General features: G+C 40.1%; 2 protein-coding genes across 2 annotated transcripts; one reads left to right on the top strand and one right to left on the bottom strand.

Moving 5' to 3' along the window:
• The first annotated feature begins 9,126 nt into the window (after positions 1-9,126).
• On the top strand, positions 9,127-9,716 carry LOC138906210 (uncharacterized mitochondrial protein AtMg00810-like). Its single transcript, XM_070194741.1, has 2 exons — positions 9,127-9,392; positions 9,506-9,716. The coding sequence occupies exons 1-2, from the start codon at positions 9,127-9,129 to the stop codon at positions 9,714-9,716; spliced, it is 477 nt and encodes a 158-aa protein (XP_070050842.1).
• Positions 9,717-40,694: 30,978 nt separating this feature from the next.
• LOC104087020 (serine/threonine-protein kinase ZRK4-like) lies at positions 40,695-68,428 on the bottom strand. Its single transcript, XM_070194740.1, has 3 exons — positions 67,965-68,428; positions 67,337-67,403; positions 40,695-41,909 (listed from the first exon to the last, which is right to left on the bottom strand). The coding sequence occupies exons 1-3, from the start codon at positions 68,426-68,428 to the stop codon at positions 40,794-40,796; spliced, it is 1,647 nt and encodes a 548-aa protein (XP_070050841.1). The 3' UTR covers positions 40,695-40,793.
• Between the last annotated feature and the right edge of the window lie 3,661 nt (positions 68,429-72,089).

Raw genomic sequence — 72,089 nt, 5'->3', positions numbered from 1 at the left:
ATTTATGATGTAGCATACAGTGTTCACAGCTTCTGCCTAGAAACTTTGGGGCAGTTTACTAGAAAGAAGCATAGTCCTAGCCATTTCTTCCAATGTCCTATTCTTTCTTTCAACTACTCCATTTTGTTGTGGAATCCTAGGAGCAGAAAATTATGATTTATGCCATGCTCATCACAAAATTCAGCAAATTTAGCATTCTCAAATTCAGTACCATGATCAGACCTAATTGATGCAAGTTGATTACCTAATTATTTCTGAGTCTTTCTAGCAAAAGAAGTGAACATGTCAAATTCTTCATCTTTAGATATTAAAAATAATGTCCAGGTAAACCTAGAGTAATCATCAACAAGCACCATAACATATCTCTTACCACCTCTGCTCAATGTTCTCATTGGTTAACAAAGATCCATATGGACCAGTTCCATTGTCCTGATGGTGCTTACTACTTTCTTGTTTTTGAAAGAGGATCTTACATGCTTCCCTCCTGCACAAGCCTCACAAACTTTATCTTCCTTGAACTTAATGTTAGGCAACCCTATCACCAAGTCCTTGGAGACTAGTTTGTTGAGTTGACTTAGACTGGCATGTCCAAGTCTCTTGTGCCAAAGGAGGGGATCATTATCTAACACACTTAAGCAAATGAGTTCATTATCTGACAATGTGGACAGATCTACAACATATATTTTGTTCACTCTTTTTGCCTGCAAAACTATCTTGTCAGTGGTAAGATTAATTACAAAGCATTTTGTAGAGGTGGATGCTACCATGTTACCTCTATTACACAATTGTGATACACTTATTAGACTGTACTTCAGTCCATCTATCAAGTAGACATTCTCAATGGAGTGAGAATCAGTCTTACCTACCTTTCTAACCCCAATGATCTCACCTTTCTTTCCATTTCAAAAGGAGACATTACCTCGTTTTTAAGGTCCTTAAGTGAAAGGAACTAGTTCCTGGTTCCTATCATGTGCTTTGAGCAGCCACTATCCATGTACTATATTTGGCTGCTCCCCTTCACTTGGACCTACAAAAGGAAATCATGGGTTAGTCTTAGGAGCCCAAAGTAGTTTGTGTCCCTTTCTATAGGCAAAAGGATGAATCAAATTCTTTTTAGCCCAACTTGGTAGCCTATTCTTCCCTTGAACAAGTTCTTTGTTCTTTTGACTTGCCTTTTTTTTTTTTGCAGTGCATTCACTTTTATTGTGACCTGTTTTACCACAGTGTGTGCAAATCTTGTTCTCAGTAAGTGTGAGGTACTTTCTTTTGGGATCCCACTTAGGTGACGGGTTCCCAAAGCCAAGTCCTCTTCTATTGCTACTATGGTGTTCTTGTAGCTCTGAAAGTGCACTGTAGGACCTATTCCATTTACAGGTTCTGTGCAGCTCATGCTTGACCTTGCTTAGATCATCCTTTAGAATTCTTACATGTTCATCTCTCTTGTACAACTCATCCTTCATTTTCCCTACGTTTTCTTCTAAAGTGAGTTATGTGTGATCAACTGTATTTTTGCCTGTTCCTAGTTTCAATTTTAGATTTTCAGATCTAAGCATTAGGACAGTTGAGTCAAGTGAATAAACCTGGTTTTTCAACACAGTATTTTCACTTACAGTGTCACTAACCCTAAGTTATAGGTTTTTGCACTTAGCCTTCAAAATCACACATTCTTTAGACAACTGTTCCTTTTCGTTATTTATATCCTCACATTCATCAATTAGCTCCAGTAGTAACTGAGACAACCTTTCTTTAGACAAAAATTTAATCTTGTCTTTGAGATGAAGGATACTTACCTCAGTTTCTTCATCAGATTCTCCAATGTCCATAAATGCTTGTTCATCCTCATCATCATCATCTGAGCTTTCTCCCTAAGTAGCAACCATAGCCTTGGTTGATACTTTGTTGTTGCTTTTATTGGGTTGAACCTGTTCCTTCTTCCTGTTCCTTCATTCAGATCTTTCCTTCTTCCATTGAATTTTCCACAAAGGACATTTCTTGATGTGGTGATCAGTCTTTCCACACTTGTAACATCCATCATTGGTTTGCTTCTCAGGAGCTTTTGACTTGCTATGGCTTTCACTTCTTTAAGAACCCTTTCCTCTCCTCAGGTACTTCTGGAAGTCCTTGGTGATCATAGCCATTTCATCATCTTCCAGATCAGAACCTTCAGTGATTCTGAGTGAGAAGCTCCTTTCCTTCTTAGGTACATACATCTTCATGGTTTGTCTCCTAAGTTCATAGGTAGTGAGATTTCCAATTAATTCATCCAATGGGAGAGTGGAAATATTCTTTGATTCCTGGATGGCAGTAATTTTGCTATCCCAAGTGATAGGCAAAACCCTTCTCAGTATCTTTTCGACTATATCTTCTTCAGGAATAATCCTTCCAAGAGATTTTAGCTCATTTGTCAGTGTAGTGAACCTTGTGTACATTTCTTGAATTGTTTCTCCTTCCTTCATAGCAACGTTATCATACTGACAGTACAGTAGAGTTCCTTTGGATCTCTTCACCTGAGGTGCTCCTTCATGAGCCACTTGCAGTGTGTCCTAAATTTGTTTAGCAGTGGTACAGCTTTGGATTCTGTTGTACTCATCTGGACGAATTCCACAAACAAGCCATTTCTTGGCTTTAGAATTCTTCTCCCACTTCTTCAGTAGTACAATCCGCTCTTGTCTTTGGCACATCTACTCCTTCAGCATTTTTCTTCAAGGTAGCCAGTGGACCATCGGTGACAATGTCCCATAGCTCATAGTCCTCTCCTATAATGTGATCTCTCATCCTGTTTTTCCACCAACAGTAGTACTAGCTATTAAAGAGTGGTGGCGTACCAGTGGATTACCCTTCCCAGTTTCCAGGTGGTGCACTCATGTTTATCTTCTCCTAAGGTGTAAGCCTCTTCAAGGATAACCTGCTCTGATACTAATTGATGTTTTGTACTTCAATACCACACAAGAGGGGGTGATTTTTATGGTATCTAATTTATTGCGTGCACAGATTATAGAAGGACTTGGTTCTTCTATGTATTCCTTATACTACTGTTGCGGAATTGTAAATGCGGAAAGTAAAGAACACAAGTATTTTACGTGAAAAACACCTGGCTCAAAAGGTGAAAAAACCATGATCTACTACTTAGTAGGATTTTCCCCAACACTTCACTAAATCACTTCCAACCAAGAGGTTGTGAGTTCGAGTCACCCCAAGAGTAAGGTGGGGAGTTATTGGAGGGAGAGAGCCGAGGGTCTAACGAAAACAGCCTCTCTACCCCAGGGTAGGGGTAAGGTCTGCGTACACACTACCCTCCCCAGACCCCACTAGTGAGATTATACTGGGTTGTTGTTATTTTTCTTCACTGCATCACTGAGCCAAAACAACATTTACAAAACGCTTTGTAAATCTAAGGATTACCTCTAATCCCTTTGTGGCAACCAGCCTCTAGCTGTTGCGACAACTTCAAGTTAACTCTAACTTGAATATAACACTCAGAGTACCTAGTACAATTGCTTCTAGATAAAGCTGAAAGGTACAATTTGAAATACCTACTACAATAATACTAGAGTAAAAGATAGACACTTGGAACTGGTTCTTCTATCTGATTCATGTAGCTTCAGGTTCGCACACTTGAATCACACAAGAATTGTTTGCAAAATGCCTTGTTATTTTGCTCTCAACTCACGTTTAACTTCAGCGTTTGTGCGTCACATGTAAAATGAGAACATTTTGAAATATATAGAGTTAGTAGAATAGTAAATAACTAGAGTTTTAATGCTATACTGTTCCTTGGTGGAAGAGTTCTAGTTATCTTCAACTTCTAACTCCTCCCTTATCTAGGATAGAGTTCTCTTCGAGTAAGGAGTCCTTCTCCTTATCACTTATGTAATATTATCATTCAGGAGATATCAAATATAATCACTTAAGCTTATCTCCTTTACGTGCATGCCTTGTGCTCGAATCTACCCGTTTCTGTGTACACTGTGTATGGACCTTGTTCATGTTTGAGTTTCTTTGTCAATCATCAAAACATTCTTCACTTAGGCCAACAAGTTATTTATTTTAGTCGAGTACTTGCATTGTATTCTTCTTGGGTAAGTCTAGTGAATGTGTTTTTAGGAAATTGAATTGTAATAAAGTGTCATTTACAATTAGTGAGTTGGAGTGAGTGTTTGCCTTACAAGTTAGAGTAACTTATGAATCAAATAGGAGTAGTAGGAGTACCGGAGAGTATTGAATTACAGTCTTGTAATTGATACATTTTGGCATATTGTTCTAGTGGAGTTGGAGTTGAAAATCCTACGTGGTAGGTCGTGGTTCTTGCACCTTTTGAGTCAGGTGATTTTCCACATAAAAATCATTGTGTTCATTTTATTGCTTATTTACTTCACGCTTAAGGAATACGGTAAAGAGCTAAGTTCTTTAGTAATCCATACGCGCACTTAAACTAACAATTAGTATCAGAGCAAATTCTCTCTCACACATGGCTAACACATAGAGAGATCTTGGAAGCAAGATGAGTGCTACACCCGGAATTAATGAAGGACAATCAACTACCAGGCCACCCATGTTCAATGGAAAATATTACAGTTGGTGGAAAGCAAGAATGAAGACTTCTTGACAGCTGAATATTATGAACTATGGACCATAGTGAACAAAGGTCCTTTGATTCCTATTAAACAAAATGCAAAAAATGAAATAGTTCCTAAGGATCCCTCCGAATTTGTGGCAGCAGATTTTAGAATGATGGAGAAGAATGCAGAGGCTAAGAAAATCCTTATATGTAGACTTGGTCCTGATGAGTACAGTAGAATATTTGTGTGCTCTAATGCAAAGCAGATATAGGATGCACTCCAAACTTCTCATGAAGGAACAAACCAAGTAGAGAGTTCAATGATAGAGTTACTCATGAGAAACTATGAGCTCTTCTCCATGAAGGAGTCTGAGCCCATCCAGGATATGATGACTAGGTTTACTATAATAACCAATGAACTGAAATCACTTGGAAAGGTATTTACCTCAGAAGAGTTGGTTAGCAAAGTTCTAAGAATCCATCCAGCTTCATGGGAATCAAAAGTCACTGCAATGCAGGAAGCCAAGGAATTGGACAAAATCTCACTTGATGAGTTGGTTGGAAACTTAAAAACTCATAAAATGAGAAAGATAGAACTGCACAAGGAAGAACCAAAGAGGGATAAGGCCTTTGTTCTTAAAGCGTCTGAGGATGATGAATCTGACAATGATGATCCTGATCTACCAATGTTTGCCAAGTTCAAGAGGTTCATGAAGAATTCCAAAAGTGCATCCAAGAGAGAGACAAGTAGTAAGACCAAGCAGATCGACAAAGCTAACTATGATGGGTGCTACAAGTATAGCAAGCTAGATCACATGGTCAAGTACTTCCCAATATGGGAAATTGAGCGGAGAAAAGAACGAGCTAGAGAAGAGAAATGGGAGAAGATGAGAGAAAAAGGTTCCAACAAAGGAAAAATCCTAGGCAAAGGATTTACTGAAGCAATAAAGCAGGCTTTCTTGGCAGCATATAAGGATAGTGGAAGTGATCAAGAGGAAGAAAAGGAGGATGAGGCTATAAGTCTCTATGCTGTAATTGATGAACACCAGGTTGTAGAGACATAACCCCAAGTACAACTTGGGATGCACATTGGAAGACCTCGTTTGTTTTGATGAACACCACTATGATGAATGGAAGTTGCATATGGAAACACTTCTTCAAGCTACTAACTTTGACTTATGGGTAATTGTCAGTCATGGACCAATTCTTCCAGCTAAAATGGATAGTAAAGGTAACAAGTGCAACAAAAGAGAAGAGGAATACGATGAGGAAGATCATCAGCTAGTTCAGAAAAATGCTAAAGCAAAGGACCTGCTCTACAGAAGCTTGTCTAGAAACACTCTATTCAGAGTGTCCTCTTGCATCTCTGCTCATGATATATGGAGGACCTTGGAAACTGACTTTGGATATGAAAACTTCGAAGTGGATTTGATGGCAATTGAAGAATCCAAAACGGAGGAAGAAGTGATAGGGATGATGACCATGAGGGATTCAGAAACTGAAGATGAAACAAACCAGGTAAGTATATGTGACTTGAAAGAAAACATTTATGCTATGTTCAAAAAACAATTGATGGCCATAATTGTGACCTTGATGGATGAAATGGATAAAATGGATAAAATGAGTACTGGAAATGATCAGCTAATAAGCAACCTTTCATGTGCCAAACCTGATATCAAAGAGCTTGAATCTGACAAAACTAATTTAGAGAAACAAGTCAAGGACCTTAAGAACCATGTTCTTAAGCTCACTTCTAAGAATGATAAGTCTCCTGATATATATATGGCAAGAGAAAAATGAGTGATCTGCAGAATAAGCTTGAAAATGAATTAAAAAGTGCTAAAGATAATCTTTGTGATGCTGAATATAGAAATAAAATCCTGCAGGAAAACCTAGAAAAGGCTAATTATGAACTCTCTAGACTAAGCAAATGGCATAGATCTTCTGATGCCTTGAATTGGCTGAACGAAAATTGTAGCTCTAACAAATCTGGAATTGGCTACAGAAAACCTGTCCCTAAGTTTGACCCAAAGTATGTAGGAATTTTTTATAATAATATGTGCACTAATTGTGGAAAAGTAGGACACTTTAGAGACACTTGTCCTGCCTTAATTTATGCTTAGTTTAGAAGCACCTTTGGTATTTCTAAAAATATGAAGAAGGAAGAGGATCCAAAGGTCAATCCTCATGTTCATACTAAGTGGATTAAGGTTAATAAGAAAATAGCTTCTAATCCTCTTCCCTTCTTGGCAAGAAGGGATCTGATCCATCCCCTTTCCAATAAAAAGGGACCCAAGCTTGTATGGGTTCCCATAATTAACTTGTGAATTCTTGTGCAGGCTAAGGTGATAGGGAATAATCAGGACTGGTATCTAGACAGTGGATGCTCAAGACATATGACTGGAGAAAAGAAAAACTTCCTCTCACTGAAAGCCTTCCAAGGAGGGAGTGTGTCATTTAGAAATGGGAAAAAGGGCCAGATAACAGGTCTTGGAAAGGTTGGTAAGTCACTCTCTCATGCTATAGAATATGTGTATTATGTGGTAGGTCTTAAACACAATCTTCTTAGCATCTATCAAATGTGCGATAAAGGAAATGAGGTAAAATTCAATTCCAAAATTTGCACTGTCACTAAGCTTGATACTGATGAAATCATGTTAAAGGGTAAGAGACATAATAATGCCTACAAGATATCGATTATGTCACTTCCCAGAGTGAGCACACATGCTTGAGTGTAGTGGAAGATAGTTCACTGCTATGACATAGAAGACCGGGACATGCCAGTCTCTATCAACTCAACAAGTTGGCAGCAAAGGACTTGTTCCTTGGGCTACCTAAAGTTGAGTTCTCCTTTGACAAGGTGTGTGATGCTTTTGTTAGAGGGAAACATGTAAGTTCATCCTTTAAATCTAAGAAGGTTGTCAGAGGAGGTAAGAGGTATGTGTTTGTGATTGTTGATGACTTCTCCAGGTATATCTAGACTCTGTTTTTGGGATCCAAAGATGAAACCTTTAATATTTTCTGTGTATTTGTTAGAATGATTCAACAAAAACTAGGGTGCAATGTATTAAGTATAAGAACTGACCATGGAACTAAGTTTGAAAATTCAAAATTCCTTGAGTTCTGTGGCTCATATGGTATTTACCATAATTTGTCTGCACCTAAAACTCCACAACAAAATCGGGTCATAGAAAGAAATAATAGATCCTTAGAAGACACGGGGAGGATCATGTTGTTTGCTAGTGGACTGCCTAAGAGTTTCTGGGCTGAGGCAATCAAGACTGCTTGTTACCTGCTAAATAGATGCATGGTCAGACCCATTCCTGAGAAAACTCCCTATGAGTTACTTCGAGGGAGAAAACCCAACATCACTCACCTGAGAGCCTTTGGGTGTAAATGTTTTGTGCATAATAATGGAAAAGAAGCTCTAGGTAAGTTTGATGACAAAAGTGATGAGGGAATTTTCTTGGGTTACTCTCCACATCGTAAGGCCTATAAAGTTTTTCAATAAAAGAAATATTCATGTTATCTTTGATGAATCTAAATATTTGGCTAAGAAAGGTCTGCAGGATGAAGATTATGACATAGGACTCACTGGTGATGAAGTTGCAAAGGAATCTGAACCTCAGTATGAAGATGGGTTCAAAGACCACAAGGAAATTGACAGTGATCATGAGGAACAAGAAGAAGAAAGAACCACTCTAACTGCCAACCAGACTGATGAAGCTACACCCACGGAACTTGTTCCTTCTGGTCACTCCTCAGGTGAATCTTCTCTGGGTATACAGATCAGACCATGGAAGCATCAGAGCTCATATCCTCTTGAGAATATCATCTCTGATCTAAATGCAAGAGTGCAAATCAAGTACTCTCTAAGAAATCTATGTGCACTCACAACATTTCTCTCACAGGTTGAACCTACGACCATCAAAGAAACTCTAAAGGATCCTGACTGGATCATGGCCATGCAAGAGGAGTTAAATGAGTTTGAGAGAACCAAGGTCTGGCACTTGGTACAGAGACCCAAGAACAAAACTGTCATAGGTACCAAATGGGTGTTCAGAAATGAACAAGGATATATCACAAGGAATAAGGCCATACTGGTGGTTCAAGGATACAATCAAGATGAGGGCATTGACTATGATGATACACTTGAACCTGTAGCTAGAATGGAAACTATAAGGATGTTGATAGCCTTTGCTGCCCACATGGAGTTCACCCTTTATCAGATGGATGTAAAGAGTGCTTTCTTGAATGGTTACCTAAAGGAGGAAGTGTTTGTGAAACAACCTCCTGGATTTGAAAGTGAAGAATTCCCTTACTATGTGTTCAAGCTGGATAAAGCTCTTTATGGACTTAAATAGGCCCCAAGAGCTTGGTATGAAAGACTCTTAAAGTTCCTCTTAGCATACAACTTTTTATGAGGAAAGGTGGACAATACTCTATTTTTAAGGAGCAGAGGGAGGAATATTCTGATTGTGTAAGTGTATATGGATGATATTATCTTTGGCGCTACCAATGAAGCAATGTGCAAGGAATTCACTGGGATGATGTTAAATAAGTTTTAAATGGGCATGATAGGTGAATTGAACTTCTTTCTGGGACTGCAAATCAAGCAAACGTCTATTGGAACCATGATACATCAGCAGAAATATATCAAGGAACTACTGAAAAAGTTAAACATGGACTCCTCTAAGTCAATTGACACTCTCATTGCAACTGCAACAAAGCTGGACCTTGATGAGGAAGGGAAAAGTGTGGAACAGAAACTATATAGAGGAATGATTGGATCATTGTTGTACCTCACAGCAAGCAGACCTGATATTGTATTCAGGTGGGATTATGTGCAACATTCCAGGCAAATCCCAAGGAATCTCACCTGAAGGTTGTCAAAATGATAATAAGATATCTCAAGGGGACCCCTAATCTCTGCCTATGGTATCTCAGAGGGTATAACTTTGATCTAGTTGGTTATGTTGATGCTGACTATGTAGGTTTTCATGTTGACAAGAAATGCACTTCAGGAACAACTCATTTTCTAGGTTCTTGTCTGGTGTCTTGGGGAACCAGGAAGCAAAACTCAGTGGCCCTATCTACAGCTGAGGCTGAATATGTGGCAGCAACATCATGCTGTGCTGAGTTGCTATGGATAATATAACAGCTAGGCTATGGTATAATTGTTGATTGTATTCCCATTTTCTGTGATAACACCAATGCCATAAACATTGCTAAAAATCCATATCAGCACAAAAGAACCAAGCACATTGACATTAGACATCACTTTCTCATAGATAATATTGAGAATGGGAATATCTCAATTAACTTTTGTATAACTAAAGATAAAATTGCTGATATTTTTACTAAAGCTCTGGGTAAGGATTACTTTGAAAGAAACAGACTAGAACTAGGACTAATCAACTCTTCCAACTAAGTTGAATCCCAGTTATTATCTAGAAAAAACATAATTAGATGTAGATAATTAAGTACAATGTGTTTGATTCAGCTATGTGCTTGTATTAAACTCACACACTTGCTTGGAAAATGTGGCTAATAACTGTGTTGTATGATACTAATATGAAGTGCTGAAGCTTTATTGCAGAAACAAATAAGGAGTTGCTAAGGAGTTGGTTCTTCGACTTAGGTACGTGTCGTACTGTCATAAGTCACTAGGAATTAATATCCTAAAATTATTGTTATGCTCAGACTTTTAATTCCATTGGCATCACTTCTAGTAATCTTCTAGTCAAAGAGAAAGGGGGAATTCTAGTGCAATTAGAGTTCAATTGCTCTTGAAGTCCTAACAGTCAAAGTAACCGTTATAAGAGTCCCGTTAAAACTCAAATTCGGTCACCTTCTCTCTTCCAGTCAAATCAGGAGTAATGCCTTTAAAAAACCCCTATGATCAGCTTCTCAGACCTCACTGTTTCTTTCAAACCCTAAGTAAAGAATCAAGAAGCAAATATCAAGAACTAATGCTCCCTTTCTCTTCATCGAGTCTCTTATCTGATCACCATGCCTAAAGCCAGTCAAACCACTTCTAAAGCCAAATCATCAACCAAGGCTGAATCAAAATCCAAAATCATAAAGCCTAAGTCGAAGAAAAATGCCAAGCAATTAAGTGAACCCATACCCGCACATGCTCCTTCTTCTTCGATATCCTCCACTGTACCTACATCATCATCCCATATTCCTACTGCTCTGACCATCCCCATCCCCATTGTAACTCCACCTCCAAGACCAACCACCCATGTACCTGAGCCTACTGTAAAAATTACCTCTAAGTCAACAAAGATCAAGGCCACTTCAAGAAAAACTGTAAAGATAGTGCCTGATGCTACTACTCAGGTAGACTCATATGTGGTTCAGGGGGAATCAGGGCCTGTCATTGCTGATCATGTATAACATTCTCCTTTAAAATTAGATATTTTAGTATCTGCTATAGATGTTGCACCCTTTGATACTCTCCCATCCATGGGTGAGAAACCACAATTGGAGAAATTTACTGTAGAAAAGGGTATGGGTGATATGGGGAAGGAGGTAGATACTACTATTGTAGAGCCTGTGATTGAGGGGGAGGGAAGTAAAGAACCTGTGCAAAAAGAGGGTTCTGATGGTCTTTCATTTAGTTGGATTGAGGATGAAGATGATGATGGGGGTGAAAAAGAAGAAGAAGTTGTGAACAGTCCTGAGGAGCATGATACTAAAAGCATAGCCAATGAAAAAGAAACGAGTGAGAATGAGGGAGCTTATAGAGATGAGAAGGAGAGTGGTACAGATGATAAGATAGGTGAATGAGCAAATGATTCCACCGAAGAAGAAAATTATCTTGAAGAAGAGGACAACTCTGAGAGTGAGGATGAGGATCATGAAAAAGTAAGTGAGAGTGAAGGAGGTGATGAAGAGAGTGAGGAAGAAAATGAGACTCTGATTGAGGAATCTGAAGGCTCTATGAACATTGGGAACATTGTCATAGTCCTTTAAGAAGAAACTGGTGAAGAGGCATGGGTTCAAGAACCTGGGTCTTTGCTAACTCCTTTCACTAGAGATGAAGAAGTTAGCAGTGATGAAGAAGATTTGCCACTATCTAAGGTAGGGAAGAAACGCAGAAAGACTCCTGTGAAAGCTATAACGTCAGTAGGCCCAACAAGGAAATGAGTGGTCCCTCCTACCAGGGCCCCTCTTACAAGGAATAAAAGAAAGGTTGTTGATGCACAAGTCATTAAGGAGTCTAGAAGTGCAAAGAAGCAAAGGAAGAAAGTCTCAATTGTGGAACCTGCCGTTGAGCTAGATGGAGAAGATGAGTCTGAATCTGCCTTGCCAGCTAAGTCCTCTGCACCAAAGAAGAAAGTTGCCAAAGTTACAAAACTCGCTACCCTTTCTACAAGGGCTAGTAAGGGAAAGACAAGAAAGAATGTGCCAGCTGCAGTTGATCGATTCACAGAGTTCGGGAACAGAAAAGTTCTAAATGGGAAGATTCTTGTAAACACTAATGAGAAAGGGATGGCTCAACTGGTTGAAAAACTTGAGCTTCAGGGGTGGAAGCACATGTTTGTCAAAGCTTTCACTCGTGTATGTGTTCCTACTATGGTGGAGTTCTATGCATATTTCAATTTTGATGGGAAGGTAGTCAAGAGTAAGGTAGGGGGATTTGAAATGGAGTTTGATGCTGAGGAGTTGGGGATGCTTCTGAATATCTCTTCTTTGGGATTTGACAATAACTTGAAGAAAAAGTGGCTAGCCATAGACAATGATGTTGACACTGGCATTGTGGTCACATGGAAGTTTTCTCAAAAGCTTGAACTGGATGCTCCCCAGAAGGTGTACAAGACTGATATGACTCCCTTCCACAAGTTGTTGTTTCATTTTGTCAATTCATGCATTCTTTAGAGGTCTGAAAGAAGGCATGAAGCTACTCTACTGGACATGGCTGTAATGGAACTACTTGACACTGGTAGACCTATCAATCTCCCTAGCCTGATGATTCAGCATATGGCAAGAGTTGCAGACACCTCCAAGCCTAAGCATGCTATGCCTTATGGTTTCATATTGACTGAGTTGTTATACAAGCTTAACATTGCCTTACCTGAGCTTAAGTTTGGAAACCACAATGACGTATTGGATGCTATTACCCTCAAGTAGTGTGGCTATGAGGAGATCAAGGCTAGAGGAACCACAAGATCTGTTATTCTACGTGGGAGCAGTAGGGCTACTGAGCTCAGTAAGAGGTTGGAGTTGGCTGTTGAAGAGAATGCCAAGCTTCATGAAGATAATATTGAGCTGCAAAAAGAAAATAGGCAACTTCGGGAAGAGCCCAGAAGAGATAGGGAAGCTCATGCCCAACAGATTGCCACTCTTGTGAAAGCATTGACCCCCTCCACTTCTTGCCCATGAACCAGTTCCTTCCTAGTGTTCTTACTTTCTTTTGTTATTTTAGTGATGCCTTAGCTTTTTTTTTTCCTCCTTTTGTCTTAGTCTGAGTAGTTTGCAGTTTGCTTAGTTTATTATGTTCTAATGATTAAGACGAGGCACTTGGCTTCTTTTGGCACTACTTAATGTCTCCTCTTGTTCTGCTTTACTGCTTTGTACAATATTGGATCTTCAGCCTAGTCTATTTGCCTTGAAAATTCTTAAGCTTGTGCTGTAGCCTGTTTGGCCTTGAATCTTACAGTGTCCATGCTTTATTTGTGTACGACCCCGTAAAATTTCACCTAGAACCCCGGGCTTCGTGGTGCCGAGGTGGGCTAATATGTTTGAGGATGGTGAAAATTCTTTGCGGTGAGCTTGCGAGCCGCGGTACGGATTTTTCGGGTTGTATAGTGCGTTGGGGAATTGGAGAAAAATTATTGCAGAACAGGGTATTTCTGCCGTCCATTATGCGACCGCAGAACTACTCCATGGGCTGCAGATTTTGGAGGTCGTTTTGCAGTCAATTATGCGACCGTATAATCGTTTCGCGGGCCGCACATCCATCGTAGAACCAGAAGGAGAAAACTTTGAAATGAGGTTTTTTGGTCTATTATGCGACCACAGAATTGATCTGCAGACCGCAGATAAGTCATAGACCTATCTAGACCTGCCCAGTTCTTGGGGCCATTTCTGCGTTCCCCTTTGCGGGCCGCATAGTCATTATGTAGTACGTTTTGCGACTGCAGACCCGGCTTCGTAAGTTTATGTTTTGGAAAAATTTCATCCGACCCCATTTTTTATAAAACAACTTTGGGGGTTATTTTAGAAGGTCCAAACTAATATTTTAGAGAGAGGAAAGTGGTCTAGAGTGAGAGGAGAGATCCCTAAATTAGTTATCAATACTTGCTCAAGATTGGATTATTCACAAGGAAAACTCATAAGGTCTTCATCCAAGAGGTAAGGTTCCATACCCTAGCCTTCAATTTCGAGTTTGGGGTAGAAAATAGATAATGGGGAGTATGATTCTTATGTATGGGGTGTTATCTATGCATGCATGTACCAACAAAGTTGTGAGAAGGTTGTTGAGCTCAAAATGGTAGATATTGGGTTGTGGGATGAAGGAATCCACCATATGAGGACCTTAGAATCATATTGCCCATCTAGTGTTTGACAAAATGCTCAAATGAGCTGAACCCCCGAGTATCTTCCTAATTATGGTTCAATTTTGTTATGTTTCTAAATAGATTGAAGTTGCTAGAATTTTCGAGCATTGTAGTAATTTAGGGAAGCTCAAAGCGAGGTATGTTTGCTAAAATTCTCTCTTAGAATTGAATCCCACGATGTTCTCGTAAGTCTCAAGTACAATGGGCAAATTTCTTATTTCTCATATCCCGAGTTAGTCATTATAAATTTGACTATTCCGAATAAGCTTTGTGTCAAAAGATATATGTTTAAAATGTGTTCTGAATGCTCTTGTCATATAATGTTATCATCCGAGAATGTGCTCAAAGTATGGTTTGTGTGTTAAAATGTTATGACTTCAAGTCGTGCTTCAAATGAAAGCCAAACTGTGAAAGAATACTCAATGTGCTTAAGGCTCTTAATTGATCATATGTGTACTTAAAATCTTGATTAGATATGCCTTGTTGTTGATAACCCATGATGATGCTTGAAAGTGAAAGGGGTGAGTATGAAATACGGAATACGGCCAACGTGCCGAGAATGACATTACAATTGTGGTCACTAGTGCCAATAAAATGGAAAGATATGTGAAAGATTATGAAATGAGTTCTAAATCCTTTAATAAATAAATGCTTTAGGAGTATCGTTTAGTCACTGAAGAAGGGTAGGTCAAAATAACCTAACCCCGAAACTACACTTGCTGGTGTAGGATTGATTGAGGGGTAAATCCCTATGTTGATGTGATGAGTTTGTTTCCCCTTTATATGGGATGTGATTAATGTGTTGAGATATTTCCCCTAAAATGGGATGAGATGATTGCTAGCGGAATGTGATGTGATATGGACCCATGCGGCATTGTGGTGAGACAACTTAGCTGATCGGGCTGAGATCAGATGCCATGCTGCGCACATAGTGGTATTGTGATTGGATGTATCAAGGAGAGATGGCTTAGCCGATTGGGCTGAGATCGAACTCCGTGCTAAAAGCACGGTGGTGTATCAGTACTAATGATCTCCCAACTTAAAAATGTTGAAATTTACATGAAACTTACCTTTCTCTTAAATTGACACTCTAATATTGTTGAGACTCTCATTGATTCCATGGTTCCTTCTCATTTTACTATTACTTATTCTATTAAGAGGGTATTTAGTTTTACATACTAGTACTATTCCATATGTACTAACTTTCCCTTTGCCGAGGGCGCTGCATCTTTAATGGAAGAAGGTGGTTCCTCAACTTACGACATTGATCAGTGATAGCAGTACATCCTCTCCTCAGCTGCCTAGGTGAGCCCCAATTCATTTTGGTGTCTTGTATCTCCTGTCCTCTATGTATATTGTTTTGAGGTATAGCCGGAGCCTTGTTGCTGGCACCATCATGCTACTCTTTTTTATCTATTAGAGGTTCCGTAGACATAGTGTGGGTGGTACCTTTGTTATGGGAAAGTCAAACTAAAAGCGTTGTATTTGTATCACATTTTCCACTTCAAACCATGAAAGTGTATATATTTTGAGACTTATAAATGATGTAACTAATGGTAATAAACTGGTGTTGTTCACATGACCTCTTATTGCCTAATTAATGAAATATATCTTCTCTTTGTTTACGGGTGAGTTTGAGTAGAAGGCATTGTATAGGCTTGCTCGACCGGGGTATCTCGTTTGAGCACCGATCGCGCTCCCCGAGGTCGGGGCGTGACAAGCTTGATATCAGAGCCTAAGGTTTTAAAGTGTCCTAGGATGTCTTGGAGCCGTGTCTAGTAGAGTCCTTATTATCGAGGTGTTGTCGACCACATCTATAATTAGGAGGCTACTTGGGCATTTAGGAATAATAACCGTCTTTGATGTTCTAGATCGTGCAATTGAGTTGATTTGTAAGATAGTTCCTCCTTCAAGTCGTGCATTGCTCTAATTTTCAGTATATGGTGCCTAGGAAGAAAGAAATAACTAGCCAAGGAGCCAATGCCACCCCAGGAGTGGCAGTTAATTCTATACATGGTGATGCGGGTGAGGACCCGATGGGTGAGGATATTCTCCCAGCTACTACACCGCCTGATTCTAATACTCCTTCTCCGACTGCACCAATCCCTACTCCTATTGAGGGTGCAACTATTCCATCTCCATCCCCAGCTTTCGGTCCTGGTGTTTATGATAGGGATCTTAGGGGAGCCATACAGATGTTGGCTCAGATAGTGACTTCCTAGGCCTAGAAATCGAATGTTGCACCTACTTCCTCCTGCCACCAAGGGGATTCTTCTAGTTCCAATATGAACAGGTTTCTTTAGTTGGATCCTCTAGTGTTCACGGGTACCAATCTTGAGGAGGACCCCCAGGACTTTATTGATGAGATGCACAAGACCATCCGAGTTATGCATGCTACTGAGAGGGAGGGAGTGGAGTTGGCCTCCTACCGCCTGAAAGAGGTGGCCTATTCTTGGTTTGAGATGTGGGAGGACTCCCGTGAGGAGGGGAGCCCTCCGGCAAGGTGGAGTTTGTCGACGCCTTCATTGATCATTACTTGCCTGCGGAGACCAAGGTAGCATGAGTGTGTGGGAGTATCATATGAGATTCGTGCACCTGTCCAAGTATGCCATCTATATGTTGCCCACTATGGAGGCTAGGGTGCACCGGTTTGTGTAGGGCCTCAGCCCTTTGGTTATTAATGAGGCCGCTACAGCTGCCTTGAATTCTAATATGAACTATGGGAAGATGGTGGAATTTGCTCAAGCCACGGAGGCCCGCAAATTGAAGAATAGAATGGAGCAATAGGGTGGAAATAAGGCCCGGTCCGCGGGCAACTTTGGTGGTTCTTCCGGTAGTGGTGGTGGTAGGATAACATTCAAGGGAGGGTCGATAGAGCCATCCTAGTCCTTTGTCAGTCTTTGGTCAGTGCACAACCAATAGGGCCCAGTCAGCAGCAGTGGAGCCATTTTAGGCCCAGTCAGGGCAACAGGGGATGCTACAAATAGGGTCGTCCTGGAAGGAGATTCCAGTAGCAGCGGAGGCCCCCATGCACTTAGTGTAGGAAGATGCATTTTGGGGCCTGCTTTATGGACCAAACCATATGCTACGTGTGCGGTATGAGGGGTCACATTCAGAGGGATTGCCGTTCTCCCGCTCGAGTGTCGGCAGGGGAATGACACAGCCAGCCACCTCTGCAGCTACTTCATCTTCAACACCTCATCCAACTTGAGGCACTCCAGCACCCGCAGGGCATGGTGCAGCTAGGGGTGGTACACAGAGTTCGGGAGGACCCAATCGTTTCTATGCTATGAGGGGTCACCAAAATTCAGATAATTCTCTAGATGTTGTCACATGTATATTGCCTATCCAATCTCATGATGTATATTCTCTTATTGATCCAAGTTCCACTTTGTCCTATGTCACTCCTTATGTTGCTATGAAATTTGGGATAGAACCGGAATAACTTCATGATCCGTTCTCTGTATCTACTCCGGTTGGTGAGTCTATTGTGGCCACACGGGTTTATAGGGACTGTGTTGTCACGGTGCATGGTCGGGACGCCATGGTCGATCTCATTGAATTGGGGATGGTTGATTTTGATGTAATAATGGGGATGGAGTGGCTTTATTCATGTTTTGCTAAGCTTGATTACCGAACCAGAATCGTTATGTTTGAATTTCCAAATTAGCCAATTATTGAATGGAAGGGGGATGATGCGGTACCGAAGGGTAGGTTTATTTCTTACCTTAAGGCCACAAAGTTGATCAAAAAGGGGTGTATTTACCATTTGGTCAGGGTTACGGACACTGATGCTGAGGCACTTACACTTGAGTCCGTGCCAGTTGTGAATGAATTTTTAGAGGTCTTTCCTGATGAGCTCTTTGGGATTCCACCAGACCGGGAGATTGATTTTGGGATTGATGTGATGCTAGACATACAACCTATATCTATTCCACCCTACAGAATGGCATCGACAGAATTGAAGGAACTAAATGAGCAGTTGAAGGACTTGTTAGAGAAGGGTTTCATCCGGCTGAGTGTGTCGCCTTGGGGCGCACCGGTTCTCTTTGTAAGGAAGAAGGATGGGCCATTGAAAATGTGTATTGACTATCGGTAGCTCAACAAAGTCACAATAAAATATAAGTATCCACTACCAAGGATAGATGACTTGTTCGACCAATTGCAGGGTGCTAAGTACTTCTCCAAAATTGATTTAAGATTCAAGTATCACCAATTGAAGATCACGGAATAGGATATTCCGAAAATAGCTTTCAGGACCCGATATAAGCACTTCGAATTTCTGGTAATGTCTTTTGGGCTAACAAATGCCCTAACAGCTTTCATGGATCTTATGAATCGAGTCTTCAAGCCTTTTCTTGACTCCTTTGTGATAGTGTTCATTGACGATATTCATGTATATTCACGAAGTCGAGAGGACCATGCTGATCATCTTAGGGAAGTGCTGCAGACTCTATGCACAAGTTGTATGCGATATTTTTGAAGTGTGAATTTTTGCTTGAATTTGTCATATTCTTGGGTCATGGCATCTCCAGAGAAAGAATTAAGGTCGATCCGCAGAAGATCGCAGCTGTGAAGAATTAGCCGAGGCCTACAACTCCAACAGATATTCGTAGTTTCTTGGGCTTAGCTAATTGTTATAGAAAGTTTTTGGAGGAGTTCTCTACTATTGCCTCTCCATTGACTAAATTGACACAGAAGGCAGTTAAGTTCCACTGGTCAGATGCTTGTGAAAAGAGCTTCTAAGAGTTGAAATCAAGATCGACTACGACACCGGTGTTGACCTTACCGGAGGGTACAGATGGGTTTGTAGTATATTGTGATGCTTCGAGGATCGGACTTGGGTGTGTATTCATGCAACATGGCAAGGTGATCGATTATGCTTCTAGGCAACTCAAATATCATGAGAAGAACTAACCAACACATGACTTAGAACTTGCAGCGGTAGTGTTTGCATTGAAGATTTGACATCATTATCGGTATGGGGTCCATGTGGATATATTCACGGACCATAAGCCTTCAATATAGTTTCAAACAGAAGGAATTGAATCTGAGGCAGAGAAGGTGGCTTGATTTACTCAATGACTACGACATCGATATTCTATATCATTCGGGGAAGGCTAATGTTGTAGCATATGCTCTTAGCCGAAAATCCATGGGTAGTTTGGCTCACTTGGAGGCACATCAAAGGCCGTTGGCCAAGGAAGTTCACCGGTTGGCCAGTTTCGAAGTTCGTCTTGCAGACTCTAGTGAAGGAGGGGTAATTGTGCAAAATAGGGCTGAATCATCATTTATTGTGGAAGTCAAGGAGAAGCAGTACGACAATCTGCTGTTGGTACAGTTGAAGGAGGGGATTCATAAACATAAGAGCATGGATTTTTCTTTTGGCACGGATGATGGTACACTAAGGTACCTAGGGCGATTATGTGTTCCTAATGTAGATGGTCTCCGGGAAAGGATCATGACTGAGGCTCACACTTCTAGGTATTCCGTGCACACATGCTCTACAAAAATGTATCATGATCTTAAGGAATTTTACTGGTGGAATGATATGAAGAGGAATGTAGCAGACTTTATGGCAAGATGTCCAAATTATCAGCAAGTGAAGTCCAAACATCAAAGGCCCGGTGGGTTGGCACAGAACATAGAAATTCTGATGTGAAAGTGGGAGATGATCAATATGGACATTGTAGTAGGACTACCTCGCACTCCTTGCAAGTTCGACTTGATTTGGGTAATTGTGGATCGACTCACAAAGTCAGCACACTTCTTACCTGTTAAGGCTACCGACACAGCAGAACAATATGCTCAGTTGTATATCAGGGAAATAGTCAGGTTGTATGATACTCCGATTTCTATTATCTCAAATCGAGGGGCACATTTCATAGCTAAATTTTGGAAGACATTTCAGCTAGGTTTGGGTACTCAGGTGAATCTTAGTACAACGTTCCATCCACAGACCTACGGGCAAGCAGAGCGGACCATTCATACACTTGAGGATATGTTGCGCGCTTGTGTTCTTGACTTCAAGGGTAGCTGAGATAATCATTTGCCACTCATAAAAGTTTCCTACAACAACAGTTATCATCCTAGCATTCAGATGGCGCCGTTCGAGGCTCTATATAGTAGGTGTTGTAGATCTCCCATTGGGTGGTTCGGGATTGGGAAAGTGGAGTTGATAGGGCCATACCTCATGCATCAGGCTATGGAGAAGGTTAAGATCATTAAGGAACAGTTAAAAACTGACTAGAGTTGTCAGAAGTCCTATTCGGATATACGTCGTAGGGATTTGGAGTTCCAATAGGATGATTGGGTATTCTTGAAGGTTTCCCCCATGAAGGGTATAATGCGGTTTGGTAAGAAAAGAAAATTGAGTCCGAGGTATGTTAGACAATACATAATCATTCAGAGGATTGGTCAGGTGGATTACAGGCTTAAACTACCTCCAGAGATGTCTTTAGTGCACCGGTGTTTCATGTATCCATGTTGAACAAGGTGGTTGGAGATCCGTCGCTTATTGTTCCGGTTGAGAGTATTGAGGTTAATGAGGAATTGACTTATGAAGAGATTCCAGTTGCCATTCTTGATAGGCAAGTTCGAAAGCTGAGAAATAAAGAAATTGCCTCCATGAAAGTGCTATGGCGAAACCAACAAGTCAAAGAGGCCACATGGAGGCCGAGGAAGAAATGTAGAAGAAGTACCCTCATTTGTTTGAATAACTATGTATTTATGAAGTTGTGTTCTATGAAAAAGTTAAGAGTTTACCTTCTATGAATTATGTTTCACTTGTACAGTTGATTTTAAGGGTGTTCCTTTTGGTAATATATTGCTTATGAGGCCACAATTGGTGTTGTGTTCATGTTATGTTGCGTCGTCGGATTTTGTATATGTTATTAGGATTGGTTTGGAGGATTATCTTATAGGTGGATAGGCCCAGTTAGAGGGGAGACTCTAGCAAAATTTTTAGAAATTTAGGGAGTTAGTCAAAATTTGTAACTGCTAGTCGAGGATGAATGATCTTAAGCGGGGAAGGATGTAAGGACCCGTAAAATTTCACCTAGAACCCGGGGATTCGTGGTGTCGAGGTAGGCTAATGTGTTTGAGGACTTTTCGGGTTGTACAGTGCGTTGGGGAGTTAGGGAAAATTTGTTGCTAAACATGGCATTTTTGCGGTCCATTATGCGATCGCATAACTACTTTGCGGGTCGCAAATCAGCCGCAAAGTGAAGCAGAGAAATGGGCAAATTTTGGAGGTCGTTTTGCGGTCAACTATGTGACCGCATAATTGTTTTGTAGGCCACACATCCATTGTAGAACCAGTAGGGGAAAACTTCGGAAGGAGCTTCTACAGTCCATTATGCGACTGCAGAATTGGTCTGCGGACTGCAGGTCAGACGCAGACCTGTCTAGACCTGCCCAGTTCTTGGGGCCATTTCTGCGGTCCCCTTTGCGGGCCGTATAGTCGTTTTGCGGTACAGCCTACGACCGCAGACCCGGCTTCGTAAGTTTATATTTTGAAAATTTTTTACCTGACCCCATTGTTTATAAAACAAACTCGGGGGATATTTTAGAAGGTTCAAACTGACATTTTAGAGAGAGGAAAGTGGTCTAGAGTGAGAGGAGAGATCCCTAAATTAGTTATCAATACTTGCTCAAGATAGGATTATTCACAAGGAAAACTCATAAGGTCTTCATCCAAGAGGTAAGGTTCCATACCCTAGCCTTCAATTTCGAGTTTGGGGTAGAAAATAGATAATGGGGAGTATGATTCTTAGGTATGGGGTGTTATCTATGCATGCTTGTACCAACAAAGTTGTGGGAAGGTTGTTGAGCTCAAAATGGTAGATATTGGGTTGTGGGATGAAGGAATCCACCATATGAGGACCTTAGAAACATATTGCCCACCTAGTGTTTGATAAAATGCTCAAATGAGCTGAACCCCCGAGTATCTTCCTAATTATGGTTCAATTTTGTTATGTTTCTAAATAGATTGAAGTTGCTAGGATTTTCGAGCATTGTAGTAATTTAGGGAAGCTCAAAGCGAGGTATGTTTGCTAAAATTCTCTCTTAGAATTGAATCCCACGATGTTCTCGTAAGTCTCAAGTATGATGGGCAAATTTCTTATTTCTCATGTCCCGAGTTAGTCATTATAAATTTGACTATTCTGAATAAGCTTTGTGTCAAAAGATATATGTTTAAAATGTGTTCCGAATGCTTTTGTCATATTATGTTATCATTCGAGAATGTGCTCAAAGTATGGTTTGTGTGTTAAAATGTTATGACTTCAAGTCGTGCTTCAAATGAAAGTTGTTATGCCAAATTATGAAAGAAAACTCAATATGCTTAAGGCTCTTAATTGCTCATATGTTTACTTAAAATCTTGATTAGAAATTCCTTGTTGTTGATAACCTATGATGATGCTTGAAAGTGAAAGGGGTGAGTAAGAAATACGTAATACGACCAACGTGCTGAGAATGATATTGTAATTATGGCCACTAGTGCCAATAAAATGGAAAGATGTGTGAAAGATTATGAAATGCGTTGTAAATCCTTTAATTAATAAATGCTTTGGGAGTATTGTTTGGTCACCGAGGAAGGGTAGGTCGAAATAACCTAACCCCAAAACTACACGTGCCGGTGTAGGAGTGATTGAGGGGTAAATCCCCGTATTGATGTGATGAGATTGTTTCCCCTTATATGGGATGAGATTGATGTGTTGAGATATTTCCCCTTAAATGGTATGAGATGATTGCTAGAGGAATGTGATGTGATGTTGACCCACACGGCATTGTGGTGAGACGGCTTAGCCGATCGGGCTGAGATCGGACGCCATGTCGCACACATGGTGTTATTGTGATTGGATGTCTCGGGGTGAGATGGCTTAGCCGATCGGGCTGAGATCGGACTCTGTGCTAAAAGCACGGTGGTGTATCGGTACTAAAGATCTCCCAACTTAAAAATGTTGAAATTTACTTAAAACTTACCTTTCTTTTAACTTGACACTCTAATATTGTTGAGACTCTCATTGATTCCATGGTTCCTTCTCATTTTACTGTTACTCGTTCTATTGAGAGGGTGTTTAATTTTACATACTAGTACTATTCCATATGTACTAACGTCCCCTTTGCCGGGGGAAATGTATCTTTAATGGATGCAGGTTGTTCCACAATAGACAGCATGGATCAATGATGGCAGTACACCTTCTGCTCAGCTGACTTGATGAGCCCCACTTCATTTCAGGGTCTTGTATCTCATGTCCTATATGTATATTATTTTGAGTTATAGCCGGAGCCTTGTTGCCGGCACCATCATGCTACTCTTTTGTATCTATTAAAGGCTCTGTGGACATAGTGTGGGTGGTACCTTTGTTTTGGGAAAGTTAAACTAATGGCGTTGTCTTTGTATCACATGTTCCACTTCAAACCATGAAAGTGTATGTATTTTGAGACTTAAAAATGACGTAACTAATGGTAATAAACGGGTGTTGTTCTCATGACCTCTCATTGCCTAACTAATGAAATATATCTTCTCCTTGTTCATGGGTGAGTTTGGGTAGAAGGCATTGTATAGGCTTGCTCGACCGGGGTATCTCGGTTGAGTGCCGGTCGCGCTTTCCGAGGTCGGGGCATGACAATCTGTCTAATATTTTTTGTTTTTTATGATTCCAAAAGGGGGAACATAAGGTTGGGAAGGTTGTAGGTTGTGCACATACCTGTGTGTTAACACTGCTTGTTGTGATTATCTGGTTCCTTGGTGTGATTACTTGGTTCTACTGTATACAAAATTTGTCATCATTAATAAGGGGGAATTTGTTGAGTATTGAGGTTTTGATGATTAACAAAGTATGTCTAAATAATTCCAAGAACCAGGTCCAAAACGTAGCTGTTAAATTGTTCTGCAGAACCATCTCCTCAGGATAAAGGACCAGCTCCTCATGATGATTCTTCGACGTCTGTACAAGACAGTAACTTTATCCCAAATTTACCCAGGTCTGAGTTTGGTGGAAAAAGCCTGATACATGTGATAAGGCTTGTTGCTCGAGAAGATACAGATAATTCAGTACGAGACAAGAGTTCCAAAGCTGGTGGAATCCTTGGAACAGTAGGAGTCCTATCAAATGAGAAGCTAACTATGAATAGGACTCCTAGAAGATCTCAAGTTAAAGGGTTAAATACAATATACTTTGGACTTCTACGATTATCCTTTTATACATCAACTAAAGAGGCATAAGCTGTTTACACTAGTCGAGTACTTGCATTGTATTCTTCTTGAATCAGTCTAGTGAATGTGTTTGTAGGAAATTGTGTTGTAATCAAGTGTCATTTACAATTAGTGAGTTGGAGTGAGTGTTTTCTTTACAAGCTAGAGTAACTTGTGAATCAAATAGGAGTAGTAGGAGTATTGGAGATTATTGAATTATAGTCTTGTAATTGATACATTTTAGCTTATTGTTCTAGTGGAGTTGGAGTTGAAAATCCTACATCGTAGGTAGTGGTTTTTGCACATTTTTAGCCGGGTGATTTTCCACGTAAAAATCAACGTGTTTATTTTATTGCTTATTTACTTCACGCTTAACGAATATGGTAAAGAACCAAGTTATTTAGTAATCCATACGGGCACTCAAACTAGTATGCCAATTTGCATTCAGCAATGCTAGTTCGTCTCAGACCGACAAATTATTATAAATATTCCCCGTCGCAATTAGTTTTGGGTAATGAACCTAATATATCTCATTTAAGAATTTTTGGGTGCGCAGTGTATGTGCCTGTAGCACAGCCATATCACACCAAGATGGGTCCCCAAAGATGGTTAGGAATATATATTGGGTTTGAATCGCCCTTCATTATTTTCTACCTTGAAACATTAACGGGAGATTTATTTAGTACTCGATTTGCAAATTGTCGATTCGATGAAACGTTTTCCACAAAATTAGGGGGAAAAACGGGTGAAACATGAGAAATTTGTGAAAAAATCCATCATAATCCCATCTTGATCCACATGCCTATATTTTTGAAAAAAAAGGAGAAAAAGATTATTCATTTGCAGAAAATAGCAAATCAAATGCCAGACACATTTACGGATCTGAAAAGGATAACAAAATCATATATCCCTGCAAAGAATATTCCAATCCATATTGACATCCCTGTTGGACAATCTTCTAGTGTCATAGCTAATGAGTCAAAAGCACGCCTAAAGCATCGCAGATCATTGGGTTCTAAGGATCGAAATCCTAGAAAAAAGAAAAATAAATGATGAAGATGACACTACGAAAGAATCTCATAAAGAAACCCATGATTTAACCAATCTTGAGATTCATGAGGAAATCACTGAGCCTGAGACTCAAGAAAATAAGGAACTATCATTAAACCCAATCAATATTGAGATGAATTTGAATCGATTGGATATAGTGGTGAAGTATGTCTTTGCATATAATGTTTCATCTAGCATTATGTAAGATAGTGAGTATCTTGAACCTCAATCTATTGGAGAATGTCGACAAAGACGTGATTGGTTAAAATGGCAAGAAGCAATCCAATCTGAGTTGGATTCACTTGCGAAACGTGAAGTTTTTGAGCATGTAGTCCAAAGACCTAATGGTGTTAAGCCTATTGACTATTAATGGGTCTTTGTACATAAGAAAAATGAGATACAAAGATATAAGGCACGCCTTGTTTCACAAGGATTTTCACAAAGGCCCGGTGTCGATTATGAAGAGACATATTCACCTGTTATGGATGAAATAACATTTCGTTATTTTATTAGTTTTGCTGTCCATGAAAAGCTTGACATGCATTTAATGGATGTAGTTACCACCTACCGTTATGGCTCACTTGATAATGATATATACATGAAAATTCCCAAAGGATTTAAAATGCCCGATGCACATAATTCTAAGTCCCGGAAATTATTTTCAATCAAATTGCAAAGATCTTTGTATGGTCTAAAGCAATCAAGACGAATGTGGTATAACCGTCTTAGTGAGTATTTATTAAAAGAAGGTTATATAAATGATGCCGTTTGTCCATGTATTTTTATAAAGAAAACAATGTCAGAATTTGTTATACTTGCTGTATATGTTGATGACATAAACCTTATTGGAACTCCTATAGAACTCCAAAAGGCAATTAATTATTTAAAAAAGGAATTCTAGATGAAAGATCTCGGAAAGACAAACTTATGCCTCGGTTTGCAAATTGAACATTTGGCAAATGGAATTTTTGTTCATCAATCTGCCTACATAGAAAAGGTATTGAAACGGTTTTACATGGATGGAGCACATCCATTAAGAACTCTGATGGTTGTTCGATCACATGATGTGAATACGGACCTGTTCCGACCTCAAGAAAAGAATGACGAGCTTCTTGGTCTTAAAGTACCATATCTTAGTGCAATTGATGCACTAATGTATCTTGCTAACATTACAAGGCCTGACATAACTTTTTGAGTTAATGTTGGAATGGAACCAAACACATATTGCAGTATCTAAAAAGGACTACCGATATGGGCTTATTTTATGACAATAATTGCAGTCTCGATCTTGTTAGTTATGCCGATGCTGGGTATTTTTCTAACCCACAAGGCTCGATCTCAAATAGACTATGTGTTTACATATGGAGGCACTGCCATATCTTGGTGATCGACCAAGCAATCAATCATGGCTACTTCATCTAATCATGCTGAGATAATTGCTATTCCTGAAGCAAGTCGAGAATGTGTATGGTTGAGGTCTATAATACATCTTATTCGAGACAAATGTTGTTTGAAGTATGACAAACTACCCACGATTTTGTGTGAAGACAATGCGGCATGCATAGCCTAATTTAAGGGAGGATTCATAAAAGGAGATAGGACAAAGCACATTTCACCAAAGTTATTTTTCACAGATGATCTTCAAAAGAATGGTGATATCAATTGCAACAGATTCATTCAAGTGATAATATGGCTGATTTGTTCACCAAATCTCTACCGACATCAACCTTCAAGAAGCTAGCATACAAGATTGGGATGCGAAGGCTCAAAGATGTGAATTGATGCTCTCATCAGGGGGAATGAATACGAGTTGTACTCTTTTTCCCTTACAAGGTTGTGTCCCACTGAGTTTTCCTTACAAGGTTTTTAATGAGGCAACCAAAAGGCGTATTTCTAAACATGTGTACTCTTTTTCCTTCTCTAGAATTTTTGTCCACTGGGTTTTATTTTAGTTTAGGTTTTAACGAGGTACATTATCTATTGAATAGACATTCAAGGAGGAGTGTTTTAAATAGAATTGTATTTAAGGTGAATGTCTATATTTTAGAGAGATTCTAGGGTTTGCTACTTTGTGGCTAAGTCACCTTTTCCCTATAAATAGAAGAGTTCTATTCCATTGTAATTCATCCAAATTAATCAATAAGAATTCTCTCTCTCTCTCTCTCTCTCTCTCTCTCTCTCTCTCTCTCTCTCTCTCTCTCTCTCTCTCTTTGCAATATTCTTCTTTATTATTTCATTACAACGTTACAGTTTTCGATTCATTTCTTGATGGGAGTGTGGAAGAAAAGTTTACATTCGTACCACTATAACGAGAGTACCAATTTTTGTAGAGACCCCAGCTTTCCTCCGTAGAATGTCATGATTGCACCTAGTATCTAAGACTAGGTAAGCCTAACACTTACTGAATTAAATGACAGAATTTACCAAAACAACTATTAAACATAACCGTATATCTCTATATAAAGCAAACAAACCCAACTCGATCCAATATCCCAAAACCGGTAGTACAAGTCATAAGCTTTTCTAGGAGTAACTAGAAATAACGAGTACATCACTGTCCCGGGACAATAGTAGACAGCGGGAACAAAATATAACAGAAGGTGACTTCGGGGCCTGCGAACGTCGAGCAGGTATACCTTGAAGTCTCCAGCCGCGCATGCATAAATCTCAACCCAACTCGATCAAAAGTACCTGGATCTGCACAAAAATATGCAGAGGCGTAGCATGAGTATACCACAGCGGTACCTAGTAAGTATCAAGCCTAACCTCAATAGAGTAGTGACGAGGTGAGGTCAAAACACCTACCAGACATGTAAACCTGTGCAGAATATAACATAAAGCTAACAAGGAAAAGGACATTAATGTAAGACCAACAACTGAAGGATCACAAATTTACCATCAATAGTGAAAATAATAGGAGCACGAATGACAACAAGATATAACTAGGTAATAAAGCAACAACATAGTTAGGATACAGATAAAATATGAATGAATTCAAGAAAGGGGAACCGATGACAACTCAATCAATGAAATCCTTCCTAATGCACAAGTTACAACAAGAACTACCCGAGGTACCACTCCTCGTAAATCTCAAATCATAAGTCACAACTTCCAAATCTTACAAGTATGGCACCTCGTGCCTACATTTTTCCAAATCACTTCCGCACGACAAAGTCCACGTGCTATCATGTACATCGTATCTGTGTCAATTGCTAAATAAAATATTCGAGAGATTTATTTATATACGATCAAGAAAATTAACAATCTTGAATAAAGTAGGGAATCAAATGAGAAAATGAGCTTATTTTAGAAATCATTTGGGTAAAGAAAATAGCATTTTCAAAAAAAATGAAGCATTGGATAAGTTACCTAATTAAATATAGAATTTGTTAAAATAAAACATACGATTTTTAAGTAAAGTAAAAACATCATATAGGGTAAGGAGTTTAATTTGAGAAATCAATTAAAGTAAAAATGACAACTATTAAGAATAGTAAAGTACCGAATAAAACGATGAGTTCTAACTTAAGAGTCACGTAAGGTAAGCATGTTCAAATTTGTTTTACTTAAAACCGTTATGTTAGTAACAACTCAACATGGCATAAGATAATGACTCTGCACAATAAATTTATCTTGAAAATTTAATTCCCCAAGTAATCACAGAAGCACAGATTGACACATTGAAGTAATACAACAGTTCACGTAGGATGCATGACTTACAAAAGACATAATAACAACAACAAGTACAACACACAAAATTCATTGCGGCGCTCAACCCGATCCCACCGTATCATCATTTATCAATATCATAATCCTCCCTTATTCCACCATAATATCATTATCAATATCAAGCATTCTCATATACAATCCATTGATGCGCGCAACCCGATCGCACCGTATTATCATTTATGAATATCATAATTATCCCTTATTTCATCATATCATCATTTATCAATATCAATTATTACGTGCACAAACCGTTGCGGCGCACAATCCTATCCACAAACAATTTAAATTAACAACAATAATCCAATAACTCAATTTACAAGAATTTCTACAATCAAAGGGTATGAGTACACGGCAATAAAGGAACCACGTAATAATCAAAGGAATGCAACAAATATTACAAAAAAACAGGACAAGTGAAGCACGTGACAACTAAGGTGTGCAAGTACAACAGTTAAGGCAAGTAGCATATAAGCATAGAGACATGGAAGGGACTCAACAATCAAGTGGTAACTAGACAATAAGGAATAAAATAACTTCAACTAAAGCATATAAGGGCAAAATAACAAGTAAGAGGTAGAACAAGTGCTAACAACATCAAATAGAGCATGTAAGAGTAGATTAACAATGAGAGATATAACATGTAATGACAATTCAAATAAAGGCATGGAAATAATCTAGATAACCTAAATCGGTCAGATACCACATATAGCCTGTATATCCACTCGTCACCTTGCGTACACGACTTTCACATAGCACAAATAGTACAATCAACCCGAATCCTAAGGGGTAGTTTCCCCCACACAAAGTTAGACAAGACACTTATTCAAAGAAGCCAAATTAATACTGTAAAAATGACCCTCTCGTGTGAAACACCCTTCCGACGGCTCAAATCTAGCCAAAATAACTTAATATCATAAATAAAAACTATAGGAAACAATTCTGAATGATAAAGCTCGAAACCTGGGCTCGTACCTCGAAACCCGAAAAAATCCATAAAATCCAAATACCCATTCCGATAAAAGTCTGACCATACCAAAATTTTGCAATTCCGACATCAAATCGGCCTTCAAATTCTCATTTTATATTTTTGAATGTTTATACAAAAATTCGCATTTTCTCCCATTCAAATCATTAATTGAATATTCAAAACAAAGATGAAATCATGAAATATAATCAAATCCGGATAAATAACACTTACCACAAACCAACACGTGAAAATCTCCTACAAAATCGCCCAAATCCGAGCTCTCTAACTCAAAAAGTGATAAAATATCAAAAGCCCTCGAAATAGTTTACTTATATTCTACCTAGAGATTTACTTATCGCGGTCGCGGAACATCACTCGCGATCGCGGAGACAAAATTGATAATAGCTGACCAAACCTTCTTCGTGTACGCGTAAAAGAGGTCGCGAACAAGATACACAGCCACCAGCTCACTCTGAGAACACGGTTGCACCCACACGATCGCGTACAACAAAGGCTTGATGCCCCTTCCATCTTCTCTTATACACGATCTCGTAACTCAGAGCGCGAACACGACAACATAACTTCCTCAACCTTCGCGAATGCGGTCGCCTCTTCGCGACCGAGAAGAACAAAGTACTTGAGACCACCATAACACTATGTGAACACGGAGGAAAAGGCGCGGACGTGATGAAGAACACCAGGTGACAGAAATCAGCAGTCTAAAAATAGAAGGATATGGCCCGTAGCCCATCCGGAACACACTCGAGGCCCCTGGGACCCCGTCGAAATATACCAACACGTTCCAAAACATAACGCAAACCTGCTCGAGGATTCAAATCACATCAAAAAAATATCAAAACTACGAATTGCACCTCAAATTGAACTTAATAAACTTTCAACTTTTACAACTAGCGCCCGATCATATCAAATTAACCCAGAATGATGTTAAATTTTGCATGCAAGTTCCAAATGACATAACAGAGCTATACCAACTCCCGGAATCAAAATCTGAACCCGATATCAACAAAGTCAACTCCTGGTCAAACCTCTCAACCTTCCAAACCTTCAACTTTCCAACTTTCTCCAAAATGCATCAAATCAACCTACGGACATCCCAATATAAATCCGGACATACGCCTAAGTCCAAAATCACCATACGAATCTATTGGAATTATCCAAACACCATTCCGAAGTCATCTCCACAAAAATTAAACTCAGGTCAACTCTTATCGCTTAAGCTCCTAAAGCAAGAATCATCCTTCCAAATCAATCCCGAATCTTCCAAAAATCGAACTCGACCACACACGCAAGTCATAATAAATGATACGAAGCTGCTCGAGACCTTAAGCTACCGAACGGGACGCTAATTCTCAAAATGACTGGTCGGGACATTACATTCTCCCCCTCTTAAACAAACGTTCATCCTTGAACGTGCCAAGAATAGTTTCGAAGTCATCAAATCACTGCATGAACCCACCATACATATACTCGCGGGTAATCCCATGTCACCCCAACCCACATAGGCCTGACAACACCATCTCAACTAAAACTTATTCCTTCCACCCACACTAATAAGCCTTAGAACCAAGTTTTTCATCATCCGAATCTTCCCAATGACCCGATTCCCGCATAAACACACTGTATCAACCTCAACCAACTATCATAGCTCATGCATACGCCCATAAGGTCTGACCACCCGATGTAATACATCGCCCATAACATCTCTGACCACCATAGCTGCCCGTAATCAAATCCAGCACCAGCAATTACCTCATACTAGCTAGAACCCTGTTCCAAACCCTCACAATGCTGACAACGATGCAAGAAACATGAATGTCCCATAACCATTTACCCAAATCAACAAGTCACATCTCATGCCACCCGGGCACACACCTCACAAGCTAAAATCCAATAAGCACAACGCGAATATGACTGAATATGCAAAAAGAAACACATGAGAGAACTACCAAACAAGCCCGACAGGCATAATTCCCTATCAGTATCATAATACGAATCAACTCCATAAGGGAGAATCAAAACATATGAACTAGTCACAAGGATCCCATCCTAATATAACTCCACCACAACATGCAACCCAGTTCAAACATATCAAACCACATAAAAATATGAGGATCCCATCTGTAGCTCTGAATCACAAGTAGAATATACATCATAACAACCGAAACCTTCCACTAATTCAATTCCGCGAAACAAAATCACAACACGTAATGATCTCCCCGTACCGGTAGAGCATCTAAATCACTAATCGTAACCAAACCATCGAGAAATCACATCAAAACCTAGCGTAATGAGTAACAGAAAGTCACCTCTAGTCTCATGGCTCTCAATAGTGAACAAAACAAATCGATAGTCATGGGCTACCACTATAGAATCTTCCAACAGGGGTAAACACATAAGAAGAGTATAAAATCACTAACTCACCCATATGAAGCACGATAGGAGGACTCACCCCGATAAGCAGGACCGAATCAAAATTAGAATGATATTCGTCTATAACAAATCAAACCCATACCTGTGATGACACTATCTGGTGAAGCGGTCTCAGCCCTACCATGGAAAGCATATCAATGGGCCGGGCCTCCCCCTCTAGGGCACCCTCTACCCATCTGTCCACCACCCCTAGCTGGTTGCGAAGGTGGGGTAGTAACTGGAATGAGGCCCATAGCCTGAGTGCTCTAATGAAATCTTTCTCACCCTAGTCTAGGACGCTATCTCATGATGTGCCTGATATCACCACACTTATAACAACCTCTCTGCGGTCATGGCTGTTCATGCAGAGTTGTGCCGGATAACAGGAATAGCCGATGTAGGAACCCCGTACTGATGGTACACTAAAAGATGACTGCCCTATATGAGTACCCTATAGATGACTGCCCCATACTAACTGGAGCACCACGAGTAGTCTGAAGTACGGACTAGACTGGCCGACTGCCCGAGCCTCCGCCATAATGGGCCATAGCTGAAGAGTAGAATCTACTAAATTCCTCCAGAACCTCGAGACATCTTGGACTCCTTGTCCCCCCTCTCCTCACCCCGAATACGCTCGAATCTCCACAATCTGCTGAAATAGAGTATCGGTCTCTAACTCCCGAGCGATGCTGAATCTAAGGTCTTAACTGAGCCTCTCAATAAATCTGCGGGCTCGCTCTCTGACTGTAGGAACCATAATAGGTTCATGACGGGATAATTTACTGAACCTGATGTTGTACTCTGACACCGTCATGGTGCCCTAATGCAACTGCTAGAAATCTGTGCGCCACACATCCCGGAGGGTCTGGGGAACAAAGCCCCTCAAAAACATCTTTGAAAAAGAGCCCAAGTGGGTGGTGTTACATCGGTTGGTTTACCCTCCTCATAAACCTGTCACCACTGATATGCTGAAATATAGTAAAAGCAACTTTGCTCACCTCCACAATGCCCATGGTGCAAGCACCCCATAATACTGCAACCGAGATATCCACTCTGAAGAGACCTTCTGTGAGTTTGAAGTTGTTTCTCTAACCTCTCTGATACTGAAGTGTAGAATTATTAGTGACGCAGAAATTTCGTAAGTCCCAGCATTATCCCATGCAAATCTCATATCTTAATCATATACAGATTCTGGGGAACCCTTCAACACCACATATACATCGCAGGCCAAAACAGATATGACACATGACCCTGCAATCTGATCGTCGATAGTGGACTCTTCCCCACTTGGCGCGAAACCATAGGACATAATATCCCATAATCCACAATACCAACCTTCATAGCTCGTGCAACACCAATCATGAGATACCTCAAATCATCTACTAAGCACATGTCCATCCTCGTGACAGTCAAACTCGATTCTTCTAGTTCCTTGAATGATAATATGTACCTTTCACTAAGTAGAAATCACGTACGAACCATATATTCTCTAATACCACCCTCTATCCTCAAATCATCATCCACCTTAGACCCTACCACGATCGCGACAATTAGGCAACCAATTAAATCCTCCAAGCTCGTACTTATCAACCAGATGCCAGAACTCGCTGCACCCTAACGTGAACAGCTGACTGGTCTCTCAATACATCCGTATCCTCAGTTTGGATGACATATTGAGACAATGTTTGAGCATCCCTAGCACCTTCGTAGCTCATCTACAGCATCACGAATCGTTGGCACATAGCTTGTCATGCCCCAACCTTGGGGAGCGTGACCGGTGCTCAACAGAGTTACTTCGGTCGAGCAAGCTTGCACAGTTCCGTCTACCCAATTCGCCCACACCTAAAGTGATGAATACATTTCATTAATAAATCAATGAGACTCATATGAACAATACCAATTCATTTCCATTAGTTACGTCACTAACAAGTCTTCAAAATAGTACGTTGTACAATCATAGTTAAAGTGAAACAGATGATATCATTACAACATTTTTAGTTTAACTTTCCCAAAAAACAGATACAACCCACACTATGTCTACGGAGCCTCTAACAGGAAGAGAAGAGTGCTATGACGGTGGCGGCAACAAGGCCCCGGCTATACCTCAAAATGCTATGTACAAAGGATAGAAGATACAGGACACTGAATTGAAGTGAGGCTCACCAAACCAGCTGAGGAGAGGGTGTGCTGCTATCATTGATCAATACCACCTGCTATGGAACCACCTGCATCTATTAAAGATGCAGCTCCCCCGGCAAAAGGGACGTTAGTATATATGGAATAGTACTAGTATGTAAAACTAAGCACCCTCTCAATAGAACAAGCAACAGTAAACGGAGATTAAACATGATATCAATAAGAAATTCAAACGGTATCAAAGTGTCACATTAAGGGAGATGTAAATTTCAACTAGGTTTCGGTAAGTTGGGAGATCTTTAGCACCAATATACCACCGTGTTTTAGCACGGAGTCTGATATCAGACCGACCGGCTAAGCTGTCTTGCCCCGAGACATTCACTCACAATACTACCATGTGCGCAACATGGCGTCCGATCTCAGCCCGATCGGCTAAGCCGTCTCACCACAATGCCGTATGGGTAGATATTACATCACATCTAGCTAGCAATAATCTCATCCCATTTAAGGGGAAAACATCTCAACACACCAATCTCATCCCATATAAGGGGAAACATTCTCATCACATTAACACGGGGATTTACCCCTCAATCACTCCTACACCGGCACGTGTAGTTTCGGGGTTAGGTTGTTCCGACCTACCCTTCCTCGGTGGCTAATCGATACTCCTAAAGCATTTGTTATTAAAAAGTATTTACCACTCAATTCATATTCTGTTACATATCATTCATTTTATTAACATCATTGGCCATAACGCAATATCATTCTTGGCACATTGGTCGTACTTCATAATTCAGCTCATTATTCCATTTTCAATCGTTATCATGAATAATCAACAACAAGGCCTTTCAACATTAAGGCTTTAATCACATACTTGAGAAAATTAGGGTCTTAGGCACATATGACTTCTTACACAATTGACATGGTAGCTTTCATAAGAATTCACACTTTCAAATTATAACATAGTAACACACACAACCCATACTTAAACCACATCCTCAAATATTAACTTAACATAACAAGAATCTTTGGAATACATATTTAACATATAATTATTTTGACACAAGGCTTATTTGACAGAAATTCAATTTATAAAGGGCATCACGAAACTTACAAGGACATTGCGGGGTTCAATTCTAAGAGAAGAGTTTAGCCAACATACCTCACTTGAACTTCTTTAAACTCTAAAATATTTCGGAAATCATAGCAACTTCAATCTATAGTAGAAATGTAACAAATTTAGCCAAAATTGGGAAGATATTCATGGTTCTAGCTCCTTTGAGCATTTTATTAAATACTAGGTGTGCATTAAGGTTTCAAGGCCCTTTTATGGAGGATCCCATCATCCCACAACCCATTCTTTACCATTTTGGCTCAACAATCCTACATCCCTACATCCCTTGATAATACATGCATGCAAAATAAATAACTCCCATACCCAAAAGTTATCTTATCAATTACCCATTCCTAGTTAAATTTTAAAATTGAGGTTTAGGGTGTAGAATTTTTACCTCTAGGATGAAGATGTGAATTCCTTGATAATTTTCCAAGATTTGAGTAAGAATTGAGGAACAATTGGTTGAGGAACTCTCTCCCTCTCTAGAGCACTTTCTTTCTCTCAAAATATAAGGTTTTTTCTCAAAAAATGGTACATATCGTCTATTTAACGAAGTAGGGTCGGGTTATAAAATCCAAAGAAATAAAGCTCCGGAACAGGATCTGCGGTCGTATATGCGACCGCATAATGCATCTGCGGTCCGCGAAATGGACCGCATAATTTCCCTCCGGAACCGGGCAAAACTGACTCAGTCTACGGTCATTATGTGGCCCGCAGACCTGTTCTGTGGTCGCATAATGCATCACAGAACTAGTCTGCGGTCGCATAATCAAGGAACTAAATGAAAGAATTTAACCAAAACAACTATTAAACGACCTCAACTTTCCTCCATAGGATGTCGTGATGGAACCTAGTATCTAAGACTAGGTAAGCCTAATACCTACTGAATTAAATGAAAGAATTTAACCAAAACAACTATTAAACATAACCGGATATCTCTATATAAAGCCAACAAACCCAACACAATATAATATCTCAAAAGTGGTAGTACAAGTCATAAGTTTTTCTAGGAGTAACTACAAATAACGAGTACATCACTGTCCCGGGACAATAGTAGACAATGGGGAACAAAATATAACAGAAGGTAACTTCGGGGCCTGCGAACGTCAAGCAGGTATACCTTGAAGTCTCCAGCCGTGCATGCATAAGTCTCAACCCAACTCGATCAAAAGTACCTGGATCTTTACAAAAATGTGCAGAAGCGTAGCATGAGTACACCACAGCGGTACCCAGTAAGTATCAAGCCTAACCTCGGTAGAGTAGTGACGAGGCCAGGTCAAGACACCTACCAGACATGTAAACCTGTGCAGGACATAACATAAAGCTAACAAGGGAAAGGACGTCAATGTAAGACAAACAACAGAAAGATCACAAATTTACCATAAACAGTGAAAATAATAGGAGCACGAATGGCAACAAGAAATAACCAGGTAATAAAGCAACAACATAGTTAGGATGCAAATGACATATGAATGAATTCAAGTAAAGGGAATCGATGACAACTCAATCAATCAAATCGTTCCTAATACACAAGTTACAACAAGAACTACCCAAGGTACCACTCCTCGTAAATCTCATATCATAAGTCACAACTTCCAAATCTTACAAGTATGGTACCTCGTGCCAACATTTTTTCAAATCACTTCCGCACGGCAAAGTCCAAGTGCTATCATGTACATCGTATCCGTGCCAATTGCTAAATAAAATGTTCGAGATATTTATTTATATACGATAAAGTATATTAACAATCTTGAACAAAGTAGGCAATCAAATGAGAAAATAAGTTTATTATAGAAATTATTTGGGTAAAGAAAATAGCATTTTCAAATAAAACGAAGCATTGGATAAGTTACCGAATTAAATATAGAATTAGTTAAAATAAAATATAATAACATTTTTAAGTAAAGTAAAAATATCAGATAGGGTAAGGAGTTTAATTTGAGAAATCAATTAAAGTAAAAATGACAACTATTAAGAAGAGTAAAGTACCGAATGAAACGACGAGTTCCAACTTACGAGTCATGTAAGGTTAGCATGTTAAAAATTCTTTTACATAAAATCGTTATGTTACTAACAACTCGACAGGGTATAAGATAATGACTCGGCGCAGTAAATTCATCTAGAAATTTAATTCCCCAAGTAATCACGGAAGCACAGATTGACACATCGAAGTAATACAACAGTTCACGTAGGATGCATGACTCATACAAGACATAACAACAACAACAACAAGTACAACACACACAATCTGTTACGGCGCGCAACCCGATCCCGCCGTATCATCATTTATCAATATTATAATTCTCTCTTATTTCACCATAATATCATTAATCAATATCAAGCATTCACGTATATAATCCGTTGTGACGCGCAACCCAATCCCACCGTATCATCATTTATCAATATCATAATCCTCCCTTATTTTACCATATCATCATTTATCAAAATCGATTTTTATGTACACAATTCGTTGCGGTGCGCAACCCGATCCCACCGTATCATCATTTATCAATATCATAATCCTCCCTTATTTTACTTGTTGCAGCGCGCAACCCGATCCACAAATAATTTAAATTAATAACAACAATCCAATAACTTAATTTACACGAATTTCTACAATCAAAAGGCATGAGTACACGACGATAAAGGAACCACGTAATAATCAAAGGAATGCAACAAATATTACAAAAATAACACGACAAGTGAAGCACGTGACAACTAAGGTGTGCAAGTACAACAGTTAAGGCAAGTAGGGAATAAGCACGGAGTCATGGAAGGGACTCAACAATTACGAGGTAACAAGACAATAAGGAAGGAAATACCTTCAACTAAAGCATATAAGGGCAAAATAACAAGTAAGAGGTAGCACACGTACTAACAACGTCAAATAGAGCATGTAAGAGTATATTAACAATGAGAGATATAACATGTCATGACAATTCAATTAAAGGCATGGAAAGAATCTAGATAACCTAAACCGGTCAAATACCACACATAGCCCGTGTATCCACTCGGCACCTTACGTACATAGCTTTCACATAACACAAATAGCACAATCAACTTGAATCCTAAGGGGTAGTTCCCCCTCCCCCCTCCCCCACAAAGTTAGACAAGATACTTACCTCAAAGAAGCCAAATCAATACTCTTAAATGACCATCTCATGTGAAACACCCTTCGGACGGCTCAAATCTAGCCAAAATAACTTAATATCATAAATAAAAACTATAAAAAATAATTCTGGATAATAAAGCTTCGATCTTTAAAGAAAACTAAAAAGTTAACCCTGGGCCCGCACCTCGGTACCCGACAAAATTTACAAAATCCGAATATCCATTCCGATACGAGCCCGACCATACTAAATTTATCCAATTCCGACATCAAATCGACCTTCAAATCCTCATTTTATATTTTTGAAAGTTTATACAAAAATTCTCATTTTCTCTCATTCAAATCACTAATTTAATGTTAAAAACAAAGATGGAATCACAAAATATAATCAAATCCGGATAAAGAACACTTACCAAAAACCAACACGTGAAAATCCCTTCCAAAATCGCCCAAATCCGAGTTCTCTAACTCAAATAGTGATAAAATATCAAAAGCCCTCGAAATAGAGTACTTATATTCTGCCTGGTGATTTACTCATCGCAATTACGGAACATCACTCGTGATCGCGGAGACAAAAATAATAACAGCTGACCAAACCTTCTTCGTGAACGCGTAAAAGAGGTCGTAAATGCTATACATAGCCTCTAGCTCACTACGCGAATGCAGTTGCACCCACGCGATCGCGTACAACAAAGGCTTGATGCCCCATAATTCCAGCTTCGCTTATACGCGATCGCGTAGCTCAAAGCGCGAACAAGATATCATAAGTTCCTCAAACTTTGCGAACGCGATTTCCTCTTTGCGATCTCGAACTTTACCTAAGACCAGCATAACACTACGCGAACATGGAAGAAAAGGCGCGAATGTGATAAAGAACACCAGGTGACAGAAATCAGCAGTCCGAAAATAGAAGAAAATGGCCCGTAGCCCATCTAGAACACACCCGAGGCCCCCGGGACCCCGTCGAAACATACCAACACGTTCCATAACATAACGCTGACCTATTCGAGGCCTCAAATCACATCAAAACTATGAATCGCACCTCAAATCGTATTTAATGAACTTTCAATTTTTACAACTCATGCTGAATCATATCAAATCAGCATGTAATGACGTCAAATTTTGCATGTAAGTTCCAAATAACACAACGGAGCTATACCAACTCCCGGAATCGAAATTCGAACCCGATATTAACAAAGTCAACTTTTCAACTTTCACCAAAATGCATCAAATCAACCTACAGACTTTCAAATCCAAATATAGACATACACCTCCAAAATGACCATACGAAGCTATTGGAATCATCAAAACACCATTCCGAATTCGTTTCCACAAAAGTCAAACTTCGGTCAACTCTTATCTCTTAAGCTCCTAAAGCAAGAATCATCCTTCCAAATCAATCCTGAATCCTCCGAAAATCGAACTCGACCACATACACAAGTCTTAATACATGATACGAAACTTCTCAAAACCTTAAGCCAACGAACGGGACGCTAATTCTCAAAACGACCAGTCGGGTCGTTACAGTTTTATTCTTGGAAGAAAATATTAAACAATCTAAGATTATTTTTAAACAAAGTTTTGATATCTCTGTGATTTATATTTGACTATGGTTTTACCTAAATTCTCACAATAAGAGAAAAAACAAAAACAAAAGTAAGTTCGTTGCAAGGCATCAATTTGGTCATATAACAATCCAAGTATGCGTGGCTCCGCATGGATGCTCTGACTTATTCTATTATTAGTAAATTTGTTCGCGCAATCAAATAAATCTTTTTATAAATTTAGTTGACATAAAAGGATGAAATTTATATTACTAAATTTTTTAAAAATATATAGGACATACACATGAAAAAGTTGATTTCATTGTCTGCACTTGAACGAGGTGCACGTAAATATTTTGCACCTCATATATTAAAATAAACATTTAATTTTGACCGATGGTGAGGGCACGGAAGCAGTTCTCAATTCGACGTAATTCCTTTGCAACTTGAATCATATATGGTCGATCTTCTCCCTTTGACGCAGTACATTGCTTAACAAGATCCAAATAGTCTTCCAAGTGTTGTCGAATCTCAATTCCGTGCTCTTCTAGAATGGCAGGATCCGCTATATCTATTGCACTGCCCTCTTTAATATAAAGTTGGGCGTTCGTGGGAAGATATGGATCTTCAAACTCGACGCTGGGTGGAATATCTCTAATATCTATCTCGTGCATGCTTGTTCCAGTTAATAGCTGAAAGAGAAGAACCCCTAAGCCGTAGACGTCAGTTTTTTGAGTGACAATACCCGAGCGGACATATTCAGGATCTATATAGAGGGCTAATGTTCCGCGCACACCATCTTTTACTTCCAATTTTCCTGGAGGCAATGATATGGACAATGAGAAGTCGACCATTTTGACAACGCCACTATTCTGATCTATTATCACTTTGAATGGGTTTATATCTCTGTGGATGATAGGCGTAGTAAATTCGGTATGGAGATAAACTACTGTTGAAGCGACCTCATTCACAATCCGTAATCTATTTTCCCAAGATACTGGTCTTGTGACACGGTCTCGATTACCCTCATTAAAAAGTAAATCATGAAGACTTATAGCCTCAACATATTCATATACGATAACTGGTTTTGCGAATTCAAGGCAGCAGCCGAAAAGTGTCAGCACATTCTTGAGATGGCTCATTTGAGCAGTAATTGCTATATCTCGGTGGATACTACGGAAGCTCTGATAATTGAACCTAACTAAAACGCGGCGGTTGTCCAGCGAGCCCGTAACCATATCCACACCGGAGAGCTCTATTTTTCTTTTAGAGTGCTTAATTGCATTCTCGATCTCTGTGGCACTTAGGTAACGGAGGGGAATTCGGCAATTTCCGTCACATATAGCAAGAAGCTCCTCTAGCACTGCACTTCCATTATTTAGATAATATTGCTTTTTCTTCAGCCTTTCTGCAATGGCATAAATAACAGTTTCCTCATGAGTTCTTTGCCAAATCCGCTCCGGCCGCTCGCCAAGAGTAATCGATAAATGTAGGTAATACTAGACTAGAAGTCACTTTGACACTTCGTTTCCACTTAGTCTTAATGCAGTGGCCTTATCTACACTTGTGGAATGTTTCCAATTAGTCTTTCTACTGTAGCGTGTTCCACACAAAATGACAAATTGCGTCAGATGGCTATTGATTGGACTTTCTTCTAAACTACTCACTCGGTAGTTTCATTGCAATTGCTTTATAGTGTCTCTCTCTTGAATTTCCGTGCACTTTACCATTTGCTACTGTATAGCTCGTCCAAATACAAAGTTTGAAAAATTTAAAGAAAAAGAGATAATAATTTGGGGTGTCAAAATGGTTAAAAGAAAATAGTTAATCACCCATATTATCCACTAAAAAATGAGTTGGATAATGAACTATTTAAAAACGGGTCAAATATGGATAAGAACTATATTATCCATTTAGAAAATGGATAATCAATGGATACCAAATGAATTTAACTTTTACAATTGTAAAGTCTCAAATTAGAGGTTCCTCAAGTTTGGGAGACTAGAAATTCTTCCAAAAGTGATCATATTCATGAAGTCATGGATAATATAGTTACCCATATTATCCGCCGGTTAACCCGTATTAAATATGGGTCAGATTGAATAATTTATCCTTTTTTTCATTACACGTTTTCGACCCGTTCCATATCCGATCCGATCCCGTTTGCCACCCCTGTAGTTTCATTGCAATTGCTTTATAGTGTCTCTTTCTTCAATTTCCGTGCACTTTACCAGTTGCTACTGCATAGCTCGCCCAAATACAAAGTTTGAAAAATTTAAAGAAAAAGAGATCATAATTCATGAGGACACACACACGGAGTGTGCAGCCATATTCCACACGTACAAAAGTGAAAAGTACGTAAATTTGCTTTTAGAAAACATGTTTGAAAGTTATTCCTATTTTTGTCCTTAACAAATTACTTTATCTCTTAACTTTATCGAGTTGGGAATTGGTGAATTTCATAATGTCAAAATATTGGGGGGAGGGGGGAAGGTTTAAATTTATCCATTTATTTTTCAGTATAGTTTAAAGTTATCTTCATTATACTTTAAGCTGGAGCATAATTAGAATCAACGCCAAGTACGGAATGATTTGCTAACACAAGAATATAAATAACCTTACAAGAAAACGATTGATAAAATTAAGATATCTCATACTATAGAGAGATATTTCAATTCTTTCTCTTTTAAATAATATGGGTATAATATATATATATATATATATATATATATATATATATATATACACACACACACACACAATTGTATGCAGGTAAAATCGAGCTCATGGTACATTCCGACCTCCAAAAAAATAACCCAGGCTCGAGACATGGTGGCAAGGGACCGAAATCGAGCCAAAGTCCCACCGGACCAGAACACGGGGGCATGACGCCCGCCCTCGAGAATATCGAGGCCATGGTGCCGGAATCGATCCTAGCCTCGAACTACTTCGAAGAACATTGTCACATAATCCAGCATAGCTAACAAACAGCCGAAACATCCGTGACCGGCCGAATATCACGGCGGGGATCTCGGCACGTATCGATAAAGAATCGGCAATCAATGAATCGGAAGATTGTTTACCTTTTATAGAGTTGTACCTAAAGTAGGACACCCCTACTATATAAAGGGGTCTAATAATTCACGAAGGACATTATAACACGCACTCAAAAGTAATATATTATTATTTTCTCTATTTTTAGCTCTTGTTCTTTTTCATCTGTACCTGTCGTGGTGAGCCCGGCTCGAGAGTGTCTATTTCACTAAGGCCGAAACTATCCAACTCATGTGGTTTAAATTTAGTTTATCTTTGTTTATTCAATAGTAACTTAATCTATCACTTTGTATCAAGTTAATCCGCGTATCCTTAAAATCACTTACAAATTTAATTGTTATCCGATTTTGAGGATAAACAGTTTGGCGCCCACCGTGGGGCTAAGGATAATAGCGGCAATTTGATACAGATACACGTAACACACCCTATTGTACACTCATTTTTTAAAGTGTCTTTGATTCCAGGTCAAAATCTAAATGTCAAACCCCCAGTCTGCGCCTCTAAACATAGATGCTGAGTCCAGCCACCATGTCGAGAACATCAATGTAACACTCGGTAACGAGGTGCCACTAGTCGATCTCGATGGAGTTCCGATCGCGGACCCTATCGACGCCAATTCGCATTTGGCCATCAACACAAATTTACCTACCAATCCTGAGAACAGCGTGCGTAGAGAAGTCTGATTCGATTGCCCAGAATACGTACAACGGTGAAAATGATGGGATCAATTTGCGGGTGATCTTCGAAATGTTACAGGCTCAACAGGCAGTGATAGCCCAGTTGTAGAACCAAAGCCCAGTGCCGAGCAGGGTTAAGCCCGAGCCATCCCGGGAAGTCACCCGCAGAAATGAACCGATCACGGAGAGGCCGAATGAAAATAAATTGTGGGCCTACCCCGAGATCATAAAAATGCTCAAGGAATTGACAAATTGATGTCAATGAATAAAAGGTGAAAACCTACAATTCCAGGGTCGACCAAATTCTAGGAGCACCTTCGATATTCAAGGGTCTGGATTCCAAGATGTTTGTTCAAAAACCTTTTCCTCCGAGTGTAGCCTCAAAGTCGATCCCAAAGAAGTTCTGCATGCCCGAGATTCCTACGTACAACAGAACGACCGATCCAAATGAGCATGTGACTTCCTACACATACGCCATCAAAAAGAACGACTTGGAGGATGATGAGATCGAGTATGTCCTGCTGAAAAGGTTCTGGGAAATTCTGTCCAAGGGAGCTATGATATAGTATCACAACCTACCTCATAATTCTATTAACTTGTTTGCTATGCCTGTAGATTCCTTCATAAAAGCCCACTCCGGGGCTATCAAGGTCGAGACCAGGAAGTCGAACCTTTTCAAAGTGAAGTAGAAGGATAATGAGATGCTAAGGGAATTCATGCCGTTTCAAATGGAATGGATGGACTTGCCTCCGACAAAATAACCCAGACTCGAGACATGGAGGCAATGAACCGAAGTCGAGCCAAAGTCCTACCGGACCAGAACCCGGGGGCATGACGCCCGCCCTCAAGAATATCGAGGCCATGTTGCCGAAATCGATCCTAGCCTCGAACGACTTTGAAGAACATTGTCACACAATCCAGCATAGCTAACAGAAAGCCGAAATATCTGTGACCGGTGGAATATCACGGTAAGGATCTCGGCACGTATCGATAAAGAATCGGTAATCAAGGAATCAATTTTTTTTACCTTTTATAGAGTTGTACCTAAAGTAGGACACCCCTACTATATAAATGGGGTCTAATAATTCATGAAGGGCTTTGTAACACGCACTCAAAAGCAATATATTACTATTTTCTATGTCTTTAGCTCTTGTTCTTTTTTATCTGTATCGGTCGTGGTGAGCCCGACTCGAGAGTGGCTATTTTACTAAGGCCGAAACTATCCAACTCATGTGGTTTGAATTTAGTTTATCTTTTTTTATTCAATAGTAACTTAATCTATCACTTTGTATCAACTTAATCTGCGTATCCGTAAAATCACTTATAAATTTAATTATTATCCGATTTTGAGGGTATACAGTTTGGCGTCCACCGTGGGGCTAAGGATAATAGCGGTAATTTGATACAGATTCCTGTAACACACCCTATAGTACACTTGTTGTTTGAAGTGTCTTTGATTCCAGGTCAAAATCTAAATGTCAAACCCCCAGTCGGCCCTTCTAAACATAGATGCTTAGTCCAGCCACCATGTCGAGAACAACAATATAGCACCCGGTAACGAGGTGCCCCTAGTCGATCTCGACGTATTTTCGGTCGTGGACCCTATCGACGCCAATTCGTATGTGGCCATCAACACAAATTTACCTACCGATCCTGAGAACAGCGTGCACAGGGAAGTTCGATTGATTGCCCAGAATACGTACAACGGTGAAAACGATGGGATCAATTTGCGGGTGATCTTCGAAATGTTACAGGCACAACAGGTAGTGATAACCCAGTTGTAGAACCAAAGCCCAGCGCCGAGCTGGGTTAAGCCCGAGCCATCCTGGGAAGTCATCCGCAGAAATGAACCGATCGCGGAGAGGCCGAATGAAAATGAATCGGGGGCCTACCCCGAGATCATAAAAATGCTCAAGGAATTGAAAAATTGATGTCAGGGACAAAAAGGTGGAAACCTACAATTCCAGGGTCGACCAAATTCTAGGAACACCTCTGATGTTCAAGGGCCTGGATTCCAAGATGTTTGTTCAAAAACCTTTTCCTCCGAGTGTAGCCTCAAAGCCGATCCCAAAGAAGTTCTGCATGCCCGAGATTCCTACGTACAACAGAACGACCGATCCAAATGAGCATGTGACTTCCTACACATGCGCCATCAAAACAAACGACTTGGAGAATGATGAGATCATGTCTGTCCTGCTGAAAAGGTTCGGGGAAACTCTGTCCAAGGGAGCTATGATATGGTATCACAACCTACCTCCTAATTCTTTTGACTTGTTTGCTATGCCTGTAGATTCCTTCGTAAAAGTCCACTCCGGGGCTATCAAGGTCGAAACCAGGAAGTCGGACATTTTCAAAGTGAAGCAGAGGGATAATGAGATGCTCAGAAAATTCATGCCATTTCAAATGGAATGGATGTACTTGCCTACGACAAAATAACCCAGGCTCGAGAGATGGCAGCAAGGGACCAAAATCGAGCCAAAGTCCCACTGGATCAGAACCCGGGGGCATGACGCCCACCCTCGAGAATATCGAGGCCATGTTGCCGAAATCGATCCTATCCTCGAACGACTTTGAAGAACATTGTCACACAATCTATCATAGCTAATAGAAAGCCGAAATATCCATGACCGGCCGAATATCACGGCAGGGATCTCGGTACGTATCGATAAAGAATTGGCAATCAATGAATCGGAATATTTTTTATCTTTTATAGAGTTGTACCTAAAGTAGGACACCCCTAAAAAATAAAGGGGTCTAATAATTCATGAAGGGCATTGTAACACGCACTCAAAAGTAATTTATTATTATTTTCTCTATCTTTAACTCTTGTTCTTTTTCATCTGTATCGGTCGTGGTGAGCCCGGCTCGAGAGTGGCTATTTCACTAAGGCCGAAACTATCCAACTCATGTGGTTTGAATTTAGTTTATCTTTGTTTATTCAATAGTAACTTAATCTATCACTTTGTATCAAGTTAATCTGCGTAGCCTTAAAATCACTTACAAATTTAATTGTTATCCGATTTAGAGGGTATACAGTTTGGCGCCCACCGTGGGGCTAAGGATAATAGCGGCAATTTGATACAGATTCCCGTAACACACCCTATAGTACACTTGTTGTTTGAAGTGTCTTCGATTCCAGGTAAAAATCTAAATGTCAAACCCCCAGTCTGCCCTTCTAAACATAGATGCTTAGTCCAGCCACCATGTCGAGAACAACAATATAGCACCCGGTAACGAGGTTCCCCTAGTCGATCTCGACGTATTTTCGGTCGCGGACCCTATCGAAGCCAATTCGTATGTGGCCATCAACACAAATTTACCTACCGATCCTGAGAACAGCGTGCACAGGGAAGTTCGATTGATTGCCCAGAATACGTACAACGGTGAAAACGATGGGATCAATTTATGGGTGATCTTCGAAATGTTACAGGCGCAACAGGCAGTGATAACCCAGTTGTAGAACCAAAGCCCAGCGCCGAGTTGGGTTAAGCCCGAGCTATCCTGGGAAGTCACTCGCAGAAATGAACCGATCGTGGAGAGGCCGAATGAAAATGAATCGGGGGCCTACTCCGAGATCATAAAAATGCTCAAGGAATTGAAAAATTGATGTCAGGGACAAAAAGGTGGAAACCTACAATTCCAGGGTCGACTAAATTCTAGGAACACCTCTGATACTCAAGGGCCTGGATTCCAAGATGTTTGTTCAAAAACCTTTTCCTCCGAGTGTAGCCTAAAAGCCGATCCCAAAGAAGTTCTGCATGCCCGAGATTCCTACGTACAACAGAACGACCGATCCAAATGAGCATGTGACTTCCTACACATGCGCCATCAAAACAAACGACTTGGAGGATGATGAGATCGTGTCTGTCCTGCTGAAAAGGTTCGGGGAAACTCTGTCCAAGGGAGCTATGATATGGTATCACAACCTACCTCCTAATTCTTTTGACTTGTTTGCTATGCCTGTAGATTCCTTCGTAAAAGTCCACTCCGGGGCTATCAAGGTCGAAACCAGGAAGTCGGATATTTTCAAAGTGAAGCAGAGGGATAATGAGATGCTCAGAAAATTCATGCCATTTCAAATGGAATGGATGGACTTGCCTACGACAAAATAACCCAGGCTCGAGAGATGGCGGCAAGGGACCAAAATCGAGCCAAAGTCCCACTGGATCAGAACCCGGGGGCATGACGCCCGCCCTCGAGAATATCGAGGCCATGTTGCCGAAATCGATCCTATCCTTGAACGACTTTGAAGAACATTGTCACACAATCTAGCATAGCTAACAGAAAGCCGAAATATCCATGACCGGCCGAATATCACGGCAGGGATCTCGGTACGTATCGATAAAGAATTGGCAATCAATGAATCGGAATTTTTTTTATCTTTTATAGAGTTGTACCTAAAGTAGGACACCCCTAATAAATAAAGGGGTCTAATAATTCATGAAGGGCATTGTAACACGCACTCAAAAGCAATTTATTATTATTTTCTCTATCTTTAACTCTTATTCTTTTTCATCTGTATCGGTCGTGGTGAGCCCGGCTCGAGAGTGGCTATTTCACTAAGGCCGAAACTATCCAACTCATGTGGTTTGAATTTAGTTTATCTTTGTTTATTCAATAGTAACTTAATCTATCACTTTGTATCAAGTTAATCCGCGTAGCCTTAAAATCACTTACAAATTTAATTGTTATCAGATTTTGAGGGTAAACAGTTTGGCTCCCACCGTGGGACTAAGGATAATAGCGGCAATTTGATACAGATTCCCGTAACACACCCTATTGTACACTCGTTGCTTGAAGTGTCTTTGATTCCAGCTCAAAAACTAAATGTAAAACCCCCACTCTGCCCCTCTAAACATAGATGCTTAGTCCAGCCACCATATTGAGAACAACAATGTAGCACCTGGTAACGAGGTGCCCCTAGTCGATCTCGGTGGAGTTCCGGTCGCGGACCCTATCGACGCCAATTCGCATGTGGCCATCAACACAAATTTACCTACCGTTCCTGAGAACAACGTACATAAGGAAGTCCGATCGATTGCCAAGAATACGTACAATGGTGAAAACGATGGGTTCAATTTGCGGGTGATCTTCGAAATGTTACAGGCTCAACAGGCAGTGATAGCCCAGTTGTAGAACCAAAGCCCAGTGCCGAGCAGGGTTAAGCCCGAGCCATCCCGGGAAGTCACCCGCAGAAATGAACCGATCACGGAGAGGCCGAATGTAAATAAATCGGGGGCCTACCCTGAGATCATAAAAATGCTCAAGGAATTGACAAATTGATGTCAATGACAAAAAGGTGGAAACCTACAATTCCAGGGTCGACCAAATTCCAGGAGCACCTCCGATATTCAAGGGCCTGGATTCCAAGATGTTTGCTCAAAAACCTTTTCCTCCGAGTGTAGCCTCAAAGCCGATCCCAAAGCAGTTCTACATGACCGAGATTCCTAAGTACAACAGAACGACCGATCCAAATGAGTATATGACTTCCTACACATGTGCCATTAAAAAGAACGACTTGGAGGATGATGAGATCGAGTTTGTCCTGCTGAAAATGTTCTGGGAAATTCTGTCCAAGGGAGCTATGATATGGTATCACAACCTACCTCATAAATCTATTGACTTGTTTGCTATGCCTGTAGATTCCTTCGTAAAAGCCCACTACGGGGCTATCAAGGCCGAGACCAGGAAGTCAGACCTTTTCAAAGTGAAAAAGAGGGATAATAAGATGCTTAGGGAATTCATGCCATTTCAAATGGAATGGATGGACTTGCCTTCGACAAAACAACCTAATCTCGAGACATGGCGGCAAGGGACCGAAATCGAGCCAAAGTCCCACCGGACCAGAACCCGTGGGTAGGATGCCCGCCCTCGAGAATATCGAGTCCATGTTGCCGGAATCGATCCTAGCCTCGAACGACTTCGAAGAACATTGTCACACAAACCTGCATAGACAACAGAAAACCGAAATATTTGTGAACGACCGAATATCACGGCAGGGATCTCGGTATGTATCGATAAGGAATCGGCAATCAATGAATCGAAAGATTTTTTACCTTTTATAGAGTTGTACCTAAAGTAGGACCCCCTACTATATAAAGGGGTCTAATAATTCATGAAGGGCATTGTAACACGCACTCAAAAGCAATATATTACTATTTTCTATGTCTTTAGCTCTTGTTCTTTTTCATCTGTATCGGTCGTGGTAAGCCCGGCTCGAGAGTGGCTATTTCACTAAGGCCAAAACTATCCAACTCATGTGGTTTGAATTTAGTTTATCTTTGTTTATTCAATAGTAACTTAATCTACCACTTTATATCAAGTTAATCCGCGTATCCTTAAAATCACTTATAAATTTAATTATTATCCGATTTTGTGGGTATACAGTTGGCACCCACCTTGGGGCTAAGGATAATAGCGGCAATTTGAGACAGATTCCCGTAACACACCCTATTGTACACTCATTCTTTGAAGTGTCTTTGATTCCATGTCAAAATCTAAATGTCAAACCCCAGTCATCAGCTCTAAACATAGATGCTTAGTCCAGCCACCATGTCGAGAACAACAATGTAGCACCTGGTAACGAGGTGCCCCTAGTCGATCTCGACGGAGCTCCGGTCGCAGACCTTATCGATGCCAATTTGCATGTGGTCATCAACACAAATTTACCTACTGATCCTAAGAACTGCGTGTACAGGGAAGTCCGATCGATTGCCCAGAATACGTACAACGGTGAAAATGATAGAATCAATTTGCGGGTGATCTTCGAAATGTTACAGGCTCGATAGGCAGTGATAGCCTAGTTGTTGAACCAAAGCCCAACGCCGAGCAGGGTTGAGCCCGAGTCATCCCGGGAAGTCACCAGCAGAAATAAATCGATCACGGACAGGCCAAAGGAAAATGAATCGGGGGCCTACCCCGTGATCATAAAAATGCTCAAGGAATTGACAAATTAATATCAATGACAAAAAGGTGTAAACCTACAATTCCAGGGTCGACCAAATTCCAAGAACACCTCCGATATTCAAGGGCATGGATTCCAAGATGTTTGTTCAAAAACCTTTTCCTCTGAGTGTAGCCTCAAAGCTGATCCCAAAGAAGTTCAGCATGCCCGAGATTCCTACGTACAATAGAACGTCCGATCCAAATGAGCATATGACTTCCTACACATGCGCCATAAAAAAGAACGACTTGGAGGATGATGAGATCAAGTCTGTCCTGCTGAAAATGTTCTGGGAAATTATGTCCAAGGGAGCTATAATATGGTATCCCAACATACCTCATAATTCAATTGACTTGTTTCCTATGCCTGTAGATTCCTTCGTAAAAGACCACTACGAGGCTATCAAGGCCGAGACCAGGAAGTCGGACCTTTTCAAAGTGAAGAAGAGGGATAATGAGATTCTTAGGGAATTCATGCCATTTTAAATAGAATGGATGGACTTGCCTCCGACAAAATAACCTAGACTCGAGACATGGCAGCAAGGGACCGAAATCGAGCAAAAGTCCCACCGGACCAGAACCCGGGGGTATGACGCCCGCCCTCGAGAATATCGAGGCTATGTTGCTGGAATCGATCCTAGCCTCGAATGACTTCGAAGAACATTTTCACACAATCCAGCATAGCAAACAAAAAGCCGAAATATCCGTGAACGGACGAATATCACGGCAGGGATCTCGGCACGTATCGATAAAAAATCGGCAATCAATGAATCGAAATAATTTTGACCTTTTATAGAGTTGTACCTAAAGTAGGACACCCCTACTATATAAAGGGGTCTAATAATTCATGAAGGGCATTGTAACACACACTCAAAAGCAATATATTACTATTTTCTATGTCTTTAGCTCTTGTTCTTTTTCATCTGTATCGGTCGTGGTGAGCCCGGCTCGAGAGTGGCTATTTCACTAAGGCCGAAACTATCCAACTCATATGGTTTGAATTTAGTTTATCTTTGTTTATTCAATAGTAACTTAATCTATCACTTTGTATCAAGTTAATCCGCGTATCCTTAAAATTACTTACAAATTTAATTGTTATTCGATTTTGAGGGTATACAGTTAGTTACTACACATGCGCCATAAAAAAGAACGACTTGGAGGATGATGAGATCGAGTTTGTCCTGCTGAAAAAGTTCGGGGAAACTCTGTCCAAGGGAGCTATGATATGGTATCACAACCTACCTTCTAATTCTTTTGACTTGTTTGCTATGCCTGTAGATTCCTTCGTAAAAGCCCACTCCGGGGATATCAAGGTCGAGACCAGGAAGTCGGACCTTTTCAAAGTGAAGAAGAGGGATAATGAGATGCTCATAAAATTCATGCCATTTCAAATGGAATGGATGAACTTTCCTCTGACAAAATAACCCAGGCTTGAGAGATGGCGGCAAGAGACCGAAATCGAGCCAAAACCTGACTGGACCAGAATCTGGGGGCATGACGCCCGACCTCGAGAATATCGAGGCCATGTTGCCGGAATCGATCCTAGCCTCGAACGACTTCGAAGAACATTGTCACACAATCCAGCATAGCTAACAGAAAGCTAAAATATCCGTGACCGGCCGAATATCACGGCAGGGATCTCGGTACGTATCGATAAAGAATCGGCAATCAATGAATCGGAAGATGTTTTACCTTTTATAGAGTTGTAAGTAAAGTAGGATTCCCCTACTATATAAATGAGTCTAATAATTCATGAAGGGCATTGTAACACGCACTCAAAAGCAATATATTATTATTTTCTATGTCTTTAGCTCTTGTTGTTTTTCATCTGTATCAGTCGTGGTGAGCCCGACTCGAGAATGGCTATTTCACTAAGGCCGAAACTATCCAACTCATGTGGTTTGAATTTAGTTTATGTTTTTTATTCAATAGTAACTTAATCTATCACTTTGTATCAACTTAATCCGCGTATCCGTAAAATCACTTATATATTTAATTGTTATCCGATTTTGAGGGTATACAGTTTGGCGCCCACCGTGGGGCTAAGGATAATAGCGGCAATTTGATACAGATTCCCGTAACACACCCTATAGTACACTTGTTGTTTGAAGTATCTTTGATTCCAGGTCAAAATCTAAATGTCAAACCCCCAGTCTGCCCTTCTAAACATAGATGCTTAGTCCAGCCACCATGTCGAGAACAACAATATAGCACCCGGTAACGAGGTGCCCCTAGTCGATCTCGACGTATTTTCGGTCGCGGACCCTATCGACGCCAATTCGTATGTGGCCATCAACACAAATTTACCTACCGATCCTGAGAACAGCGTGCACAGAGAAGTTTGATTGATTGCCCAAAATACGTACAACGGTGAAAACTATGGGATCAATTTGCGAGTGATCTTCGAAATGTTACAGGCGCAACAGGCAGTGATAACCCAGTTGTAGAACCAAAGCCCAGCGCCGAGCTGGGTTGAGCCCGAGCCATCCTGGGAAGTCACCCACAGAAATGAACCGATCGCGGAGAGGCCGAATAAAAATGAATCGGGAGCCTACCCCGAGATCATAAAAATGCTCAAGGAATTGAAAAATTGATGTCAGGGATAAAAAGGTGGAAACCTACAATTCCAGGGTCGACCAAATTCTAGGAGCACCTCTGATATTCAAGGGCCTGGATTCCAAGATATTTGTTCAAAAACCTTTTCCTCCGAGTGTAGCCTCAAAGCCGATCCCAAAGAAGTTCTGCATGCCCGAGATTCCTACGTACAACAGAATGACCGATCCAAATGACCATGTGACTTCCTACACATGCGCCATCAAAACGAACGACTTGGAGGATGATGAGATCGTGTCTGTCCTGCTGAAAAGGTTCGGGGAAACTCTGTCCAAGGGAGCTATGATATGGTATCACAACCTACCTCCTAATTCTTTTGACTTGTTTGCTATGCCTATAGATTCCTTCGTAAAAGTCCACTCCGGGGCTATCAAGGTCGAAACCAGGAAGTCGGACATTTTCAAAGTGAAGCAGAGGGATAATGAGATGCTCAGAAAATTCATGCCATTTCAAATGGAATGGATGGGCTTGCCTACGACAAAATAACCCAGGCTCGAGAGATGGCGGCAAGGGACCAAAATCGAGCCAAAGTCCCACTGGATCAGAACCCGGGGGCATGACGCCCGCCCTCGAGAATATCGAGGCCATGTTGCCGAAATCGATCCTATCCTCGAACAACTTTGAAGAACATTGTCACACAATCTAGCATAGCTAACAGAAAGCCGAAATATCCATGACCGGCCGAATATCACGGCAGGGATCTCGGTACGTATCGATAAAGAATTGGCAATCAATGAATCGGAATATTTTTTATCTTTTATAGAGTTGTACCTAAAGTAGGACACCCCTAATAAATAAAGGGGTCTAATAATTCATGAAGGGCATTGTAACACGCACTCAAAAGCAATTTATTATTATTTTCTCTGTCTTTAACTCTTGTTCTTTTTCATCTGTATCGGTCGTGGTGAGCCTGGCTCGAGAGTGGCTATTTCACTAAGGCCGAAACTATCCAACTCATGTGGTTTGAATTTAGTTTATCTTTGCTTATTCAATAGTAACTTAATCTATCACTTTGTATCAAGTTAATCCGCATAGCCTTAAAATCACTTACAAATTTAATTGTTATCCGATTTTGAGGGTAAACAGTTTGGCTCCCACCGTGGGACTAAGGATAATAGCGGCAATTTGATACAGATTCCCGTAACACACCCTATTGTACACTCGTTGTTTGAAGTGTCTTTGATTCCAGCTCTAAATCTAAATGTAAAACCCCCACTCTGCCCCTCTAAATATAGATGCTTAGTCCAGCCACCATATTGAGAACAACAATGTAGCACGTGGTAACGAGGTGCCCCTAGTCGATCTCGGTGGAGTTTTGGTCACGGACCCTATCGACGCCAATTCGCATGTGGCCATCAACACAAATTTACCTACCGTTCCTGAGAACAACGTACATAGGGAAGTCCGATCGATTGCCAAGAATACGTACAATGGTGAAAATGATGGGTTCAATTTGCGGGTGATCTTCGAAATGTTACAGGCTCAATAGGCAGTGATAGCCCAGTTATAGAACCAAAGCCCAGTGCCGAGCATGGTTAAGCCCGAGCCATCCCGGGAAGTCACCCGCAGAAATGAACCGATCACGGAGAGGCCGAATGTAAATGAATCGGGGGCCTACCCCGAGATCATAAAAATGCTCAAGGAATTGACAAATTGATGTCAATGACAAAAAGGTGGAAACCTACAATTCCAGGGTTGACCAAATTCCAGGAGCACCTCTGATATTCAAGGGCCTGGATTCCAAGATATTTGCTCAAAAACCTTTTCCTCCGAGTGTAGCCTCAAAGCCGATCCCAAAGCAGTTCTGCATGACCGAGATTCCTAAGTACAACAGAACGACCGATCCAAATGAGTATATGACTTCCTACACATGTGCCATTAAAAAGAATGACTTGGAGGATGATGAGATCGAGTTTGTCCTGCTGAAAATGTTCTGGGAAATTCTGTCCAAGGGAGCTATGATATGGTATCACAACCTACCTCATAAATCTATTGACTTGTTTGCTATGCCTGTAGATTCCTTCGTAAAAGCCCACTACGGGGCTATTAAGGCCGAGACCAGGAAGTCGGACCTTTTCAAAGTGAAAAAGAGGGATAATAAGATGCTTAGGGAATTCATGCCATTTCAAATGGAATGGATGGACTTGCCTTCGACAAAATAACCTAATCTCGACACATGGAGGCAAGGGACCGAAATCGAGCCAAAGTCCCACCGGACCAGAACCCGTGGGTAAGATGCCCGCCCTCGAGAATATCGAGTCCATGTTGCCGGAATCGATCCTAGCCTCGAACGACTTCGAAGAACATTGTCACACAAACCTGCATAGACAACAGAAAACCAAAATATTTGTGAACGGCCGAATATCACGGCAGGGATCTCGGTATGTATCGATAAGGAATCGGCAATCAATGAATCGAAAGATTTTTTACCTTTTATAGAGTTGTACCTAAAGTAGGACCCCCCTACTATATAAAGGGGTCTAATTATTCATGAAGGGCATTGTAACACGCACTCAAAAGCAATATATTACTATTTTCTATGTCTTTAGCTCTTGTTCTTTTTCATCTGTATCGGTCGTGGTAAGTCCGGCTCGAGAGTGGCTATTTCACTAAGGCCAAAACTATCCAACTCATGTGGTTTGAATTTAGTTTATCTTTGTTTATTCAATAGTAACTTAATCTATCACTTTATATCAAGTTAATCCGCGTATCCTTAAAATCACTTATAAATTTAATTATTATCTGATTTTGTGGGTATACAGTTTGGCACCCACCGTGGGGCTAAGGATAATAGCGGCAATTTGATACAGATTCCCGTAACACACCCTATTGTACGTTCATTCTTTGAAGTGTCTTTGATTCCATGTCAAAATCTAAATGTCAAACCCCAATCATCAGCTCTAAACATAGATGCTTAGTCCAGCCACCATGTCGAGAACAACAATGTAGCACCTGGTAATGAGATGCCCCTAGTCGATCTTGACGGAGCTCCGGTCGCAGACCCTATCGACGCCAATTTGCATGTGGTCATCAACACAAATTTACCTACTGATCCTAAGAACTGCGTGTACAGGGAAGTCCGATCGATTGCCCAAAATATGTACAACGGTGAAAATGATAGAATCAATTTGCGGGTGTTCTTCGAAATATTACAGGCTCGATAGGCAGTGATAGCCTAGTTTTTGAACCAAAGCCCAGCGCCGAGCAGGGTTGAGCCCGAGTCATCCCGGGAAGTCACCCGCAGAAATGAATCGATCACGGAGAGGCCGAATGAAAATGAATCGGCGGCCTACCCCATGATCATAAAAATGCTCAAGGAATTGACAAATTGATATCAATGACAAAAAGGTGTAAACCTACAATTCCAGGGTCGACCAAATTCGAAGAACACCTCCGATATTCAAGGGCGTGGATTCTAAGATGTTTGTTCAAAAACCTTTTCCTCTGAGTGTAGCCTGAAAGCTGATCCCAAAGAAGTTCAGCATGCCCGAGATTCCTACGTACAACAGAACGACCGATCCAAATGAGCATACGACTTCCTACACATGCGCCATAAAAAAGAACGACTTGGAGGATGATGAGATCGAGTCTGTCCTGCTGAAAATGTTCTGGGAAATTATGTCCAAGGGAGCTATAATACGGTATCCCAACATACCTCATAATTCAATTGACTTGTTTCCTATGCCTGTAGATTCCTTCGTAAAAGCCCACTACGAGGCTATCAAGGCCGAGACCAGGAAGTCGGACCTTTTCAAAGTGAAGAAGAGGGATAATGAGATTCTTAGGGAATTCATGCCGTTTTAAATAGAATGGATGGACCTGCCTCCGACAAAATAACCTAGACTCAAGACATGGCAGCAAGGGACCGAAATCGAGCAAAAGTCCCATCGGACACTTACATAGCAGCTTGTAGTAGCAGCTTGCAGTAGCAGCTTCCTTTCTCCTATAAATAGAGGAGATTTTAGTTCATTATGTACATGACTTTGAAGTTGAATAACATATCAATCTCTCTCTATACTTGTCTTCGATTTATTTACTTTACAATTTTTATTTTATAACATATTATCAGCACGAGACCGTGTCATTTTGAGCATTTACTTCAAATTTAATTTATATTTCAATGTTCATCTCTGATGTAAGACGACGCTCTTACCTCCGTGCTTAGACCTTGTTCATTCCGAGAATCATCTTCTTCTTAGCAGTAGTGATGTAGATATCACTTACATCTGGAGTGACCAAATTTGCATAAATAAATTAGAGCATTTTGCTTATATTTTTATTCTTTATCATCGCTTGCTTGGTTATATGTTACGCATACAGTACCTATTTTGGTATTTATTTTCATTCTAATTATCTTAATAAAGGACTACAAAGTGGATAACATTGTTAGATCCACTTAAACTCCAGCAAAGTTTGCAAGAAATATACAACCACCAGAAGTGGTTATGTTTCGTATATCTCATTGTAACTATATTTTGTTAACCACTAGAAGTGGTATATGTCTATGACTACCAGAAGTGATAATTTATACTTTCTATGGTTACAATTGAAGATAAGATAGAGAAATATTCTCTATATTACACGCACGCCTCGATTTGCTCATGAAATAGTAAATATGTTAAAAGAGGTTGAAGCATCACAATTTAATGTGATTAATGCGCGTTCAGATAATTATATTCGCTTTCCTGAAGGATGAGAATTTTTGATAAATATTAATCCATTCCCTAAAGTGAATGTGATAATATTAATAAAGCTGTAAATATGAACGCGCTCTTAATGTAAATATATTACAATTCACCTCTAGAAGAGTTAATATGATTGAGGAAATATATACTCCATATTTCGTATTTTATATTTGCTCTTGAAGAAGTAACACAATTGAAATTTCCTCCTTAAGTAGGAAAATATTATTGTGTTTTCTTGTGCTTAAATAATTGTTTTATATTGTTTATTTGATTATAATTTTCTCTCATGATACCAGAAGTGTCTAAGCAATATTTGATAGTACAAAATGTATCAACAACTCCTGAAGAACTAGTTGTTTGTTTAAAAGACACATGACACCCGTAGTGTTCGATAAATATTAGATTATGGATAATAAATGAAGGCTCTCGAAGAGCTTATATACAAATATATCATTCATATTATATGATTATGGTCAAAACACATGCTGTAGTAAACCTGAAGTTTACTAATACAAATGGCTATCATATTGAGACTACAAATGATGGGAAGATTGACAATCTTCATGTTTCCACAATCGTAGGGGGTAAAATAATATGTATGTGAGAAGTGACCCGCCTTATTCTTCAATTTGTACTATATCATATATCACAGTAAATCAGAAGTTTACTAATGCAAAAGCAGTCACAGTAAATCAGAAGTTTTACTGAGGCAAAAGTAGCTACAGTAAATCAGAAATTCACTGAGACAAAAGTAGCCACGGTAAATCAGAAGTTTACTAATGCAAAAGTTTATGCCATAATAAACCAAAAATTTACTAAGAGATATCACATGCCATGATAAACTTGAAGTTTTCATTTGCCATTTTTAAATGAGTTATTTGAGAATTCAGATAAGCATATACTGAAGAACTAGAAGATTCTTCAAGAATTCTCTTGTGTTGCTTGTTTTCATAATAAATTGATTATACCAGCTAAAGTTAGGACTAAGACCCCTGAATTCTGGAATATATAAAAGGTGAATATGGGCACATTCACCTATCATGTGAACCACTTATAAATGCATATATGAGATAGTTACATGTGTGTTTATTGTCAACCTGCAGTTTGGCATTTGAAATTGCTTTTCTCAATTAAGAGCATAATTTTCAGATTATGAAATCAAGATAGTTCATCTTGATGATGCTGGTTTATATCCAAGCTAGTTTAGCATTGAATACCTCCTATTAATGGCTAAACTATTGCTTATGAGAACAAAGTCCCATGTGTTGGTCTAAGATTTTCTAAATTGCATACAGCAACACTTATATGCATCAAACCAACAAAATATGATAAGTCCTGCCCTCACAACTGATTTTCTCTCAGAAACCAAATATTTTTACTATCTAATAACTTTTGATATGTGGTATATGATTAATTTCTCTACCACAATGCACAAAGATAGGTTTTCCAAAGAAGATTGGGGATATGTGTTAGTTTTTCTAACATTTGGGGGATGGAATAACCAACTGGAAAATATGCCATATGAATCAAATTATCATTAACATGATCCTCACTTAGAAGATAATTAAAGTTAAATGCCAAAAGCATTTGCTGATCCAAAATTAAATATCATATTTTAGCTGCAAATGCTTCTATTAAATTAAAGTCACTGAATGATAAAGTTTACTGCATGCATGAAGCGTAGTAAACCGATCGGTTCCAAAGGTAACAATCCTTAAAAAAAGATAGGAGAAAATGATCATAATGAGGAGGAAATGAGCTCTAGAAGAACCCACGATATAACATTTCATGAAACTCCAGAAGAAGTTCAGGTACCTGAAAATAAAGAAAGTGATAAGATCTCAACAAGTTATGTCGCTTAGGAACCGATACAAAATGATCGTTGACGATATATTTGATACTATATAGTGCAAAATATTGTAAAAGATTGTGAGGATCGGACATGTAGTCCAGACACCTGAAAATGACATGCCATTTAAATGCAAGTCATAACCTATATGACTCGTTTGATTAAGTCTATATGAATATCTCCGAAGGATTTAAAATGCCTGAAGCATATAGTTCAAAGCATCGTGAAATGTATTCAATTAGATTACAAAGATCTTTGTACGATTTAAATCAATATGGGTGCATGTGATATAATCGCCTCAGTGAATATTTACTGAAAGAAGGTTACATAAATGATGTTATTTGTCCATGTATTTTTATAAAAAAAAAATGGCATCAGAATTTGTTATACTTGTTGTTTATGTTGATAACATAAATCTTGTTGGAACTACAGAAGAGCTCCAAAATGCAATTGAATATCTTAAGAAAGAATTTGAGACGAAAGATCTTGCAAAAATAAAATTTTGTCTTGGTCTGCAAATTGAATATTTAGCACATGAGATCTTTATCCATCAATCTGCCTATACAGAAAGGGTCTTTATATACTTTTACATGGACAAAACGCACCCATTACGTACACAAATGGGTGTTCGATCACTTGAAGTGAATAAGGATCCGTTCCGACCTCCATAAGAGGATGAGAAACCCCTTTGGTCCTGAAATACTCTATCTCAGTGCAATTAGTGCACTTATGTATCTTGCTAATGCTAACAAAGGTATTGCAGATCGTATTGGTTATGCAGATGCAGGTTATTTATCCGATCCACATAAAACTTGATCTTAAACTGGCAAATCCGTTCAAGTGACAATCCAGCAGATTTATTCACTAAATCTTTACCAACTTCAACTTTTGAGAAGATAGTATACAAGATTGGAATGCGGAGACTCAATATTTGAAATAAAGTTTCATCAGGGGGAGTAAAATACGCGTTGTACTCTTTTTCCCTTACTAAGGTTTTTCCCACAAGGATTTCCTTATAAGGTTTTTAATGAGGCAGCTAGCAATGCATATTACTAGATATGTGTACTTTTTTTCCTTCACTTGAATTTTTTCCCACGGGATGTTTCCTAGTAAGGTTTTAATGTGGCACATTATCTTTTAATGAATATTATATTATGGATATTCATTTAGTACTCCGTTGTAAATAAGCTTCCTTAAGGAGCTTATCCATATGGAACTCCGCCGTAAATATGTTTGTCTATTTAGTACTCTATTGGAAATGAGCCTCTTGAATAATTTTATACTTTCGGTACTTCGTTATGGATAAATATTCTCCCCGATAGAAGATTATCTATATCTAGTACAATAGAAGCTTACAAGCAACTTACACAATAGCTTGCAGTAGCAGCTTACAAGCAGCTTACATAGCATCTTGTAGTAGCAGCTTACACAGCAGCTTGCAGTAGCAGCTTCCTTTCTTCTATAAATAGAAGAGATTTCAGTTCGTTATGTACATGAGTTTGAAGTTGAATAATATATCAATCTCTCTCTATACTTGTCTTCGATTTATTTAATTTATAATTTTTATTTTATAACAATTATTGCATTTTTCCATCCATATGCATTAATTAGACGCCTCCGTCTTGGTCTCTCTTTATATATTTTCCGTATCTCGAGATGGAAATTAAATCAATCACAAGTGCCTAATCCCTTTCTCAGCATCCATCAATAACATCATTTCAGTCACACCTCTTTACGTTTCCCTCTCTCTCAATAAGACTTCATCCTCTTCAGCCTCTCACATTGTAATCTTCACCCACTCTACAATGGCTAAAGCTTAAAAGAACCCTCTGCCTACACTCGCAAAAGCACTCACTCGAAAAGGAAGTTCTCCTCTCAACCATAAGGACCCGTCATTATTGGGTATGATCACTCTGAAGACTTCTCATCTTCTAAGGCGGACCTTTCTGACGATGCTCACAGCCCCATCGAATAATCGCTAGGGAAGCGCCTTATGGAAGAAGAAGTTTAGGCCATCACCCCCGAAGAAAATGAAGATGGACCTAAACAGTTTGTTGGAATCAGAGGTGAACTATTATGATACGCCCAACATAGACAAATTTGTTTCCTTCAAGGGAAAATCGATGGCTCATGGAAGAGTCGCCAATCTAGATGATATAGAAAACCAAAGTTGCAAGGTAAAAGATTTCTTTGACTTTGAGGGATGGGTCAATTTCTTTGTTCTAACCCCTCCAAAGGTTTATGAAGATATTGTTTGCATGTTCTATGCAAACCTTCGTTCCCCCAAATCCGATAAGATTGAGTCCTTAGTATTAGGTCAACGTATTGTTCTAGACTGTTCTACCTTCAATTATGTTACGACCCAACTCCCACCGGAGTTACGATGGCACCTAACACTACTTCAACAGTCATATAATAGCAAAACATTTGAAGGAACATGGTTTAATAAACCTAACAGCGGAAATATCATAATTATCTGATAAAAACAATAATAATACTGCTACAACCATCCCCAAAATATGGTGTCAAAAAGTATATGAGCAAAACTGAGTATCAAAATACAAACCAAATCCTTAGTACATTTGTTTAGACAATAAAACGGTAATAAGGGAAAATAAAGGAAAGAGTGTCAAGGTTTGCGGACGTCACAACAGCTACCTCAAAGTCTCCAAGAGTTAGTACTAGCATGACTCTAATAATTACCACGTCCAGATGTACCTGGATCTGTACACGAAGTGTAGAGAGTAGTATGAGTACAACTAATCCCATATACTCAATAAGTAAAAGAACTAACCTTGGGCTGAAAGTAGTGACGAGCTCAGAAGAAGACAGACATAAACCAATATAAATGACAACACAAATATAATGATGACAATAGCAATAAGTAACTCAAAGTAGTTATCATATTCAACTCGTTCTTATTTTAGAAAGTTAGACATGCTTTCAAGTATAACAATTAAAGCCCAACACTGATAAGAACATGTCAGTTACAACTAGCATGAGAAATGATACATATCTATGCCTACATGTCAAGTATGCATGCCAAATGAATGGTTTCACGGTGATATACTCAAGTACTCTCGCTCACATCACACTCCAACTGTATATCTCAATTGCCCACCACATAACACACACAATCACTTAGCACTATAAGGGTGCATGACATCAATATCCCTCACCAAAGCATGTGTATATATAACACTGTGAATGTGCTCACTGCTGGCATGTCAGACTCCGGAGGGGCGGATCCTTCCCAAGAGCTAATTAAAAGCAAATAAGGCCTACTGCGACGTGCAACCCGGTCCACATAATAATAATAATAAAGCCAATATGGCATGCGACCTGATCCATAATAACACTCTCAACACGGTTCTAAGGCCCTCCTCAATCATAAACCTCTCGAAACTCAAGGCTCTCAATCTCATACAACTCGGCCCAACACCACCACATAGGGGAAACAATGATAACATGCGATGTAACAATGAATGATGAGCAGAGACTGAGATATGATATATAAAGGAAGAATTATGAGTGAGTGTATAATTATAATTAAATAAGATAATCCAAAACAACAAAATATAGCCTCATCAGGTCCTAATCAAATAACCACATAGCCTAAATTTGATTCCTAACGTGAATCATGGCTCAATTAATCTAACAAGTAGGAAACACAGGAATAAAATAAAAAATGATTGCAACAAGTACAAAAGACAACCCGGATCATGACTACCCCGGTGCACGTCCACAGGCATGTCACCTAGCATGTGGGTCACCCAAATATATCACAAATAACATGGTTCGCAGGATAAATACCCTCAATTCCAAGTTTAAAAATGTTACTTACCTTAAAACGCGCAAATCAATACTCCAAAATCCTCAATTTTTACTTTAGGAAGTTTTTATTAAAATCCCCCATTTCTTCACTTTAATTCACCAATTAAATGCTAAAAACAAAGATGTAATCATGAAATAATAACAAATCCGAATAAAAAATACTTACCTCAATCCAAATAGTGAAAATTCCCTCCAAAATTTTCCAAAACCAAGATCTCTAACTCAAAATGTGATATAATAACTCTAACCCTCGAAATGGAACTTTAAACATTCTACCTAGGTGTTTACCTTTCCCGATCGCGTAAAGTCCTTCGTGATCGCAAAGAACAAAGTTCTCCAGTTACCAAAACCTTCTACGTGAACGCGATGTCTAGGTCGCCAATGCGCTGCCCCATAGTGGTACGCCTACGCGAATGCGTCCATCCTTATGCGAATGCCGAGGCTTAAGGCCTGGTGCCCAAGCCAACCTCTCTCGCCTATGCGAACACAACATCATGCTCGCAATCGCGATGCAAAGTCCCTCTAAGCTTCACGAACGTGTCACCTTCTTCGTTAACGCGAATAAAAAAACCACCTGCCACCAAATGACACTACGTGACCGTGACCATTATGTGGCAATCACGAAGAAGGATACACTAGACATCAGATCGCAGTCCAAATGTGAGTGAAATGATTTAAAACCCTTCCGAAACACACCCGAGGCCAATCACACCAACCAATTCCAAAATACAATACAAACCTACTTGAGGCCTCAAACCATACAAAACAACATCAAAACCAAGAATCGCACCCCAATTCAAGTCAATTCAACTCTGAATGATCTCAATTTTTGCAGGCAAGTCCTAAATGGCACAACGGACCTTTTCTAACTCTCGAAACCAAAATTTGAACTCGATATCAACAAAGTCAACTCTCATTCAAGCCTCTCAACCTTCCAAGCCTTCAACTTTCTAACTTTCCCCAATTCAAGCCAAAACAACCTACGGACCTCCAAATAAATATCCAGACATACACCTAAGCCCAAAATTACCATACGTAGCTATTGAAACCATCAAAACTACATTCCCGAGTCATTTACACAAAAGTCAAACTCTGGTCAACTCTTTCAGCTTAAGCCTTCAACCTTAGGACTAAGTGTCTCAATTCACTCCAAAACTTCCCCAAAACCAATACAACCACCTCGACAAGTCACATAGCCATAAATGAACACAGAAAAGGCAATAAATAAGGGAACGAGGCTACAATACACAAAACAACCATCCGGGTCGTTACATTTTCCCCTTCTTAAACAATCATTCGTCCTCGAACCGGTCTAGAATCATACTTGGAGTCTCAAATAAGTGTGGATATCTGCTCCACATCTCCTGCTCGATCTCCCAAGTAGCCTCCTCAATTGGCTGACCTCTCCACTGAATCTTCACCGAAGTTATGTTATTCTAGCTCAACTTCCAAACCTGCCGGCCCAAAATAGCCACCGGGTCCACATCATAAGTCAAATCCCTATCTAACTGAACCGTGCTAAAGTCCAAAACATGTGACAGATCACCATAATACTTTTGAAGCGTAGAAATATGAAATACTGGGTGAACACCCGATAGACTAGGTGGCAAGGCAAGTCTGTAGGCCATCTCGCCAATCCTCTCAAGAACCTCAAAAGGGACAGTATATCGAGGGCTCAACTTTCCCTTCTTCCCAAACCTCATCACAACCTTCATGGCAAAAATTTGAGCAAAACCTTCTCACCCACCATATATGCAACATCACGAACCTTCCTATCAACATAACTCTTCTACCTAGGCTGCGATGTACGGAGCCGCTCGTAGATCAACTTTACCTTCACTAAGGCATGACAGACCAAATCAGTGCCCAATAACCTAGTCTCCCCAGGCTTAAAGCACCCAACGGGAGAATGACATCTCTTCCCATATAAGGCCTTATAAGGAGCCATCTGAATACTCGACTAGAAGTTATTGTTGTAGGCAAACTCTACTAACAGAAGAAACTGATCCCATGAACCCCTAAAAATCTATAACACAGACACGTAACATATCCACCAAGATCTGAATGGTGCGCTCGGACTGCCCATCCGTCTGAGGATGGAATGTTGTGCTCAACTCAACCTGTATTTCCCACTTTTGCTGCACTGCTCCCCAAAACTGCAATGTGACCTGCGTTCCTTGGTCAGAGATGATGGAAATGGGCACGACATGCAGGAGGATAATCTCTCGGATGTATACCTGAGCCAACCGCTCTGAATAATAGAAAGTCACCACCGTAATAAAGTGCATGGAATTAGTCAACCAGTCCATAATAACCTAGAATACATCATATTTCTTCATGGTCCGTGGAAAGCCAACCAAAAAATCCATAGTGATGCACTCCCACTTCTACTATGGTATCTCCAATCTCTAAATCAACCTTCCCCGTTTCTGATGCTCATACTTCACCTGTTGGCAATTTAAACACTAAGAGACATAAGCCATAATATCTTTCTTCATTCTACGCCACTAGTAGTATTATTTCAAATCATGGTACATCTTCATGACACCTGGATGAATGGAATAGCGCGAGTTGTGAGCCTCCTCAATCATCAAATATCTCAACCCATCAACATTTGAAACACAAATCTGGCATTTAATTTGCATAACACCATCATCACTAATCACAACCTCCTTAGCACCACCCCGCTGCAACGTGTCCTTTAATACCAACAAGCGAGGATCATTAAAGTGGAGAGCCTTTATACTCTCCAACAAGGATGACTGAGCCACAATGAAAGCAAGAACCTAACTAGGCTCCAAGACATCCAATCTCACAAACTGATTGGTCAAGGCCTGAACATCCATAGTCAGTGGCCTCTCTGCTACAGGTAAATATGCCAAACTGTCCATACTCTCAGCCTTCCTACTCAATGCATCGGCCACCATATTAGCCTTCCCCGAATGATATAATATGGTGATATCATAGTCTTTCAAAAACTCTGACCATCTTTGCTGTAACAAATTAAGATCCTTCGGCTTGAACAAGTACTAGAGACTCTGATGGTCGGTATAGACCTTAAAATGAATATCGTACAAATAGTGCCTCAGAATTTTTAATGCTTGAGCAATAGATGCCAACTCTAAGTCATGAACATGGTAATTCTTATCATGAACCTTCAACTTCCCAGATGCGTAGGCAATCACCCTACCGTCCTGTATCAACACCGCGCCAAGCCCAATACGCTACGCATCACAATACACGATATAAGATCCTGAACTCGTAGGAAATACCAATACTAGAGTTGTAGTCAATGCAGTCTTGAGCTTCTGAAAGCTCGCCTCACACTCCTCAGACCATCTGAAAAGAACAACCTTCTAGGTCAATCAGTCAAAAGTACATCAATGGACGAGAAACTCTCCACAAAATGGTAATAATAAACTGCCAAACCAAGAAAACTCTGAATCTCAGTAGCTAAAGACGGGTTGGGCCAACTTTAGGTAAGAAATGAGAAATATGAAATAAGAGCTTTTGTTCGTAAAATTTGTGAAAACTGAACTGCCTCAATCTTCTTTCGGATTCACCTTGCTCCCCGCAATGGACACATCGTGGCCCAAGAATGCCACTGAATCAAGCCAAAACTCACACTTGGAGAATTTAGCATATATATTCTTCACCCTCAGTCTGGAGTACAATCCTCTGTTGTTGCTCATGATCCTCTTGGATGTGTGAGTACACCAATATGTCATTAATGAACATGATGATGAATGAATCAAGATACGGCTGGAATACACTATTCATCAAGTGCATAAAGTTTGTTGGGGCATTGGTCAGCCTAAAAGACAATACTAGAAACTCGTCGTGACCGTCTTGAAAGTCGTATTCAGTATATCAAAATCTCGAATCATCAACTGATGATACCTTGAGCTCAAATCAATCTTCGAAAATACTCTAGCACCCTGAAGCTGGTCAAATAATTCATCAATGGGCGGTACTGGGTACTTGTTCTTAATTGTAACTTTTTTCAACTGCTTGTAATAAATACACATATGTATAGTACTATCCTTCTTGTTAACAAATAGAAGCGGCACACCCCAAGGCGACACACTGGGCCTGATGAACCCCTTATCAAGCAACTCCTGAAGATGTTCCTTTAACTCTTTCAATTTCACTGGTGCCATGCGATATGGTGGAATAGATATAAGTTGGGTGCCCGGCAGCAGATCAATACCAAACTTAATGTCCCTGTCGGGTAGCATGCCCGGCATATCTGCAGGAAATACATCTAGAAAGTCTCTCACCACCGGAATTAGCTCAACGCTAGGAGCATCAGCACTAACATCCCTCACGAAGGACAAATATGCCAAACATCCTTTCTCAACCATCCGTTGAGCCTTCAACTATGAAATCACTCTGCTGGGAACATAATATAGAGAACCTCTCCACTCAACCTAGGAAACCCCAGTATCACCAACGTCACAATCCTAGCATGACAATCCAAAATAGTATAACATGGCGACAACCAATTCATGCCCAACATCATGTCAAAATTAATCATGCTGAGTAGTAAAAGATCAACTCTTATATCACAACCCTTAATAGTCACCACACACTACTGGTACACATGGTCCACAACAATAGAATCACCCACAAGCATAGATACATAAACGAGCTAAAGAACCACGGGGCATATCCAAATAACAAGCAAAGTATGATAATATGTATGAATAAGTGGAACATGGATCAAATAATACTGAAGCATCCTTGTGGAATACTGAAACAATACTTATGATCATATAATCAAAAGCAAATACCTCTGACCACCACCTAATCGACCTCCTTCTGTAGGGTGACCTTGAACTGCCTGAGTCTCACCCCGAGATAGCTGAGCGGGCGTTGTAGTAACTGGTGCGGAAGTAGTAACCTGACCTCTCTGCTGCATGAGACCTCTGATAAAATGGGGAAATTACTCCTCACATGCCCCAACTCTCCATACTCGAAGGAACTTCAATCTAGGGATGAATGTGAGGCCTAAACCGGACCTCGAGAACTAGAATAACCACTGGAAGAACCCTGTACTGACAAACCCTAAACTGATGGAGCACGGTACGAACTCTAAGCTGGGAGTGCACTGAAAGATGATGGAATCAGATGAGTACTGTATGAACCATGGCTAGCTAATGCACCACGATGAACCGGACAAACCATCTGAGTGGGCATATAAGGATGACCTCTACTGTGATGTGACCGACCTCCAGATGAGGTACCACTAAAACCGCCTGAAACACGGGGCCTCTTTCCCTCCCGCTCAAGCCTGCGAACCGACTCTAAGAGCCTAGAAATGTCGACCACGTGGTAAACCTAACATCCATCTCGGCCTCTCAAGCCAAACTGAAGCGTAGACTATAGTTGAGGCCATCAATGAACCTCCTGATCCTCTCTATCTCTCTCTCTCTCAGTGGGAACTAACCATACTACATGCCAAGCCAAATTCGAGAATCTCATCTCATACTGAGTCACTGTCATACCCTTCTAGCATAGATTCTCAAACTGCATACAGAACTCCTCTCCGCAAGTTTGTGGAACAAATTTCTCTAAGAAGAGAACTGAGAACTAATGCCACGTAAGTGGTGTTTCGTCGGAAGGACTGCTCAACTTGTAAGAATGCCATCATATGTAGGCTACTCATTTTAGCTGAAATGAAGTAAAGGCAACCCCACTAGTGTCCAACAGACTTATTGTGCGAAAAATTCACTGACGCTTATCCAGAAAGTCCTAAGCATCCTCCAACTCTGCCCCACTAAACTCTGGAGGCTTAAGTTTCCCAAACTACTCTAATCCATTCTTCTCCTCATTACTCATAGATACGCAAACCCTGACCCGAGTAGCAGCAACCGACTGAACTAGCAATACACCTGATGTATGAAGTCCCTGAGTTATTTGCGGCAGGAGTCTGGGCACCTACCCTAGCATGCAAAGCGGCTGATGTAGTTGGAACCAAAACCGCCTTAGCTAGGCTCGTGCACACAGTCAAAATCTGGGCCAAGGCCTCCTAAAGGATAAGGATAACAGTGGGCACTTTTGGTATATGTGCTGGTCCCCCTGACTCAACAACGTCTTGTACCTACTCCTCGGCTAGAGCAATTGGTGGCTCCACATATGCTTCTTTGGCTGTAGTACAAGCTACACCTCGGCCTCTACTGTGGCCCCGGTCTTTTGCAGTCCTAACTGTTGGTACTATTAGCCATCCGCCTGACGCGGTCACACGTGTCCTCACCATCTGTGATAGAATAGAAGAGTCAGGTTTCAAACTTCGGAAATAACAAATCCGTACGACAAGAATGCAAGAAAGTGGAGTTTCCTAACAGTTCAGTAGCCTCTCCAGGAAAAGTACAAATATCTATGTACCGATCCGCAAGACTCTACTAAACTTGCTTATGACTCGTGAGACCTAAGCAACCTAGTGCTCTAATACCAACTTGTCACGACCCAACTCCTACCAGAGTTGCGACGACGCCTAACACTGTATGCCAGGCAAGCCAACAGTAATATAATAGATAAATATTTGAATGAACATGGTTTAATAAACCAAACAGTAGATATATCATAATTATAAAAACAAAAATAATATTGCTATAACCATTCCTAAAATCTGGTGTCAACGAGTACATGGGCGCTACTCAATATCAAACTACAAACCAAATCCTTAGTACATTTGTCTCGACAATAGAACAGTAATAAGGGAAATAAAGCAAAGAGAGTCAAGGTTTGCGGGCATCACAATAACTACCTCAAAGTCTCCAAGCGCTGGTACTAGCACGACTCTAGCCATCACCACGACCAGATGTACCTAGATCTGCACACGAAGTGTAGAGTGTAGTATGAGTACAACCGACCTCATGTACTCAATAAGTAACAAAACTAACCTTGGGCTGAAAGTTGTGATGAGCTCACAAGAAGACAGACAGAAACAAATATAAATGACAACACAAATATAATGATGACGCTAGCAATAAGTTACTCAAATGAATTATCATAATTAACTCATTCTTATTTCATGAGTTTAGACACTCTTTCAAGTATAACCATTAAAGCCCAACATTGATAAGAACATGTCAGTTACAGCTAGCATGAGGAATGATACATCTCCATGCCTACATGTCAAGTATTCATGTCAAATGAATGGTTTCACGGTGGTATACTCAGGTACTCTCACTCCCATCGCACTCCAGCTGTCTGTTTCAAATGCCCACCTCATCACACACACACAATCACTCAGCACTGTACTGGTGCCTGGAATAAATGCCCCTTACCAAAACACTTGTATATATAACATTATATCTGCGCTCACTGCTGGTATGTCAGACTCCTGAGGGGCGGATCCTGCCTAAGCGCTAATACAGTCTGATGTGGCGTGCAGCCCGATCCATAATAACACTCTCAAAATGGCTCTAAGGCCCTCCTCGGTCATCAACCTCTCGAATCTCAAGGCTCACAATCTCATACCACTCGATCCAACAACACCACATAGGGGAACAATGATAACATACGATGTAACAATGAATGGTGAGCATAGACTGAGATATGATATACAAAGGAAGAATTATGGCTGGGGGTATAATACAGTTAAATAAGTTAATCCAAAATAACAGAAATAGCCTCATCAGGTCCTAATCAAATAACCACATAGCCTAAGTTTGAGTCCTAACATGAATCATGGCTCAATTAATATAACAAGTAGGAAAAACACGGATATAACAAAACATGATAGCAACAAGTACAAAAGTCAACCCGGATCATGATTACCCCATGCACGCCCACACACCCGTTACCTAGCATGTGCGTCACCCCAACACATCACAAATAACATGGTTCCCAGGGATAAATACCCTCAATTCCAAGTTTAGAAATGTTACATACCTCAAAACGCGCAAGTCAATACTCCAACAAGCTCTTCCCATGCGAATCGGCCTGCAAACGACTCGAATCTTAATATCATCAAATAATGATGTAGGAAACAACTTCAAATAATAAAGTTTGGATCTT

This window comes from Nicotiana tomentosiformis, chromosome 2, assembly GCF_000390325.3.
Source record: "Nicotiana tomentosiformis chromosome 2, ASM39032v3, whole genome shotgun sequence".
Classification (NCBI taxonomy): domain Eukaryota; kingdom Viridiplantae; phylum Streptophyta; class Magnoliopsida; order Solanales; family Solanaceae; genus Nicotiana; species Nicotiana tomentosiformis.
This window is presented reverse-complemented; position numbering and strand designations above follow the sequence as displayed.

Bases quoted from the DNA above. Each gene is read 5' to 3' on its own strand.
- LOC138906210 (XM_070194741.1), top strand. From the start codon at position 9,127: ATGGGCATGATAGGTGAATTGAACTTCTTTCTGGGACTGCAAATCAAG. The intron at 9,393-9,505 runs GTGGGATTATGT...ATGGTATCTCAG, and splicing joins AGACCTGATATTGTATTCAG to AGGGTATAACTTTGATCTAG.
- LOC104087020 (XM_070194740.1), bottom strand. From the start codon at position 68,428: ATGGTTGAGAAAGGATGTTTGGCATATTTGTCCTTCGTGAGGGATGTT. The intron at 67,404-67,964 runs GTATCATCAGTT...TGTTCTTTTCAG, and splicing joins AAGATTGATTTGAGCTCAAG to ATGGTCTGAGGAGTGTGAGG. The intron at 41,910-67,336 runs GTATTTCCTACG...CTTCTAGTCTAG, and splicing joins TGACTACAACTCTAGTATTG to TATTACCTACATTTATCGAT.